This window comes from Microtus pennsylvanicus, chromosome 1, assembly GCF_037038515.1.
Source record: "Microtus pennsylvanicus isolate mMicPen1 chromosome 1, mMicPen1.hap1, whole genome shotgun sequence".
Taxonomy (NCBI): domain Eukaryota; kingdom Metazoa; phylum Chordata; class Mammalia; order Rodentia; family Cricetidae; genus Microtus; species Microtus pennsylvanicus.
Window position 1 is genome coordinate 23,682,688 of NC_134579.1, and position 72,089 is coordinate 23,754,776.

General features: G+C 39.7%; 1 long non-coding RNA gene across 1 annotated transcript; it reads left to right on the top strand.

The window, feature by feature from the left end:
- Positions 1-443: 443 nt before the first annotated feature.
- LOC142838356 (uncharacterized) lies at positions 444-47,778 on the top strand. The gene is made up of 3 exons (XR_012908538.1): positions 444-590; positions 7,347-7,548; positions 46,975-47,778. It is a non-coding gene; the product is annotated as an uncharacterized LOC142838356 (long non-coding RNA).
- The last annotated feature ends 24,311 nt before the right edge of the window (positions 47,779-72,089 follow it).

Genomic DNA, 72,089 nt, shown 5'->3' on the forward strand with positions numbered 1-72,089 from the left:
GGATGAAAATTAATTGTATAAAAATCTATTTTCAATGAAAAAAAGGAAAAGTCTAAATTAAAAACAAAACTCATAGTCACTCCTCTTAAAGATCATGTGTTCATATGAGAAAAATATGTGGGAAGAGAAATAAAAAGAGGCCATAAAAGTGGGTTAGTAATAATCATGCGGTGTAAAGTATCTGTGTCTCTGTGTGTGGTTAGTGAGAAGGAAACCAGAGCTCCAAGTCTGGGGCTTGGGAAGGGCAAAGTAGAAATGCCAGAAGGAGAGGTCAGCTGAATACATCAGGAGGGTTCAAGTAGCCAGGGATGCAGGGGAGGTGGCTGAAGGGAGGAGACCAGTGTTAGAAGGTGGGGAGAAGCTGGAGGAGTAAGGGGAGGGGAACTGTAATCAGGTTATATAGTACGATGAAAGAATCTATTTTCTAAAAAGGAAAACAAGAAGAGAAACTGATAAATAGAATCTCCAAAGAAGGTGAACATAGATTGACTACAGGCATTGTCTGATGATGTCCATCATAAGGAGGATTCCCAGGACTGACCTGACAGCTTTTCAGAAAACGCCAACAACATGGTACCACAGATCAGCAGGTATGTATCATTTTACTTAGAAGAGCCTGGTCGACACTTGAAAAGTTAATTAGGATTCTGGAAATGACCATAAATATTTTTGTGTACCAGAGCATTAAAGAGTCACAGAGTCAATAATATATATGTGTGTGTGTGTATATATATATGTGTGTATGTGTGCGTGTATGTATAAATATGTATATATATATATATATATCTTCTCCTGCACATATATATGAATTTTTTATTGTGCCCTTAAAATGATGCAGTACAAGAAATCCCACAGCCAGTCTTCTAGAATGGAGAATCTGCAGAGCTAGTGTACAATCCTGAATCTGCTGACTTGAGAACAGGCGTGGTCGCTGCTTAAGTCCTAGAGTCTGAAGGCTGAAGAAACGGAAGAAACTGGAGCTTCAGTCCCCAGGGACAGGAGACAGTGAGTGCTCCAGCTCAAGAAGAGCACAAGTGTGCCCTACCTGTAGTGTGTTCTTCCTGTAGTGTGCTCTTCCTGTAGTGTGCTCTTCCTGTAGTGTGCTCTTCTTTACTGTGCCCTACCTGTACTGTGCTCTACCTGTAGTGTGCTCTACCTGTAGTGTGCTCTACCTGCAGTGTGCTCTTCCTGTAGTGTGCTCTTCCTGTAGTGTGCTCTACCTGTAGTGTGCTCTACCTGTAGTGTGCTCTTCCTGCAGTGTGCTCTTCCTGTAGTGTGTTCTACCTGTAGTGTGCTCTTCCTGCAGTGTGCTCTTCCTGCAGTGTGCTCTTCCTGTAGTGTGCTCTTCCTGTAGTGTGCTCTTCCTGTAGTGTGCTCTACCTGTAGTGTGCTCTACCTGTAGTGTGCTCTACCTGTAGTGTGCTCTACCTGTAGTGTGCTCTACCTGTAGTGTGTTCTACCTGTAGTGTGCTCTTCCTGTAGTGTGCTCTTCCTGTAGTGTGCTCTTCCTGTAGTGTGCTCTACCTGTAGTGTGCTCTACCTGTAGTGTGCTCTTCCTGTAGTGTGCTCTACCTGTAGTGTGTTCTTCCTGGAGTGTGCTCTTCCTGTAGTATGCTCTTCCTGTAGTGTGCTCTTCCTGTAGTGTGCTCTACCTGTAGTGTGCTCTTCCTGTAGTGTGCTCTTCCTGTAGTGTGCTCTTCCTGTAGTGTGCTCTTCCTGTAGTGTGCTCTTCCTGTAGTGTGCACTACCTGTAGTGTGCTCTACCTGTAGTGTGCTCTACCTGTAGTGTGCTCTTCCTGTAGTATGCTCTAACTTCAGTGTGCTCTTCCTGTAGTTTGTTCTACCTGTAGTGTGTTCTACCTGTAGTGTGCTCTTCCTGTAGTGTGCTCTAACTTCAGTGTGCTCTACCTGTAGTGTGTTCTACCTGTAGTGTGCTCTACCTGTAGTGTGCTCTTCCTGTAGTGTGTTCTACCTGTAGTGTGCTCTTCCTGTATTGTGTTCTACCTGTTGTGTGCTCTACCTGTAGTGTGCTTTATCTGTAGTGTGCTCTACCTGTAGTGTGCTCTTCCTGCAGTGTGCTCTTCCTGTAGCGTGCTCTACCTGTAGTGTGCTCTTCCTGTATTGTGTTCTACCTGTAGTGTGCTCTTCCTGTAGCGTGCTCTTCCTGCAGTGTGCTCTATCTGTAGTGTGCTCTACCTGTAGTGTGCTCTACCTGTAGTGTGCTCTACCTGTAGTGTGTTCTACCTGTAGTGTGCTCTTCCTGCAGTGTGCTCTACCTGTAGTTTGCTCTACCTGTAGTGTGCTCTACCTGTAGTGTGCTTTACCTGTAGTGTGCTCTACCTGTAGTGTGCTCTTCCTGCAGTGTGCTCTTCCTGCAGTGTGCTCTTCCTGTAGTGTGCTCTTCCTGTAGTGTGCTCTACCTGTAGTGTGCTCTACCTGTAGTGTGCTCTTCCTGTAGTGTGCTCTTCCTGTAGTGTGCTCTACCTGTAGTGTGCTCTTCCTGTAGTGTGTTCTACCTGTAGTGTGCTCTACCTGTAGTGTGCTCTTCCTGTAGTGTGCTCTACCTGTAGTGTGCTCTTCCTGTAGTGTGTTCTACCTGTAGTGTGCTCTTCCTGCAGTGTGCTCTTCCTGTAGTGTGCTCTTCCTGTAGTGTGCTCTTCCTGTAGTGTGCTCTTCCTGTAGTGTGCTCTACCTGTAGTGTGCTCTACCTGTAGTGTGCTCTTCCTGTAGTGTGTTCTACCTGTAGTGTGCTCTACCTGTAGTGTGCTCTTCCTGTAGTGTGCTCTTCCTGTAGTGTGCTCTTCCTGTAGTGTGTTCTTCCTGTAGTGTGCTCTTCCTGTAGTGTGCTCTACCTGTAGTGTGCTCTTCCTCTAGTGTGCTCTTCCTGTAGTGTGCTCTACCTGTAGTGTGCTCTACCTGTAGTGTGCTCTTCCTGTAGTGTGTTCTACCTGTAGTGTGCTCTTCCTGTAGTGTGCTCTTCCTGTAGTGTGCTCTACCTGTAGTGTGCTCTACCTGTAGTGTGCTCTTCCTGTAGTGTGTTCTTCCTGTAGTGTGCTCTTCCTGTAGTGTGCTCTACCTGTAGTGTGCTCTTCCTGTAGTGTGCTCTACCTGTAGTGTGCTCTACCTGTAGTGTGTTCTACCTGTAGTGTGCTCTTCCTGTAGTGTGCTCTTCCTGTAGTGTGCTCTACCTGTAGTGCGCTCTACCTGTAGTGTACTCTTCCTGTAGTGTGCTCTTCCTGTAGTGTGCTCTACCTGTAGTGCGCTCTACCTGTAGTGTGCTCTTCCTGTAGTGTGTTCTACCTGTAGTGTGCTCTTCCTGTAGTGTGCTCTACCTGTAGTGTGTTCTACCTGTAGTGTGCTCTTCCTGTAGTGTGCTCTACCTGTAGTGTGCTCTTCCTGTAGTGTGCTCTTCCTGTGCCTTCGTCTATATCCACCTCAGTTATTTAATCTTGTCCACCCACATTGCTGAGGAAGGGCTTCTTTTACCTGACCTACTGATAAGTACCAATGTGAATTCCTTCCAGATGCTCCCGGAAATAATGTTTTACTCTGGGCATCTCCCTACGCAGTCAGGTAAATATGTTAAATTAACTATCATAACTTGTAAAAGTATGTAAAAGTAAACTCACTTACATTCCCACATCAAGCTTTTTTTTTCTAATTAGAGAAATTTTGTTAAATTTATGTTTTCCTATAAGTGTATGTTGTGTGTTGAACATATTCTTCCCAGATTCCTCAACCATTCCAGTTCTTCTGATGGAATGAGTCCTATTTGTCTCCTAGAAAATCTTTTACTAATACTTCCATATCATATATGCATACATGATGTAAATAACATTTTCCAACACAATTTCCAAACTGCGTACAATGGAACTCAAGAATGTTCATAGGTATTCAATGTATACCTGGAGGGTTCTGTAACCAAATACTTGAGAAATAATTAAATGAAATTAAACCTACATCTTGATTATAGGATGTCCACAGCCCTTTAAAGTGCTAAGTGACACTTTAAAGATGGTAGCTGTATTTCTTTCTTTATTTTATTTATTTATTTATTTTTATTTTTTCATTTTTTTGGTTTTTCGAGACAGGGTTTCTCTGTGGCTTTGGAGCCTGTCCTGGAACTAGCTCTGTAGACCAGGCTGACCTCGAACTCACAGAGATCCACCTGCCTCTGCCTCCCAAGTGCTGGGATTAAAGGCTTGCGCCACCATCGCCCGGCTGGTAGCTGTATTTCTAAACTCCTCTTGGCTCGTGGTTTTTGCTATTGTTTGCTATATCAGGAATTAGGAATCTGCAGTCTAGAGACATTCTCATTAGACTCTTGGTTTTATTTCTTGCAGAAATGGACATTTATAGGCATAGTTCTAAACAGATAGGTTCTCTCAGCTGAAAGGGATTTCAATGCATGAACCTGATGATGACTTAATGGAAGAGCAATCATAGAAATATTAGGCAAACAGACATTTTAAAGTAGGGCATACCATGCCATAAAAAGCATTTCAGAAGTTTCAAGTCAGAGTGGAAATGTGTGTTCTGTAGATGATATTGGTTTGGAATCTTTGAATATTTATTATATAAGTGTTCAAGTGTATGGCTGGATTCTTAATTTTGTGGGAGAAATGGGACAGAATCTAAACCTCATTTGTGACTGCTTCTCTTAAAATTTCCACCTGAGAAAAGGAGAAAGTATTGCTGAGTTTATAAAGAAAAGCCTCAGTATAAGATTTGAATTCACAGTGTTGCCTCTAATTACCCGAGGGTAGACTCTCCAGGAGTGGCCAGGACCCTCAGGAAGACACAGACGTCTGTGTCAAAAGAGGAAACCCATGTTGCCATAGTTTTTCCCTGTTAGTCGTTACTGAAATCTTCATTTACTGCTAATCATGTTGAAGAGCTCTGTCAGCTCTCACTGCTGTGGCAAAGTGGGAAGGGGGAGGGAAGCAGGGAGGGAGGGAGAGAGAAGTAGGCAATGATTTAGGGAGTCAAGCCTGAGAAATCAATACCATCATGTCTATTCTCCAGTTGTCCAGAAAAAAAAATGGTTTGTTATCTAAACTGGAAAGCCAAAAGTGCCGATGCCCACCTTGTTCCGTGGGGTCCATGGCAAAGATACTGGCAGCAACCCCATTTCTTCTCTCAGAGGAAGGGACAACTATGTTGAAGTAATAGGAAAAAAAGGATAACTCAAACCCTGGCTTTCAGATCTTAGTAGAGTTCTACCATGTATCTTCACTCAAATTTTGGGAAATATCAATATAATACTTATTTTTTCCTTTACAAGAAAACATAACACAGATTTGCTTTAATTCAATACACCACTTTGTTCTCCAGTACATGAGAGCAATGGAATTTTTATTTTATCTGATTTTACCAGCACTCTTCAGTGTTTTCCAGCCAAATCGTTAAATAACTTCCAAAGCTCTATACAAGACATGCCTAGAAAAGGGCCAAGTAATGTATATGGAACCATACTGTTGTAACTCACCTTTCATGTGGTTTCTCTGATCTTGGTGACTCAACACATAGGAAATAACACATAGCCTGGCAGTGGCTCAGGAGGCAGAGGCAGGTGGATCTCTGTGAGTTCAAGGCCAGCCTGGTCTGCAAGAGCTAGTTCCAGAAAAGCTAGGGCTGTTACACAGAGAAACCCTGTCTCAAAAGAAAAAAAAAACCAATAAAAGGAAATAACACATGATGTTAAAACAGCAAAAAGGCAAGCACAGAGAAGTGCCTTCAGCCATAGGCTTATTGCTGTTTGGACGCAGTCCTCAGAGACAGTCATTCAATGTAAAAGTTACTCTACCATGAACCAAAGCTCCGCACAGTGAAGCGCTTTCCAGCTCCTTTGGGATTGGGGAGCAGATGCTATCAGGCATCACAAAAATGGTCTCTGGATAAATAAGGTTCATCCTGAGTTTTCAAGCCCAGGGCTCTCTTATCTTTTACACATTTGAAGAGAAGAAGCTGGGCACCTTGCCCAAGTGACTTTTTCCTCCTTTCTGAACTCCTGTGAAAAGGATGTGCTTGATATAATATGATTCTCCTTCAACATGAAGTTTCAGAATACCTGCTCGTCCACCTCCTCCTTATTCTGCACCTAAATCTTTAAAACAGCTATGAAATGCTTATATGCACACGAGCGCGCGCGCGCACACACACACACACACACACACACACACCTTTTTGTTCCTGTGAGTTGAAAAGTACCTAGAATTAGAAAGTTTAAAACTGGAGAGACTGGACTGTCATAGTGGCTGACGCTTTAATGGAATGAGGACTTAGCCACTTAATGTAGACTCAGGAATGACTTATCTAAAACTGGCTATTGGCAAAAGTTGACGCTAGTTTTTCTGACTTTCAAATCTTATCTGTTCTTCCACAATGAAAATGTCACTACACTTAAGTCACGAAAACAGTAGTATTACAGAACTGGTCACACTTCGTGCAATGGGGACATTTTTTCCCTATGCAAAATCAAGTTACCATTCTGGGATTTGGGAGTTGGGGCTTGCCTCGCTCATCATCAGCAGGGGCTTCCCACAAGGTAGGTAAGTGTGTGCCTCTGCTGTGTGCTCCAAGCCGTTGTCCAGCTGCTAATTCCTTATTGTCTCCCATGGAGTCAGCTTCCACAGGTTACCTTCTCCTCATTTCTGTTCTTAGCTTCAATGCTGCCATTCCAAGTAACATCAGATGCAAACCAACTTTGTGTCCATTTTAGGACAATCCTTCGCCAGCGTTAAGACAGTTGTCCAGTATTCCTTAAGACTTGGCTTGGCTCCTCTCCCATCCCTTCCCATTCTCTTCCCTCCTTTATTTTATTTTTCTGCCTCATGCCTTATAGAATGTAGCTTCTAAATTCCTCCTGATAGTATACTTTGGATATACTAATTCATTTCTGAAAATGCCCTTCTCCCATGTATCCACTCATTTGAGATCTAATTCATGACAACTAAGATGAAAAACATTATAAAATTGTAAGCATGCAAAGAAGAAAATATAGCGTGGTGTAGAACAACACATAATGTAGACAGATGAGCAGAGTGATGGAAAGGAGAGAACGAATTTGGGGGATCGGAAGCTGACTCTCATCCTTAGGGTGAACATTTCAACAGACAACTATGAAAATGAGGGAGGAGGGAAAGTGTATTAGGGAATAGAGAATAGCTCCTGAGGGAAGAATTAGTATGACATCATCTGAGGCTCCAGGGGAAGGAAATGGGAAAGAGAGGTAAGAGGTGAGGTGAAAGAGGTTGCTGTGGGATGAATTGTCTTCCACTCAAAACTGCATAAGCCAACGACCTTCACTCCAGGTTATTAAAATGTGACTGTGTTTCAAAATGCAGGTTTTAAAATGTTGTTGAAGTTAAGATCGTTCAGTTTCTAATCTAACATGGCTGGCATCCTCATGAGAATTTGAAGTTATGGCATAAACAAACTTGCTTGAAAAGAAGACTATATGCAGGAGGATGCAACCACCTCAAGGATGGAAGTCACAGAAGAACCAATAACTGATACCTTTGTCCTGGACTTGCAGCCTTCAGTACGGTAGAAAATATTTCTGTTGTTTTAGTCATCCCACCTCCAGTATTTTGTTTTGACAGCCTTAAGAAATTAAAGGCTAGATAATATAAGTCCTTGGAAGTCATTTTAAGTACATTGAGCAGAATGACAGGAAATAGAATTGATTTTCAGACAATGGATATGATTTAGTTGACATTTTAAAGGAATGGATCTAGTTTCTGTATGACAGCAGCCCATAGGCAGCGGGAGAGAAGTTGGGAAGCCAGCAAGAGGCTGTTGCAGAAATTTACCTAACAGTAAGAGGCGGTAAGAAGAAAGAAGTGCTAAAATATACTTTCAGATTAGAGCCCAGAATATTGTATGATTACTTACTTAGAATTGTTATGTGAGACGGAAGAACCTAAAAGCCAAGGGCATCCCACAGCTTTAGTCATGGCAACTGGAGGAAATGAACTATCACTCACCAAGATGGGGAAAACCATAAGAATGTTGATGACAAAGAGTTTAATTTGGGCTTGCTAGCTTATGATGCTTTCTCATCTTTGAGTTTAAGATCCCTACTGTGTAAATGTTGGACATATAGGCATGATCAGGGCAAAGGTAGAGACAGTACTGAGAGAGATGGTTTAATAAGCAGTAGGGACGAAAGGGCAGATGGGATTGAACTCTAGAACTTGGACTTAGCTCTAGCACTTAAGTTGTTACAATACGTAGAAATGAACAAAAGAAGGCAAAGAATAATGAGTCACAATTGGGAAAAAGGAAATGATAGAATAATTTCCAAGACATGGTTTATGAGGGAGGAAAGATTGCCAGGCTAAATGTTGCAGGTACATCAAATAATACAGGACTCTGTTAGAATAAGTTATAGAGATGTCCCAATGACATTGGTCATAACAGGTTTAGGGAATGGCATGCACCAAAGTGGAGTTAGAGTGAGTTCAGAATGGAATGGGGAAAAAGAACTTGGACCATCCATTGTAGAAATACTGTTTTGAAGAATTTGCTTTAAATAAGGCTAAGAAGTTATATGCTGCCTAGAGGGAAATAAGAAAGGATTTTCTTTCTTTCTTCCTTTCTTCCTTCTTTCATTTTGTCCTTCATCTCTTTCTTTTTTTCTGAAAAAGGGTTTCTCTATGTAAGCCCTGGCTGTCCTGGAACTCTGTAGACCAGGCTGCCCTCTAAGTCACAGAGATTCACCTGCCTCTGCCTTTTGAATTCTGGGATTGAAAGTTTGCCACCTTCAACACCTGACCAAAAGGGTTATATTTTTAAATAACAAATATTGCTATATAAAAATATGCAGGGGGGATAAGAAGTTTACACTAAATGGCTCTTACAGACAATACTGATTTTACTTACACACATGTGTGTGTTCCTGAACACACATGAGCACACATATACATGTCTTCTTACACACATATGCACATGCACACATATGGAGTCAACAAATAAGTGGGAAGCAGGGAATTTTGCTTTTGATGGACCAGGAGTACCACAAGGTACAAAGAAGGGGATTCAGCAATTGTTGAAGAATGGAAGATGGGTTCAGTTGAGTCTTCAAGACTGATAAGTGATGAGTAGTAATGTGGAAATTAAGATTTTTTTTTTCTGACTGAGAAATGTAAGTTAGGAATTGCTTAGCTTCTCTAAATCCATCTTGGGCAACAGAAAAACAGAACAAAACACACAGATAATTTTCAACTTTGTAAACATTTTACTTTATGTGCATAAAAGTTTTTCTACGTGTGTGTCTATGTACCATGTACATTTTTGGTACCCAGAAAGGAAAGAAGAAGGCATTGGATTCCCTAGAACTAGAATTATATATTATTTAAGCTACCATGTGGGTGCTGGGAATTGAACCTGGGTCCTCTAGAGGAGAAGCTACTGCTCTTCACCTGGAAATCATCTCATCAGTACCCCAACTTTTTGATAACATGGACTAAAAAAGAAAAGAGGTAAGCAAATAAGTTAATAATAACAACATATTTTATGTTATATATACAGAACATTATTTCAGCATGTAGTCATTATAAAAAGATACTTACTGGGCATCTTTCTAAATATGCTTAGTCTTCCAAGTTTGAAGCTGGAAGTGATGACACACACCTTTAATCCCAGCACTCAGGAGGCAGAGGCAGTCAGATCTCTGTGAATCTAAAGCCAACCTGGCCTACAGAGTGAGTTCCAGAACAGCCAAGGCTACACTAAGAAACCTTGCCTAAACAAACAAACAAACAAACAAAACAACAACAACAACAAAAGGGCAGAAAAGAAGCTGTAAATTGTGTGATTTCTATGAAGGTTTCCGCTTGGGACCCAAACATCCTGTAGTATAGTCAATCTTTAATCTGCTAGGTATGATTATATATAATTATCTTCTTATCGTACCCTATCTAGCTTTTTCAAAGGAATATCACGAGAGTCTTAGTCACACACTCTGCTAAAGTCTAAAACTGCTGTGTCAGCCACATTTATCTAATAGAGGTCAATCTGGCATGTATTTCTTTGGTGAATCTGCCAGCTTCAGCTTCTAAAGGTTTTTATTTTTTAGTGTGTGTGTTTTATGCTGATGGTTTAATAATAAAGTCTATACGCCTGTGGTTATTTGTGAGGAAGTGATCTTTTTTATTGTTGCTGATATTTGAAATAGTTAATTTTGGAGGACAAGGAAAGCTGGGGAAGAGAAAATATTGCTTGCCATTAAAGAGTAGCAAAGCTGTGTGTGAACATTAGACCTAAAACTAGGACTTAGAAGATTGTAAGCAAGAAAGATCTTGCATTTCACGGAGGATACCATGACAAGAAATTAGGCAATCTACTATTAGAATGACTTCAAATTAAATTGCTGAAGGGGATTGTGTGGAGGACAAATGTCTTCATAAAAACACATTAAAGACTGTGCTGGGAGAGGTATGACAGAGGAAAGAAACAGAAGAGAGACCTCTGCTCTCTGCATAGGGAAAAAAAAAGCTCAGTTCTGAAATGATGGACGCTCTGTGCACTCCTCCAGTGTCTATGTGCCCATCCTCAAAAGTGGGCTCAAAACAATCTGATATTCTTAATAGCACAGGAAAGTAGATATGCCTTCAGAGGGCAGATAAGTATTGGAAGCATAGAGGTGATAATAGGAAACAAAAACCTGAAGTCTTTGTCTTTTACAAAAGAAGCTGACCTGTGCGCCACTGCTTGCTCGGTTGGAATAAGATTTAAAAGGTATTTCTTTTAACAGACAGCTTGAATAGCCCCAGAGCCCATGGGTCACCCTCCAGACTATTCAAGAAACTGGTTTTGCAGGCTTCTCACATCCCTGTTCTCTGTTGGAGAGTACCACACTAAATTGACAGGTTTGTCTCTATGACATACCACACTCTCTTTATCCTCTCTCTTACCGGTCTTTGTGCATCCCTTTCTAGTTCACTAGTCTTTGAGGGCATAAATTGTGAACAGAGTATAGACACTAAGAACCAGACCCATAAGCATTAATTACCTGGATCTATCATGTCCCCATGTGGTGACACTTTTCTGACTGGTAAAGCTCCATCCCTCTTCTATAACATGAGAATGACATAGTCTGCTTCAAGGAGCTATTCTTAGGCTTAGTGATGACATCTGCTAAGTGTATGGTACCTAATGACAGCCAATAAAGGCTACCTCAGCACTGGAAATATGGATGTGACTTGGAAAAGGATGTTTCATCTGGTTTAGATGTTTGTGACATACTACAATGATGAAGAAATCAGAGTGAGATAATTTAAAATGAGATGCATCTATATGAGCTTAGAAATGAGCAAATGAGAAACGAGAGCCCAAAGTGATAGCAGCATCAATACATCATCAGAATTAGGAGGATGCTGATGGGCAGCCTTTATTCTGGGGTGTTTTACAGCCTATCCCCTCCCATCTCTCTGTGTTTTCCCCCGACATTTCTCTCACGCAGTAACATCTTGATTGGGATATAATTCACAAGCCGAACAGTTGACTCATTTGAAGTATGCAGTTCAGTGTTGGTCAGTGTAATCACAGACATGTGACTCATCAACACTGTCATGTTCAAAGAAATTTCATCACTAACCGCTTTCTCTCTTCCCTCCCCTGAGTCCTAAGGAACTACTAATCTAATCTCTATCTCTGTGCATGTCACTTTCTGGACATTCTCTATACATGGAGTTATTCTACACACATGGAATTGGACAATGTGTGGTCTTTTGAGATGGTTTCTGGCACTCAGTGTGTTTTTAGGGTTTATCCATGTTGTAGCATGTCATTCACTTATTATGCCAAAATATAACTTCACTATATAGCATAACCCATTCTACTTGTGCATTCTTTAGCTTATGGGTATTTGGTTGCTTCTATCTTAGTTTATCTTCTTATAAACAATGCTGCTATAAGTATTCCCCCCAAGCTTTTGGGCAGACTTTGAAATCTCTCTATGTGTGTTTCTGTCTCTGTCTGTCTGATTGTCTCTTTGTTTTTCTCACATACACACACCTCTGGGAGTAGAATAGCAAGCTTTCAGCCCTTTCTTGATTTTACTATTACTGGGAAGAACAAGCATTAGTACCTCTAGTCTGTTTCCCTTATACAATCTCCAGTTTATTCACTGTTACAAGAAACTGAGAACTTGCAGCATCATGGATGCTATTCCAGGCACTGACCAGTGTTGGGGACATGGTAGGTCCCATCTCCTGGGTCTAACTGGAGCCTGATGGCACCATAACTGCTTTCCTTTTGCAGCAGATATAATTACAGGCCACCTGGTAGGCGAATATGGTATTGGTGAAATATTCTCAACCCATGCTGGGATCTCTACATATATTTCTAGCTTAGGAATAAGTCATGAGCAGAGTTAAAAAAAAGACAGGGATGGAGCCAGGGGATTTTCTTGTTAAGGAAAAAGTGCAAGTTGAGGCATGGCCATAGTGTAGTTCAAATAGTTTGGAGTTGCTGGGTCACGAAACTAGGAAAGGAAGGGGACATTTATCTGTCTAATATACAGCCCATCACTGAGGAATAATGATTAAGAGAAGAAAATTTATTCCCTGATATATAATTGTTCATCAGATAACTGTGTGGTGTCAGATCACCCATTAACCTCTCTGTGCCCCATTTATCATCAGCTGTTGAATGGGAATTAAACACAGACAGCTCCTTTCCAATGGTCTGTATAAAGTGCTTAAAATTGAATCCAGAGAACTTTCTAATGTTCCAGAATATAGCCAAGTCCTGAGCAAATCAAACTACATATGATGATAGAAATACAGAGTCCACATAAAGACTGAAGTGAAGAATTTATTTCTCTTAGGAAGAAAGAAAGAAAGAAAGAAAGAAAGAAAGAAAGAAAGAAAGAAAGAAAGAAAGAAAGAAAGAAACTTCAAACTAGCTCTAAACTTGGCTTGGCAATATCAACCCAGTCATGCCTCAGCCTGGAGAAGAATATTTCCAAACCCCAAGTTCAAGTCTGCACTTATCCTTCCTCAACTCCACCCTCCATGATTCACAGAAAAAGGGCGCACCTTTTGTCTGACCCCAGCTCCTCCCGGATGGCTGTTTGGAAATTTCCCCTGTGCTCTGGAGACGGTGATCATTCACAGCACTCTAAAACTATGTGGCTACAAAAAGTGTGCATTTCATCACCCATAGTATGATACTGGGTGCCCGTGAGTATCTGGCTATGCTCAGGTCTTTAGTATGACAGAAGACGCCCCATGATGGATATTGTCACCTTTTCTTTGTAGACGTGGCTACCATTTTATGATCCTAGTGTGGTCCTTATAGAAAGGCAACCCCTTCTCTTTGATTTTCATTTATTGCCTGTAGCCCATAGAAGCTGTAACTAAGCAAGTAGGGACATGATACTCTAAGCACCAAAATCCTTAATGAGCTGTTTTGTTTGGGTTTGTTTTCTTTCGTTGTGCTACTTGAGACGATACTCAGAGACTGATTCACGATTGGCAAGTTCTCCACTACAAGTTGGATCCCAAATGTATGGCAACCCTTTGAGTTGGGTGTATTCCATCCTTGGGGGCCTTCCACTTACTCTGCCTACAAGTGACACATAAATAAGGAGGGGAGGATGCCTATGCCCCTGTCCCTAAGTGACAAGTGTACATGCATGAGATGAAGAGGCAGTTTTTGTGATTCTTCCATCCGCTAGCAGAATTGTCTTGCATGTTTAACAGTCATCTTCATGAAAGAACAAATATTTTCTAAAAGAATCAGTGGTGGGCTCTGTAAGACACTAACCATAGAATAAAAATGGAGAACAGGTTTAATTTACTAACTGAAAATCTAGATCCTCAATTAACTCAAGAGGCATACATCCTCTATCTCAGTACTCCTAGAGGCCATTGCTGAAGCTGGCTCATGGTCATGAATGAAGAGACCTAGCCCAGTGCTGCTCAGTCTCTGCTGCTGATGTAGATACTATAGTGTTGACTAAGTTTTCTGTCCTGCCCAGTTCCTGCAGTGGTTAAGTCCCAAAGAAATCACAGAGAGGTCTACATTAATTATAAACTGATTGGCCCAGTATCTCAGGTTCTTCTTATTAACTAATTCTTATAACTTAGATTAGCCTTATTTCTTGTCTATGTTAGCCATGTGGCATGGCACCTTTTTCAGCGAGGCAGTCACATCTTGCTTCCTCTGTGGCTGGGTCACAACTGCAGACTGAGCTTCACTCTTTCCAGCATTCTCATTGCCCTACCTCTACTTCCTGCCTGGCTACTGGCCAATCAGCATTTTATTAAAAATAATACAAGTGACAGGATAAAAGACCATTGTCCCACAGCACTATAGAAATTGCTTGAGTGATCATATATATCTGTTGTGATAAAAAATTGAAAATTGCAAAATCCATTGAAACATGCAGAGTGGCTGTCTCCCAGGATACAGTATCCAGAACTAAACTTACAGGATGAGAGTACATTTGGAATTTAAGTTTTTATTACAAGGACTTTTTAGGCACTCTGTTTTCATCTTTATGATGCCTTGTTTGTCAGTTTTGGGTTATTAAATTAATATATTTATGTAGCTAAATATATATATTCATTCTAACACAGTATATTATTTATTTGTCTTATTGCTGCTATTAAATAACCTAACAAACACTCCTTAAGGAAGGAATTTCTTATTTCTGTTCATGTTCACAGAGAATATAGACCATTATGGGGAGCAAGGGATGGTGTCAGAAGCAGAAGGTAGCTGGCCATACTGCATCCAATCAGGAAGCTGAATGCTGAATGCTCAACTCACTTTTTCCTTCTTTATTTAGTTGGGAACCGCCCTACCTATGGTTAGTACCCCTTATGTTAGGGTGGATCTGCCTGCCTCATTAGTCTCATTGGATAATCCCTTGCAGACATTCCCAGAAATTTGTTTCTATGGTGATTCTAAATCCTGTCTATTGACGAAACTAAGAGAAATCATCACACACACTGAAACCAGATGATTAATCCATGTAAACTCATACTTTTCTTTTGGCAAACTAAACACAGTAGGCATGTCACTCACCTCCCAGGTGCTCGGTCAATAGTTTGACTTTCAGCAAATCCCTGGCTATGCCATTCTGTTCTCCATAGATAAGGTCACTTCACATATCTCCTTCCACCATGGCTAGCACATACCAAGTTGACTGCCTGCTGGAAACCCTTTCCTCAACTTTAGACAAGTTTTGTGGTATCATTTTCCCCAAAACTTTCCATGGGAGCAGAAGCCACATCTTTGTTCCACTTCTTTCCTAGTCCTCTGCTGTCTCTCTAGAAGGGAAATACTCTCTCAATAAATAAATGACTTAAGAAAAAAAATACTGGATGTAATGGTACACACCTATTGTGCCAGTATTCAGGAGATTCAGGCAGGAGAAGCCTGATCAATTTGAATCCAACCTTGGCAATGTATCGAGACCCATTGTGATGGGAAGAAAAGAAGAGGAAGAGAAGCAGGAGGAAGAAGAAGTTAGAAGAAGAAGTAGAAGAAGGAGCAGTAGAAGAATCCCTTTGTTATGCTCAGCATGCAGAATGTTCCAGCTAAGAATATATGCAGAAAATACCATGTGTTTCTGTCTTAGACCCTTCTTTGATGCTATAACAAAATGTCTAAGAATGAGTAATCTATAGAGAACAGAAATTTACTAACCTGATTCTGGAGGTCATGAAATCTGAGAGTATGGAGTTGGCATCATGCTTCATAATCCCATGGCAGAGGACAGAGGGGCAAGAGCAAAAGAGGTCACATGATCCCTTTGGGTATCAACCCATTCTTAGACAAATGCTAACACCCCCAGTCACTTCTTACCAAATTATACTCAATGGCAATTAAACTAAGAGGCTAATTTTGGATAAAACATTTAAAACACAGCAGTCTCAAAGATAAATACTGAAAAAAATAAATTCAACTTATATAAACCATTCTCAGAGAAGATATTCATTTATAAAATAGCAAATGTTGTGTAGTTTAAATGCATGAAGATATGCATAGATTTGAAAATGTTGACAGAAGTGATAAATCATGAAAAAATGGATACAATTATCACCATTCAAGTAAAGGAGCATGGGAAGGCAGAGGTGAGCCAGAGATGTCAGCTGCCACAGACAAATGTGTACGTCCATGAACTCACATTAAATCGGGATGACCTTGTCAGCTACATCCTGCTTGACATTTACTGAAAGCTGAGTGATAAAAGGATTGATGAATACATTAGCGTTAGGAAACATGCAAAAGCTGAATCTTTAGCACATTTTATTAAGTGAAAACTAAAATCTGTTGGCTTGGAGAGGACAAAGATTTCAAATGTTTAAAACTGAAAAGGGAAATTAAACCACCCATTTTTTTTTTCGCAAACAATCAAAGGGTGAAAGGCACATTTCCTGGGTCAGGTCGTGCTTATGGAGCAAGAGGGCCAGAAATTATGTAAGCCCAGAGAGGCACAGAGCTGAAGGCTGAACACAAAATGAAAATGCCTAGGGCTGAGCTACACAGTGGACAAGTTCTGTTCTGATTTTTCAAAAGGGAAAAACTAGACATTTGAGATGGAGCTTCATTCATTTATTGATTCAACCAGTACTTAGAGAGTACTTCTTATGTGCTGAGTCTGAGCTCTGTTGCTGTGGTGACAGACATGGAATGATAGAAGCAGATCACAAAACAATTCAATTGCATTGTATTGCTTCTGGCTGTATTTCTGGGCACTTCTATGATGTGAGATTCCCCTCTGTATGTTGTAATTACCATTAATGAATAAAGAAATTGCTTTGGACCTATAGCAGGGCAGAACTTAGGTAGGCAGGGAAAACTAAACTGAATTCTAGGAGGAAAAAGGTGGAGTCAGAAAGAAGCCATGTAGCTGACACTGCCCCCTCCCAGAGACAGACATGTCAGAACCTTGCCGGTAGGCCACAAGCCTCATGGTAAAATATAAATTAATGGAAATGGGTTAAATTAACATGAAAAAGCTAGCCAATAAGAAGTTAGAGCTAATAGGCCAAGCAGTGATTTAATTAATACAGTTTCTGTGTGGTTATTTTGGGAGACTTGGTGGCTGGGGATGTGAACAAGCTAACAAGTGGCCTTCAAATAACACTTCTAGGTTTATTTGGTCTTTTTACACTTATACATTTTCTTGTTTGTTTTTGAGTTTGCTTCTTGAAGACAGGGTCTTGTCACACAGCTGCGGATGTCAGGGAGCTTGCTATGTAGAGCAGACTAGCCTTGGATTTGCAATAATCTTCTTGCTCTGCCTCAGCTTCTGGGATGACATGTGTGTGCTTCCATGCTCAGCTTTGTGGTTTAGTAGGAATTCCAGGCATCTTAGAATGGCTGACTGTCTTTTCTCTTGTCTTCAACCTTCTCAGTTCATATTCCAGAGTTGTTACCAGGAAAAAAAAATGGACCACTCCTCTTTTCAGAAACAAACAAAACTGAACCTACCAATGTGTCACTAGCCTAAATTAAGTACACAGTATCTTAATTATTCTCTCTAAAAAAAAGAAAATGCTGCTTATAACGATGGTTGCTGAAGGTGTAAGATAAGCTATTATTCTCCACCACAAGCCTTCTGAGTGTGTGTGATTAGACCACCGTGTGTCTCACATTAGAGTTCACTGTCATGATGTATTTCTTCCTGTCATTCGCCAGCCCACTGGTATGTTGGTAACCATAGTGACTAATCATTGTGAGTATCTTTTTATTACATCTGTCTTGTCACAACTTTGAGAGTTTTATTTTAGTAAATTAAATATGTTATCAGTGCTTGTAGTTTTGTTGAGCACAACAGCTTTGAGTTTGGGGAGAGAAAAAGGAGAACCAGTTTTGTTGTTAGGAATAGGGCTAGGGCTTACTGCATTTGTGAACATTTTTTTCAACACAATGTTTTTACTGATTATTTGAGAATTTTATAATATGCATCTTGAGCACACTTATTTCCCATTCCTCCTAGGTCCACTCTATCAACATTTTATCCCCCTCCAAAATAATATACCAAGTGGAGTCTGCACTGCCCATATACTCATCAGAGCATGGCCAAACTCTGTCTTTGAGTCCTTTCCATGGCCCCATTCTGAGTCCTTTCCCATCCCCTATCCCCACCTCACCAGAAGTCATCAACTATGAAGAGCTAGAACTCATCACCTCCATCATAATCCTGAGGGACCCTCCCCAATGACATCCCTTTTCTGGTTGGATGAGGGGGGTCGGTTGTCACAGAATCCCTCAATTTTTTTTTCAATTCTACCCTAAGATGAATCTATAGGAGCAAATTTCCCAGAACTTTAAAGAAAATTATTTATTGTGGTTGATGGGTCTTTTATTTGTTCATGAAAGAACATTGTTTCTCTGTTAATGATTTTAAGGATTTTCTATCGTACTCATAAATGAGATATGCAAATGAACTTTGAACATTGAGGACTAACTACATGAAGTTTGCAGAAATGCCTTTATTCTTATAAGCCCACAGTCTAAAAAGATCTCTCATTTTACTGCATGTTAATTTAATGTGCAAACAAATTCCCTACATAAATTCTCTTTATTACTGAAATTTTACTAGTATGTTTATGCCTATTTCAACTTATGACTCATAAGGATTCATAGTGTTTATGGGTTGTTGTATTTAAAGAATAATCGTTTCAAGCAGGCTCTTTACACAAGAAGAAAAACACAATTAAAGAGAAAAGTTATGTTTTATCTAACATTACCCCACAGTTCTCCATTTTTAGAACTCTGTCCCTCAGAAAGTTAGCTTAAAAAGAATTAATTCCATTACTTAGTAACTTTCCCCTCATTTCACTACATTGTTAAAAGCTTATAATCTGCAAATCATTCACTTTACGAAGCAATGGGCTTAACATTAAAAAATATTAAAATCTCAAACAGTCATAATCTAGCTCACAGATCATTTGTTTGAAATCAGTACTTCTATCTTAAATGGTTAATTTCTAAGAAAAGCTTTAATAAGATACAGTTTAGGAGTATCTTGGAATAAATGCAAGATCTGTAGAAATTATATATTTTGTAGATTCCATTCACTTCAATAATGCATACATCACAAAGTTTTCTGGTCCATTAGTGTCTTACAAAGACTTAGAAATTTAAATGTGACTTTCCTTGCAGAGGTTGGTTTTCAGATGTACGTATCAGGAGATAAATGCAGAGATATTTGAAATTTTGTAGATGTCTGTCACTCACACCAAAAGTCCTTTTTAAGCAAGTGAAAAGTTGGAACTGTTCTACTGTAGAGAAAGCATGTACCTTTGTGGCTATTTTTAGACACTATTTGTGGAAAGTTTTCACAAATTTAAGACCAGATATTGACAGTATGCTAATAACTTTATGAGATCCTATAACAAGCAAAACAAAAAACTATGCTAAGTAGGATTTTAAAAGGGGAAAAGAAATCGAAGTTGGTCCTTTCCAATTTAATTAAGACAATAGCTTTACTGTGGCTAAAAAGAAAACAAAAATGAATTCAGTAGAGTGTAAAAATCATCTTGCTAAGATGAACCCATTGATGCAGCAATGGCATGACTGTATGGTTGCTACCAATTGTTCTACGATTGGATTGTAGGCCTGTGCTGTGGGAAATGATTCATGCCTAGCAGCACAAACCAGTCAAAAATCTATGAAGACGTCTTAGACCTAGGGGATACTTGGTACAGGTGTTTAGATAAATTGACATAGCATCAAACTGCCTTCTAAATGTTTATGCTTATACTAGTAGACAAAGGCTATATGTTCAGTCCTAGGGAAAATTCGTTTTGTAATGAATTGAATGCAGGGATAGATGGTTGCCCAAGATGCTGAGATTAACTTGTAGTTCAGTGCTCGATCCTAAACAGGACCATTATCCCACCCCTTATAAAGTTTAAGGGACACTTTAGCAGAAGGAAGGTAGGGGGAAGGGCTGCAAAATGCTATCTTCTGGGAATGACACAGTCATTGTAATCATGATCTCACAGTCACTGTGGTTGCCTGCATAGGGTTGACCCAAGACCTGCCATGGATTGAAGAGGAGTTCATAGGCCCATACCCAATCCTAATGAACAATTTGGCTATTGATGGATTCTGGGGCTGCCGTAACAATTGACTTCAGTTGTATACCCAGGGAGAGCCCTCCCCCCACCCATGCTTAAATGCTATTGTCATTCAGATGGCTTTAGTTAAATCTAGTAGATCACAATATAAAAGAAAACAAATATATGTAAAAAAAGAAGTTGTGAAGAGGAGATAGAAAGGAAAGGGAGGGAGATAGGAGAGAGCTGGTGTATATGTTTAGATAAAAAGGCATGGGAGGGAGACAGGAGAGAGCTGGTGTACATGTTTAGATAGAAAGGAATGGGAGGGAGATAGGAGAGAGCTGGTGTGCATGTTTAGATAGAAAGGAATGGGAGGGAGATAGGAGAGAGCTGGTGTGCATGTTTGACAGTAAGCAAATATATGCACGTTTGAAATTGTTAAACAACAAAAACTGTCATTGTGGTGGTTGGTTTGAATAAGAATGGCCCCCATAGGTTCATTTATTTGAATACTTAGTCATCAGGGAGTGGTTCTACTTGATAAGGGTTAGAAGGTGTGGCTTTGCTGGAGGAAGTGTATCATTAGGGGTAGGCTTTCAGGTTTCAAAAGCCCACGCCAGGTCCAGTGTCTCTTTCTTCCTGCTTCCTGTGTTTCAAGATGTAGAGCTTTTAGTTACTTCTCTAGCACCATGCCTGCTTGCATGCCATCTTGCTTCCCATCATGTTAATGGACTAAAACCCTGAAACTGTAAATAATCCCTCAATTAAATGCTTTGTTTGATGAGTTGCCTTGGTCATGATGTCTCTTTACAGCATAGAACACTGATTACGACAGCCATTTTCGTATTTTAACTTTATGTAAATGCAAACACATAAATGTTGAGGCTAAATATTTACATCCAAAGACACAGTGAGTTAGCACAGATCTGGGTCCTAATCCTTGTCCAATCTTCTTTTTGCTTTTCATTGTTGCCTTTTAAGAACAGAAAGATGTGTGCCAACTAATTGTAATTCCTCAAGAAAAAAAAAGAGTTGTATTCACATATGGAATGAAATAACATTAGTATAATCAGGGTGATTTAAGGAGGAAACAGCATTTTGGGACATCCTTTATAGCTTTGGCAAGCTGGAATGACAATCTGCAACACTGTTTTTCTACCAATCCTTAATCAGCTATATAATGAGACAAATGTTACTAGTGAAATTTAATTATTAAATTGAATGTATTTTTTTTATTGGTTAAGATTTTCATCAGATTCTGTTTGGGTGTGAGTTGGGGAGATGAATTATAGCTGTGTTAAATCTGATTCATTAATTTTCTTCCCATTCTGCTTGTTATTTATCTCATATGATAAGTTTGTGTTAATCTAAACTCTGCACAAGGCTTAGAATATGAACATCATTTAAAGTTTTAATTATATTTTCTAATTTTATGAAGGTTAAAGCTCATGTATTTTTGGCTGGAAATGGTTTTTGGTAGAATGCTTGCCTAGTACATGCAAAGTTCCTAGGTACAATCCCAGCATCATGCTATAATCAGAAGTCCATGTCAACTTTATTGGCATGCAACAAATATTTATAATAACACCTTAGGCATATGCATTTAAAAATCATAAGTTTATAGGAAGTTAGAAGAAAAGCTCAAGGACAGCTTGATTCTTTCCATTCTTTGAAAGAAAATTGGTACCATGATGTTCCCTAGCCCTCCCTAGGCTACTTCAAAAGACTATAATCAAAACAGCCTACTTGGGGCTAAGGAGTTGTTTTAAAGGATAAAGTCAATTAACACTAAAGCCGATGACCTGAGTTGGATTTCTGGGAATCAGGAGAAAAGTAGAAATCAGTAGAAAGAGAAAACTGACTCCTGCAAGTGGTCTTCTGCTTCTATACTTACATTCACCTGCTTCCTACGTGCACGTGCGCACACACACAGATACACACATACACACGCATACACTTGATGTGTGATTCCCCTCTGTATGCTATGAATACCATTGGTTAATAAAGAAGCTGTTTTGGGCCTGTGATAGGGTTGAACAGAGCTGGGGGGTGGATTAGACTGAATGCTGGGAGAAAGGAGGCGGAGTCAGGGAGAAGTCATGGAGCCGCCACTGGAGACAGAAATGCCAGAACCTTGCTGGTAGGCCACAAACCTCGTGGTAAAATATAAAATAAGGGAAATGAGTTAAATTAAGATGTATAAGCTAGCCAATAAGAAGTTAGAACTAATAGGCCAAGCAGTGATTTAATTAATACAATTTCTGTGTGTTTATTTCAAGAGTCTGGGAGGCCAAGAAACGAAAAAGTGGCCTCGTACAACACACACTCACACACAAATACAATGTTGTGGTTGCATTTCTTTTTAAGACAGTCTTGTATTAGGGGCCATTTCTGTAACTATGATAAAATACTCTGACAAAGGGCAACAGAGATGTCTCAATGGTTAGGAGCATTTATTGCTTTTGCAGAGGACCTAGGTTCAGTTCCCAGTATCAACACAATAGCTCACAAATATCACATCACTTGGGCACTGAGTAAATTCCACATGGGGTTTGTTTTCAATGTGGCAAGTCTAGCCATTTGGGCAAGAAACTGCTAAACTGTTTGCCTTGACTGCTGACAGTATGTTGTATACACTGGACACACAGGCCTGGCAGGAAAAAAGACTGTTGAATTTTGCCAAGCCCAAGTTAGGACAATCCTTCGAAATTACTGCTTCACAGAAGAGTCTTCCAGATATTCTGTAGGACACAGAGGAAAACAATGATGAACTTTGCCAACACAAAGCACAACAGTTCTTCAAATTTCTTTCTTCACTGAAAAGTCTGACAGATATTCTAGACCTATAGGCCAAGGCCAAAGATGAATGCCCCAATGTTGCAGAAGAATTTTGGGTGACTTTTCAGGTAGCCAGATGTCTCTGTTGCTTATATATATATATATATATATATATATATATATATATATATATATATATATATTCATTCTTCTGTGGTCTTTGATGGAGTTAAAGACTTAATAGAGCACACTGATGAATATCTTGAATATCACCATAGAACCTTCGTCCGACAATGGATGGAGATAGAGACAGAGACCCACATCAGAGCACTGGACTGAGCTCCCAAAGGACAAGTAGAAGAGCAGAAGGAGGGAGAAGATGAGCAAGGAAGTCTGGACCGTGAGGGGTTAGTTCATCCACTGAGACAGTGTGCCTGATCTAATGGGAGCTCACCAAATCCAGCTGGACTGGGACTGAATGAGCATGTGATCAAACCGGATTCTCTGAATGTGACTGACATTGGGAGTGACTGAGAAGCCATTGATAAAGGCACTGAGACCTGTTTCTACTGCATGTACTGGCTTTTTGGGACCCTAGTCTATTTGGATGCACACCTTCCGAAGCCTGGATGGAGGGGGAGGGCCTTGGCCTTCCCACAGGGCAGGGTACCCTGCCCTCTCTTAAGACAACAAACAAACAAACAAAAACCCATCACATCACTAACTTCAGTCAGTTCCTAGGGTATCTGGTGCCTTTTGCTGAACTTTGTGCACTAGGCATGCACGAGGTACATGTGCACACAGGCAGGCAAACACACTCACACACATGAAATAAATAAACACATCGTACTAAATGTTAAGAATACTCTGACAAAAGCAGTTGAAGGGCAAGTTCTACTTCAAGTTCCAGGTTACCCGTCCATCATGGTAATGAGGTCACAACAACAGGAGTCTGTTATTATTCTTTGACCAGTTGTGTTTCCCTCCTTCCACCCCCCCCCCCAGCACAACGAAACATTCTAAGTTGCCTTTGTACTTGTCCTCTTCCATCCTGAAATTGGCTTACATCTATCATGATGGGGAGCATGGCGGCAAGCAGGCAGGCATGGGACTGGAGAAGCAGCTGAGAGCTTGCATCTGATCTGCAAGCAGGAGGCAAAGAAGAAGGGTGATGTGCTTGGCTGGGCTTTTGAAATCTCAGAGCCCACTCTGAGTGACACACCTCCTCCTACAAAGCCACAGCTCCTTTTTCTTTCCAAACAATGGCACTGATGCAGGGGGCACAAAGATCCTTGCACCCGCAGAGCCATAGGGAAATGGGAATATTCAACATTCAGGGACCTCTCTTCAAAGAAGGGGATACCTGTTTTCTGCCCAGATGACTGGAAGTGGATATTGTTACCAACTTGGCAACGATTTTGCTATGTGTGGAGGCAGAACTCATTCACCTTTTGCTCTAGAGACAGATGTCACCCAAGTTCCCCAGAATGATTGCCTCAGACCCTTCCCTCCTTAGATCCTTAACTGTAGCTCCCAGTTCACGGAACCTCTCTTTAGGAGAGATGTCACATGCATTTTATGTACCGCTGTTTTCTATGCTATCAGTCCGAGACCTCATCAGATTCTAGGCCTTTTAGCTCTAGAACTATTATTGCCACATGTACTTTGTAAAAGAGTTTCTATGTAGTCACACCTTAAGTATTACTGTGCATCTGGAATGGGACTGATGACTGCCTGGGAACTTTTCTCAAACTGCACTGTGCTGTACTCATGCTCTTCCGATCCAGCCTGACAAAGTATTCATTCTCATCTCTCTGATGGCTCGCTTCCCTGCTTGGACACCCACAGGCCTCACCTCACGCTAAATGTGGCATATCATTCAAACCACCACATTGACTTAGATTAAAATGCTAGCGTTGGTGGTTTCTAGTGACAAAACTTCAGACCACACTCACTTAGAAAATAGGGCAATCGCAGTTCTTATAAAAAGATTTTTCTTTTTTACTTTTTTTCCCTGAACCTTAATTTGAGCCAAAGTCATCTTGATACCTGAAAGTATTATGCAAATGCAAGGCACCACTAGTATTTCGCAAAATCCCATTTCTTTAAAGGTTAAGCAATCCTTTGAGAAAAATTCACATGAAAGAAAAATAATGAATAAAATTACTTCAAAAATTGTTGAGAGACTTTGGTTGCACAAATATAAATCTGTTTTCAGATTTAATGAATACACATGAGTTGGTTTCTTTAATATGTAACTAGTTACTGGATGTTCGAAGGGGTTTTAAGTATTTTAATTTCAAAATCCTAAAAGGAAGTAAGGGATTGAGTGTATAGTTCAATGATAGAGTGCTTGCTTAGCATTCCTGAAACCCCAGGTTTGACTACCAGCATTGCAATACACACAGTAAATAAACAGATTCATTTAAAAATAAAACAAAACCAAGTTTAGTTTCAACATCAACATTATCCCAAAGCGATAGCATTCCTTTTGCACCTATTAATATCAATGAAAGTGTTAAATTTTGTTAAAAATGAATTGGACAGGTAATTTGAAATCAAATAGAGAATAATTGTAGGCTGTGAAAATGAGTGATGATGATTTAGAGACTTGAAAGACTCAATCAGATATTACCATAATCAGATAGTGTTCGTTTTATAATGTCTCCTGTGCTTCAGAAGAATCCCTGGATCCTGACGTCCCTGAAGTGACCCAGGGAGGCTACACACACAGGATCCCAGGCAATTACAAAATTTGTAGAAGGGTTAATTAAATATTTGTTTTAAGGGAAATGTCAACTTAAAGAACGACACTCATGAGACTGAAATGTTTAATACACACAAACACACGCACACACTCACACACATAGTATGTATGTATTTTTTGGTTTGTTCTTCTTTTGCTTTTGGTTTTTCAAGACAATGTTTCTCTGTGTAGTATTTGCTGTCCTGGAACTGACTTTGTGGACCAAACTGGCTCCAAACTCACAGGGATCTGCCCGACTCTGCCTTCTGAGTACTGGAATTAAAGGCATGTGCCACCACTGCCTAGCTGTATGTGTATGTATTTTTAAGTAAACATATAAAATAGCATCCTTCTTTATGGTGTTCCCATCTATTCTTACAATATTTATCTTGTCTTCCCTCCACTTATTGGTATTACTCTTCTTCTCCCCTCTCCAGTTGAAGTCCACCAACCCTGTTCTTTCTCATTTCCCTCTTTGTACGGAGTTTTACCCTCTTAACACCTCACAGTAGGGATTTCAACACATGAGACCTTGGGAGGACAGTCATATCACAGCAAAGGCCCAGAAGATGTGTAGAATTCCTCTCAGGGAGGCTGAGGCTCCCAATTTCTAATTCCTGTCTCTTCTTTGGGAAGTGTTTCTAGAGACAGTTTTACACCAATCACTTCTAAACTGTGTCTGTTTAGGGAAGCGCTGAGCCGATTTACTATGAGCAGCTTCAGAGAAAGCCCAAAGTATAAAATATGGTCCAGTAAAAGAATGAGTTGGTAGCTGGTTGCTGTGTGGAACTGTTTTTCGCAGCTGTCCTGAAGTCTGGTGGGTCAAGGTATGTGGGCAAGGAATCATAAGAGAAGAAGGAGGAGCGGGGAGAAGAAAAGGAGAAGGAGGAAGAGGAGGAGGAGGAGAAAGCAAAGCAAATAGTTAAAGGGTAGTGTGCTCTGGGCTTCATGAGACCAGACTTATTCAATAATAAGTAAGGAAGAAGCAGGGGTTGAAGTGAAGAGCGCACCCTGCTCTGGCAGAGGGTCTGAGTTTGACTCCCAACACCCATGGCTTGGACCTCACAACCGCCTGTGATTTCAGCTCCAGGGAATCCATTGTGTTCTTCTGGCTGCCATGGGCACTGCATTCCTATTTACACCCCTGAACTATACACACAACTGAGAGAAATAAAATAAACCTTTGAAAAAATAGAAGCAATACAGTACCCCTTGGACTGTGCATTTAAGAGATCAGAATACACCACCCTATAATTTGCCTATCAGTTGTAAAGATACTTTAAGAAACTGATGTAACTGAAGCTCTGAAAACAGAGATGTTACTGTTTGTTAAAGGAGATTTATGCTTGTAGAAGAAAGAGTCATTTGTAAGGGAATCCCCTCTTGTACCAGAGAAAGAAGCAAGACGATCACCACCAGAGACTGAGAGTGAAGGCTCTGTCAGAGATAAAGGGGACAGACTCTACTCTCTCTGCCTTTCTGCTTTTTTTCCTGGCCATTTCATTGGCCTCCCCAGCACCAAGAATTCTTTGATCCAGCAGATAGTACATTTAAAACCACCTCAGAGACTCACCGCTTTCTCATACACAGCGATGGATACACAGAGTTAAATGACTGGGATTTTTCTTCCCTATAGATTTTTTTTTGTTACAAGAATCCTTTCCAACTAAGAACTATATGAATACTAGGGGAAATAAAATGTCTCCCCCATCCCCCTCACAGTTGCAGGACTTTCTCTGCAGCCTTCCTCGTTTCAGGACTGATGCTGAGCATCTAGGAGATACTGTTGGAATGGCCATGCTTGGACAAGCTCTTTTGTTTTGAAGAAAGTGGCTTTTGGAAACACAATGCCATATGTTCCAATGTGAAGTTCATTAAGCAAGGTCTGATCTGTAATTTGATGTCCCAGATGGACTTACCCGCAGGAAGTGAAAGCCCTGTGCAAACAGCCATTTGTCAGCTCAAACTCTTAATATATGGAATAGCATAATGGAGTTAGGGTTTAAGACAGTATTCTGTATGAAAAAGTCTTACTCTAGAGAAAAACCTAAGAGTTATAAGTCAGTGAATTACTAGGATAATCGTGTGTGATTTTGAATAACTACCAACCATTATGTAATCTGCATCCCTCATTTTGCAGAACCTCACAGAAGCGAATAATGTAGCTAATATCAAAGAGCTTGTGAGCAGACAGGCTTAAACAACATAGATCTCAGCTCAATAGTCTGCAAGGTCGTTGCAGCCCATATGCATTTGTCAATTTACATAATCAAGATTTCACGTTTGCATCACACAGGGTCACCATCTAAGCACACAGTGGTACACTTCCTGACCTTTCCAATTTTAAGTCATTGGGTTTAGTGAAATTCCCCAGACTCCTTTGAATACTTAGGGAAAGGCAGAGGAATACAGGCACTGGGCTGTTTTGAATACTAAGAACCAAAGCCAGCAGAGGTAAATGGCAAACATCGTTAGAAAGAATACTTAGCAGCTGGCCAAATAAATCAACTTTCACTTGTTTATAGAATTTTTTTTTGGAAGCAGTAAGTGCATTTCCTTCCTGTTACTTCTAGAAACAAATATAGAATATGAATTTATTGGGTATGGTGGTTTGAGTAGGAATGGCCCTCATAGGCTCATGTATTTGGGTGTGGCACTACCTGCGAGGGATTAGGATGTGTGTCCTTGTTGGAGTAGGTGTTGGGGGGACTTGTGACACTGGGTGTGGGATTATGGCTTTCAAAAGCTCAAGCCAAGTCTGCTGTCTCCCTCTTCCAACTGCCTGTGGATTCAGATATAGAACTCTCAACTACCTTTCCAGTACTATGTCTGCCTGCATCCTGCCATGCAGGCCGCCAAATTTATAATGAACTAAACCTCTGAAACTGTAATCTAATGGTTTGTTTTTTATAAGAGTTGCTATGGTCATGGCATCCCTTCACAGCAATAGAAAACTACCTAAGATACTGTGCTATACAGAAGTCATAACTCAATTTTTGAACCCAAGATGGCACAAAGAATGAAATCCAAACAGTCATGTCATTTCTGTCAAAGCATCTTCAACAAGCTAGGGCTATTGGTTCAGGCCTGCAATCCCAGCTTCTGTGGGGCTGTGGCAGCTAGATTGCAAATTCAAAGCTTTCCTGAGTTAGAGAGTGAGTTGAAGGCCAGCCTGGTAACTTATTGAGCCTTCCATTCAAAATAAAAATTAAAATAGAGCTGGGGAAATAGTTCAGAGGTGGAGTGCTTGCCTATTATCCAAGAAAATGCCAAGTTCAACCATTAACGAGAGAGAGAGAGAGAGAGAGAGAGAGAGAGAATTCCAAAATTGGATTTCATAACACTGTATTTGCACTCTGGAAAAGACATAGATCATTATTTTCCTTATTTGATATGATTTTAAATGCTGCACCACTAAAGATAGAACCCGGGGTCTTGGCACACACTTGGCAAACATTCTGCCTTTGTTCTACATCCCTGATCCTTATTTTCATTTCTACATCCCTATTCATCTGCCAGAGTCCTTGGAATCACCTTTCCCAGTTATCATAAATAAAGAACCAACTCACTCTATGTGGATAACAGAAACTCTCTCGAAATGATCTGGGTTATCAAGTCCCTGGGTAGAGTAATTGGTGGTGGGTGATTACTGGGGCTTAGGTAACCTACTTGTGGCTCAAAATAGGCAGAAAACAGGCTTGAGAATTCACCTTGACTTTCACTCAGAGACAAAATACCAATAGATAACAGTATCATTTTGATTCCCCTTGTCTGTTTCAGGAACTCTTTTCTGGCTACAGGGACTCAAGGGAAATGACTGATCAGAGCTTCTGCACAAAGGATCAGAGAAGCAGTTAAGAATTTCTAGCTACTCCCTGGAAAGGTTACCAGAGACTACAGGATATAATTCATTGAAACAATAAGTAGAAATCCTTGGGTATGGTGTGCTTGTATTTTTAACTTGAATGATCGTTAATATTAGAATTAATATTCACATTTCAAATTACTGTATAAAACCAATATGAATTATTAATAATGGTTTGTAGCAAGCTTATTGACATCTTTTAAGCATCCAAAACATTTGAAAGTATAATGACCTCTACATGTCTTCAAATTCTGTTCCAGCCATTATATCGTTTTCAGATCTCAGCCACTTTAGTTTGTCCTGTACCTACTCTGTCCTCTTTAAAATGCTTTGAAAGGCCGGGCGGTGGTGGCGCACGCCTTTAATCCCAGCACTCGGGAGGCAGAGGCAGGCGGATCTCTGTGAGTTCGAGACCAGCCTGGTCTACAGAGCTAGTTCCAGGACAGGCTCCAAAGCCACAGAGAAACCCTGTCTCAAAAAACAAAAAACAAACAAACAAAAATGCTTTGAAAAATTCTGGACATAATATTTACTTTTAATAATTTTGATAGGCTGCAAAATTTGTTTAAACCATATTTATTTATATATAATTATACTTACCTCATTTAAAGTGTTACTTAGTTATTTTGAGACAGGGTCTCACTAAGTAAATTAGTCTGGCCTTGAATTTACTATCTGCCTGGTTCCTAGTTTTATCGCATCACATGTAGTTGATAGGGTTTTTTTTTTAATGTCTAACTTAAGATTTAATTCTGTTTTGCCTGTGTGTGTGTGTGTGTGTGTGTATATATATATACAAACACTATACGCATGCTTGCCTATTTCCTGGAGAGGTGAGAAGAGGAGAGAGTGTCAGATTTCCTAGAACTGGAGTTATGGACTGTTGTGAGCCTCTGTCTAGGTGTTTGTAACTGAACTTGGGTTATCTGCAAGAGAGACAAGTGCTCTTAAACACTAAACCATCTCTTGGTGTAGGAGGTTCTTCTGTTCATGTGCTTTCATTGATTAATGAATAAAGAAACTGCCTTGGCCTTTTGATAGGGCAGAACTTAGGTAGGCGGGGAAAAGAAAACTGAATGCTGGGAGGAAGAAAGCAGAGTCAGAGAGAAGCCATGGATTCCCCACCTGGGACAGATGCTGGTTAGAATCTCTGGTAAGCCACTGCGATGTGGTGATAAACAGATTAATGGAGATGGGTTAAATCAATATGGAAGAGTTAGCCAATAAGAAGTTAGAGCAAATGGCTAAGCAGTGTTTTAATTAATAAAGTTTCTGTGTGGTTATTTTGGGTTTAAGCTAGCTGGGTGGCCAGGACAAACAAGCAGGCCTCTTTTTACAACAATCTCTCCAGCCCCAAGGTCTAATTTTAATAAAATTAAAATTGTCATACCAAAAAAAATACAAATTCATCATTGTCATCTAACAGACAATGGATATGCAGATTTCTGTGTATTTGTTCTTAACTCTACCAGGTTGATTTCTTCAAATCAAGAACCACAAGAGACTTCTGGGCATGGTTGCACATATCTGTAATTCCAGTACTTGGGAAGTTGAGGTAATAAAATTGCAAATTGGAGGCCATCCTGGACTCTAAGGTGAAACTTGTTTAAAAAAAAGAATAGTCCATGTGTGGCTTACCCATTGCTCCAAATCATTCTGATATGACCCAGATGTAACCTGTAGTAATATTCTGGATATCTTCCCTCTGTAGTCGTGGGTGTGAATGAATAGTTTTGTTTTATCATAAAGTGTTGCCATTTATACTTACACACCAATTTTTCCACTGTTGTTTTCTTTGAACTTAATTCTGTGCTGAGGCAGTTATGCTATTCCCAGACGGGGAAGGGTATTCATCTGCTTTACCTCATGTGTGGCTCTGTATCCTCATCTTTAGATCAACTGCAAGGATTTTTCCACCTGACCCATCCTTAGGTTTGATAGTCCTCCCTTATTTCATTACCTGTGGTGTTACTCGCCTTTCCATCACTAAAACAAAAAGCCTGAGATAAAAAACTTATACGTGGAATAGGTTTATTGTGTTGTACAGCCAATTCATGATCATTAAGTTCATTGTTTGGGCCCTGTAGTGGGCAGTACTTCATTATAGGAGAATTTGGTGGAGCAAAACACATCACGGCTAGGGTGGAAAAGAGGAAGTGGAAGACGTGCCTGAGAAGAACCTCAGAACAATTTTTGAGGTCTTGCCTCCAATCATCCAAGGACCTATCACTGGGCCCCACCCCTTAGAGGTTTCACCGTCTCCTGATGGCACCACTCTGTGTGCCACACTTTTAACACATAGGCCTTTTGAGGGACATTTATGATCCACACACTATGGTCTGAGGATAGTAAATATAAATTTTTAGAAATAAATAACTCACAAGTTTTAAGTTGTATGCCACTCTGACTAGTGTGGTAGAATATTGTACCATCTGAACTGTTAAGTCCTTCCCTAGCATCTCCATTCTGATTCCCCACTTACCCCTAGCCGCTCCGCAGCAGGTCAGCTGTGGAAGCACCACAGTGTTTGTGTGCTCACAGCCTTGTTTTGTTCAAGAATAGCTCTGAAGCACAGCAGCACCTGTGGAGGTGATCCGGTCAAGCCACAGAGAGCACTCCAAGTGCTGCCTTTAAGTGAGAAGGTTAACGTTCTCAGCAAGGAAAGAGACAACAATGGATGTTGAAGTTTCAAAGAGACACAGTAAGCACATATCTTCCCATGAGACTGCAAAGAAGAAAAAGGACACTCACACTAGTTTTCTATTCTTATTGGAAACTGCAAAAGTTATAATCTCAGTATGGGGCAAGAGTGTTACCATCTGCCTCACTTGATCTCGTTAGGTCAGTATCATGCTGGTGCTATGTCATCTTAACTCATCACAGAAGGAAATGTGTGTGAACACACCAGACACACACACACACAAAGGGGGTGGGGAAGGAGATGGAGACAGACCAAGAGAACATCTATATAATTTGTTACAATATATAGCCATAAATTTTCTATTTAGTACTTACTGATGCTAGTCCACTTTATAAATTAAGCCTTACCATGGGTGTGTAATTATAGGAACAAACATTATTATTTGATTTGTTGTCACCTGGGTTTTAGCTATAATCCCTGGAAATTAGCTTATTGTTATTGATCAAACCTAAGTCGAAAACTTGCATAAAAGCCTGAGGGGTGTCTGGACCTTGCTTTGAAACCCAGTGACAGTCACTGCCTGTGTTCTTTGAGCAACCTACAGGTGAAGGTAACTGTGCCAGTCAGTTTGAACTGTCAGTTGGACACAACCTAAAATCAGTTGTAAGAAGAGTCAATGGGAGAATTTTCTAGACCAGGCTGACAAGTAACATTATACACACACACACACACACACACACACACACACACACACACACACACACACACACACACACTCATGCTTGCATACCATAGCTATTAGTGAATAAAGAGGCCTTAACTTTTAAGAAGAGCTAGGAGGAGTATATGGGAGAGTTTGATGGGAAGAATGGCAAGTGAGAAGTATTATATTATAATTTCAAAAGCACTATTTTTAAAAGCACAAAAAGCACGCTTTTAGATTCACAAAAAAATAGAAAGCCCATCTACTCCCACCCCTCCACTTCTCTCCACTATTCCTCCTGCTACAAACAACTTGTCCTGCTGTAGCGCATTAGTTATAGTTAATGAGCCTGTAGCAATTCATCATTATCATTGGTCTGCCTGATGTGGGATTCCCCTCTGTATGCTGTGAATTCCACTGGTGAATAAAGGACTGCTTTGGACCTATAGCAGAATAGAACAGAGCTAGGTGGAGAAAACTAAAGTGAATGCTGGAAAAAAGGAGGTAGAGTGGGGATAAGCCATGTAGCCCCGCCTGAGACAGATGGCAGAACTTTAGCCACAGAGATGAATAGAAATGGGTTAAATTAATATTATAAGAGTTAGCCAGTAAGAAGCCAGAGATAATGGGCCAAACAGGGATTTAATTAATACAGTTTCTGTGTTATTATTTCTGGGCTAAGTGGTCAGGAACTAACTAGTGGTCCTATTACAACAGTCTGCCATTTCCATTAGGCTTCATTCTTTGTGTTGTGTTGTGCTGGGAGTTTTGACAAAGGCATAATCACCAGTGCCCTCGGAAGGGTTCAGGATATGCAACCCTACAATGTGTTACTGCAGCATAGAGATTATCCTGAGCTGAAGCAGGCTTGAAAAAAACCTTCTCACTGTCCCATTTTTTGCCTACACACAGTAATCTCACTTGTTGAGGTTTTCCCCTCCCCTAAATGAAAAGGAGAATAATTCTTGATTTTTACAATGGAGACGACTTGAATTTTTAAACAAATTTCACTAGAGGACCTGATATATAATTTTTAACCTCTTTACCATAACTTGCCTCCTTTTGGGGTCCAAGTCCTGATGTGGGATTCCCCTCTGTAAGCAGTGAATACCATTGGTGAATAAAGAGACTGCCGTGGCCTGTTGATAGTGCTGATCTTAGGTAGGCATGGAAAACTAAACTGAATGTTGGAAGAAAAAAAGGGCAGAGGTGGAGAAAAGCCGTGTTGCTCTGCTGGAGACAGATGTCGAAACTTTAGCCAGTAAGACACAACCACATGGTGATACACAAATTAATAGTAATGGGTTAAATTAATATGTAAGAGTTAGCCATTAAGAAGCTAGAGCTAATGGGCCAAGCAGTGATTTAATTAATACAATTTCTGTGTGATTATTTCGGGGCTAAACGGCCCGGAACCAACAAGCAGTTCTCTACAACAAAGTCCCTCTATTCTTTTGTTGTTGTCTATAGACGGAAAATTCCTTTTCTCCCTCTCCCTCAACTGTTCAGTCCCAAAGAAACACACAGAGGCTTATAGTAATTATAAACTGGTTGGCCTATTGGTTCAGGCTTATTGATAACTAGCTCTTACAACTTGAATTAACCCATAATTACTGTCTGTGTTTTACCATATGGCTTGGTATTTTTTCTCAGTGCAGCATTCTTATCTTGCTTCCTCTGTATCTAGCTGATGACTCACTCACTCTCTGCCTTTCCTCTTCCCAGAATTCTGTTAGTCTGATTACCCTGCCTATACTTCCTGTCTGTCTACTGGCCAATCATAAATCAGTATTAATGACAAATCTTTACAGCATACAAGATCATTATCCCACAGCATTGGCCACTTCGCTCTTTATCTCAATATTACACACATTGGTGTGCCTCACCAACAATCTTAGATTTGTGTGTGTTCTGTGGAGCCCCTGCTCACATGAGAAGGTAAACTATCCCCTTTTTATGTCTCTGCTCCTAATAATCTGTCTGTCTATTTTTGGCTTAATTTTCAGGCTCCATACATAACATTAGAGAATAAAAGAAAATTCTCTTCTCCTTTACCATGCTGTAGTTTCATTCAGAAAAAATGTGTCACTCTATGTGCCTGTTATGTGCTTTCTCTCCCTCTTTTTACCTAGAAACCACTGGCAATTTTGCTATATGTATTTTCATATTTTCTAAATTTTAAATATCAGATGGTTACAATTGTATAGTATGCAATCTTTTCAGACCCACTTTTTTCTTGTTTCTTTTTTGGTTAAATCATGTTTACTACTCTGCTCTTTGCTTTCCATATATTTTTGCATCTATCTTAGTTAGGGTTTCTGTTGCTGTGAAGAGACACCATGATGATGGCAACTCTTCTATAGGAAGATATTTAATTGTGATTGTTCATTTAAAGTCCAGAAGTTTATCCTATTATCATCATGCAGGAAATGTGGTGGCATGCAGGTAGGCATGGTGTTGGAGAAGGAGCAGAGAGTCCTACATCTTGACTTGCAGACAACGGGAAGTAATCTGAGATACTGGGAGAAGCTTGAGCATACATGAGACATCCAAGCCTGACTTCACAGTGACTCACTTCCTCCAACAAGGCCAAACCTACTCCAACAAAGCCACATCTCTTAATAGTGCCTCTCTCTTTGAGGTCTATTTTCCTTCAAACCACCACAACAATCACGTGTGAATGACCAAAAAAATTTCACTTCAAAATGCTGTAGTGGTAAGGTGAACACCCTCTTTGGCAAATCACATAATGCTGATGAAATCACAATTGCAGACCAGCTTTTTAAAATTAACAATATACCTTACAGTTGCACTTTCTTTTAAAGATTCTATCTATCTATCTTTCTATCTATCTATCTATCTATCTATCTATCTATCTATCTATCTATCTATCTATCATCTATCTTATTATCTATCTATTATCTATTTATCTATCTATTTTTCTATGTATCTTCCATCCATTTTAATCTGTCTATCTTTCAGTGCTGAAGACTGACCCTAGGCATTGTGTAGGCATGAAAAAATATTCCACCCTTGATCAACCTATATACTGTCAAATTCTGTTTTGAAATTTCATGTGATTTATCTTTCCTGGAAAGGCTTCCATAGGGAATGTGCTAAGAGAAGACACAAAAGTTACTTTTGATCTCTGCTTCCTTAGTACAATATGTGATGGGGCAGAGGGCAAGCAATCAAAACACCAATATTCTGGGTTATCTGTAGAAGTGCAGTGTTTGGAATTATAACTGTGGGAGCTTGTGTGTGTGTATGTGTGTGTGTGTGTATGTGTATGTGGGTGTGTGTGTATACACTATAGTTGTTCCTATAACTGATCTTCGAGCCAGTTGCAACTTTAAAATATAGTTATTCAATTTAGAAAAGTTAGATTTTCTGATTTGATGATTGAAGGTATTGTGTGCATGTATGTGTCTGTGTGTGCATACATGCACATGCATGTGGATCTGCCTGTGCATGTGCCTGCAGAGGACAAAGGAGAACGTTGTGTTTCCTGCTCTCACTAAATCAGAAGCTATCATTCTGGCTGGGCTGGATGCCTTTCAAGGTCAGGGATCTGCTTGTCTCCTCATTCCAGTGCTGGGATTATAAACACAAAGGGTGATGCCAGCCTTTCCCTGAGTCCTGGGGATTGGGACCCAGGTCCTCATGCTTGCAGAGTCAGCACTCTTGCCTTCTTCCCTGCCCAGAGCTCATGTATTTTCACAGAATCCTCAGGCAATATTTAAACAAAGACATCTCTTTGATAGTAAGATAGACACTAGATTTGGTGTCAGAAAATGTGGCTTGGCTTCTACTTATCACTCTTAATTAACACACCAGATATTTATTTAGCTTTTGATGCATCAGACCCTCTACTGAATTGACACAGTAGTGAGATTAACAATTATGTTCTCTAACTTAATGATTCCACATGCAAGAAGTGGATATTAATCAAGAAGCATGCCAATAAATCTTATTCGTTAATCCTCTTTGGGACTGAAAAAGCAAAAATGCCATGACAAAACATTAATGGAGAGGTCTGATTTAGTCTGGAATGGGCTTGGTCGTTCTCTTTACCCTGAGATAATGACCTTGACAAGAAATGCTATTTAAATAAAGCTAGGACAGAATGCCTGCCACCCATGCACAGAAAGTCCATATGGCTTGAGGCACAGGACAGAAGGATGAAGCTGTGGAATTAATTCTCTAATATATATCCTTTTGGGGGTAAACCACCAGGGACTCTGGGTTTCCAATATTCTCTACTCTGCTCCACCATACTTTTCCTCAAGTCTCCCAAACATGTTTAACAATTCTTACACTCAGAGTTATCAGAAGCCCAACCAAGCTGTCAATAAATCTAGCATGATTTTAGAATTTTAGTTATTTATGCAATGGTCCTTCGGGCTTCTAAGTTGATTAGATGTCAATTACTCATTTATTGAAAAAATGCATTCAATACACAAGAACTGTTCCTCTGCTACAGATGGCTGAGACTTGCACAGGGCTTGTATATAGGTCATGGCTCTTGCTTGCACCCTCACCCCACTTTCTGCATAGTCTTGCTGATATGCTTTGCTATGGTTCAAAATTATCTGCCCCCACCGCCACCAGTTCATGTTTTGAGATCATAGCTCCAGTGCAACAGCGCTAAGAAGTGAAACTATTAATGCTGCTACCGTAGAAGTGGGCTCTTTATCAAAGTGTGAATTTCTGTTTTTTGTTTACTGAGGTTTCTGTTCACAGAGATTTCTGTCCTGCCTGATACCACAGCTGTTAAGTCTCAAAGAATCACACAGAGGTCTACATTAATTATAAACTGATTGGCCCATTAGCTCAGGCTTCTTATTAACTAATTCTTATAACTTACATTAGCCCATAATTCTTGTCTGTGTTACCATGTGGCTTGGTGTCTTTTTCAGTGAGGCAGTCACTTCTTGCTCACTCTGTGACTGGCTTCCTCTGTGTCTGGGTGATGACTGTAGATGGAAACTTCCCTCTTCCCAGAATTCTCATTGCCCTTCCTCTATTTCCTGCCTGGTTGCCCTGCCTATACTTCCTGTCTGGCTACTGGCAAATCAGCATTTATTTGAAATACAAGTGACAGGGCACAGACCATTGTCCCACAGCATCCCACGATCTTTATTTTGTCTCTAGCTTTCTTTCCTCCTATTTCTCTTTCCTCTGTCTCTCCCAGTACTTGCTCTCTCTCTACCATGCTTCCTTGACCTTGTGCCTTCCACCACAGATGATAGGTAAATAACATCTTTATCACATATGGACTCTTATATTCCCACCTTCTAGAACTGTAATTAAGTTTTGTTCTTTATAAATTTACCACTATCAAATTTTCTATTATAATATCACAAAATGGATTGCAACAACATTATGTCCAATGGACCAGCAGAGAAGAAAGGGCTGAGGCAAAGGTAGAACCACCACGTATTAATGCACCGAAGAACTGAGGAGTGTAGTGGTTGGTTGCAGTGGCACAGTGCTTGGCTGGCAGGACCATTGTTACTACCTCTGTGTTAATTTTGAGATCAAGATGTTTCTTTACATGGGAGACATATAATGCATACATCCCCATATTTTAGGGACTCATGTAATGCTGGCAGTGAAGAACTGTAGGAAATTCCATGATGTTTCTTGTTGTTGTTTAACTCTTTAAAAGCATATATGATCTCGTCAGAAATCTGAAACTCAACCCAAATAAGAAACTTGGGAAAATACAAATGAATTTTCCTATAAGGCCAGTATTCAGACTTTGCAATTTAATTGAGTTACATTTTAACTTTTTGTTAGCTAATTTTGGTTGTCAGCTTGATAGAATTTAGAATCCCCATGAAGGCCCACTTCTGGGTATAACTACAAAAGTTAAGAAGCTTTAACTAATTAAGGAAGGACTGATCGAAATGTGGGCAGTGCTGGCCCATGAACTGGGGTCCCTGACTAAAGAAAAAAGCAAAAAGCAAAAGGCAGATGAACACCAGCATTCCGCTCTCTGCTTCCTGACTGTGGTTGCACTGTGACCGCCTGCTTTACATTCCTGCCACACTTCAACATCCTCTGCCATGACAGACCCTATCATCAGACTGTGAGTCCCAAATATGCTCTTCCTTCTCTGAGTGGCTTCTGTCAGGCATTTTGTCACACTAGCTGAGGAAGGTAACCAACACGTGACTTCTCTTCTGAATGACCTCTTTCCACCAGGAATCCTGCTTCTGGTCTTTGCCCTAGGTGATAATTAAGGCCATTGCTGCTGCACCCAGATCATGTGCTGAGCCTCCTGTCAAAATAATTGTAAGGTTTATTGGACATGTTGGGAACAGCAGATGACAAGGTAAGATTTTTCTTCTAGAGTTTATAAGCTTGCCCTCACTCACCAATATCTTTCTGCATCTTTTGGTATAGCACCTATAGTTTCTATTGTTAGAAATAGTCCTTGCATTTTAGAATGTCTTGTAATCATAGTCCTTGTTAAAATACTATGGTACTGAAGAAAATAAACAATTCTAGTGAGACTACTCAAACAATTATAGCAACACCAATCAGTTAAACCAGGTTTGTATCACATGCCTGTAATCACGTGGGCAGAGGATGGGGAATATAAACCTAGCCCTGGCTGCAAACTGAGACTCTAAATCATAAGACAAAGTAAAGAGAAGTAATTAATGACAGGTCCAGATCTTCTCACATTCCCCTTTATCTTTATCCCAAATTTCTGCTATTTCATTGTATATCCAGGTCCTCCACAGCAGACACTGTGAGGCCATCAAGGATGCTCTAGGATGGATTTCTGTGCTTCTGACTGAAAGTCTCATGAGAAGATTTGTTTTCTGCATCCCCCTGAGAGTACTGTGCTGCTGCTGTGTCTGTTCTGATGATATAGGAACCGACTTTAGACTGGAGCTGTGTACTGTAACCTCCATGGAAGCTCATATTTATTCTGAATGTCTTTTGTTGCAATGTTTATTTTATTTATGTTTGTGCTTCTGGAGATTGGACCCAGATTTTCTTGCATGTTAGACTCTACCAGTGAGCTATACCTTCAACTCATGATGCTTATCTTTAATTTTGATTATATTTTGTATTTTTAACCTTATTCTGAATTTTACTTTACACATATAAATGTATTTGCAATCTCAGATGTGTAATGTTGATTCTGAAGTTATATTAGCTAGCTGAATCTTTCTTTTGTTTATTATATATAGTGATGATTTAATATACTGTTTAAAGTTGCTTATTCTTTGGCATTTTTGAATAAGTATTTAATGAATTTTTACTACCCATTTTCCTGCCACATCCATTTCATTTCTTCACTAAAACCCTTCCCCGCAGAAACTCCCTCTTCTATTTCCATGTTTTGTGTGTGTATGTGTGTGTGTGTGTGTGTGTGTGTCTGTCTGTCTGTCTAAGTTTAGTAAGATTGCCTCCAGAAGCATGGGTGAGCTGGACAACCCATCAGTGGCTGAAGCACTATCCCTTCTCTAGGCAACAGTAATTTATCAGTAGTCCCCCATGGAGGGCATGGGTCTTGTGAGCTTCCCCCTTCCATGAGAGAATGATGACGATTCTAACTTTGTGCAGGCAACCACAGCCACCATGAGTTCACGAGTGCATTGTCCATGGCATATTTGAAAGACGCCATTTTGCAATACTGGCTCTTGCTTTCTTCTGCCTCTTCCAAATGTTCTCTGAGCCTTGGAGGTGTGTGTTTGAGTGTGTGTGTGAGTGTGTGTGTGTGTGTGTGTGTGTGTGTGTGAGTGTGTGTGTGTTAGATATATGGCTTAGGGCTGAGAGCTTCACAGTAGTTGACTACATTTCTCTGTGACATTCCATTGACAACAAAGGCAGGAGATTGCTGATTAATTAAGTCTACATCCTCTCTAACAGAAAGGAATGTCCTTGAGTTTCTCTATCACTTGACATTGTCATTTTAACTTTATTCATTAGCTTTATTTTGCTATGTGTAAGACTCTAGACAAAATAAGCTTGTCAGCTATAGTTTTGTTCCTAGATAAAATATTAATTCTCTTGTTCATTTGAATAGATAGCATTAAAATTGTGTCACTGGGACTGGAGTGATGGCTCTGTGGTTAAAAGCATGTATTGTTCTTGTAGAGGACTCAAGTCTCATTCCAAGCACCCATATTTAACATCTCATAACTGCCTGTAGTTCCAAACCCAAAGGATCTAATACCCCTGGCCTCTTTTGGCTCTTGCACCCATGCTCATAAACCACAGACATATAATACACATAATCAAAATTAATATAAAAGACTTTTAAAAAATAATGCCACTGTGTAGATGCTAGGATTCTGGCTCAATGTCTAACGGTAGGATGATGGGAAAAGAGAATAATCTAGATCATAGGAAGTTACTTTGGTCCCATTCCACAGTTGTGCTTCTGAACAGTGAAGAAGCTTTCTTGACACCCAACATGCTGAAGGTGTAGAAAATAGGACATAAATACAGAATTCTTCTATTTGTGGCTATCCTTTGAGAGAAGTCTGATTAGACACAAGGCTGCAAACACTTTTGTCAGTAGAATGTTCACAGTCATGCTTGTAAATGCCAGTGTTCAGCAAAGAACTCCCTGGGACTGACCATGGAAAGACTTAATCCAGTTTAGTGGTCACTAAGGCAGATTCTGATCTGTAGGGCTTTGTCAGAACAGACATTTGGAGATGAAGGTAAAGCTTTGAGTCTGTGACACAAGTGAACTGAGATATTTTTGATAGAGTTTTTTTTTAAATTAAAGATAAAACAAGAGTCGCGTCAGCAGTGACAGACTCTCAAGAACGGTTCTGACCTCATATGTGGCATGATTCCCTATTATTTTCAAGTTCTGTTATGTTCTAAAGAAATTCAGTATTTTTTTTTTTGAGTTGGTACAAAGTTTACTAGTCGTACAACAAGGCTCACTAAAGCAATGGGAGATTCCAGTGATGGCGTCGTCGTCGTCATGTGGGTTGGTTCCTTCCATCAAGATGGAGACAAGATGTTTTCCCACAGGACTGCCCACCTACCCCACCACCACCAACCACCACAACCACAAGACAAACAAAATGCAAGACTGTCATAACGTGGCTAGGACTGGTTCCACGGACACAACAATTCAGTGGCATCGATACATCCGGACGGGATGGCAGACTGCAGCGGGTGCTGGGAGGGGAAGGAGACAGCAGCAGTCAGCGTCACTGTCACTTATTACGCTGGCCCTTCAGGCCATGCCCCTGTGGGCAGGACTCCGGCAGTGTTTGCTGGTGATAATACACTTCACACAGGGTGGGGAGGAGACTCCAAGGACCGGCTTGAAAGGCCCAGAAGGTGGGTCCAAGAGGGGGACTCTTTCCTGGCTGGACGTCTGCCGTAGACTTGGTGCCACTACATTCACGCATGGGCAAAGCATGGCCAGGTCGAACTTGATTCATGCAGAGTGGCAGGGTGGGGGTCAAGGGGTCCAGGTGCGAGATCAACAGCACGCACTCTGTGTGGTATTCTATAGTGAGCTCTGTTACCGTGGTCCCCTTCCTCCCTTGGCAGCATTGTGGGCTCTGGCGCTGGGTCTCCCAGCAGGGCTTGCTGGGTGGAACAGGGGTCATCGGTTCTAGACAGGAGCGCTGGAAGGGTGGTGGGCTGGGGGCTGGGAGGATCCTGGCGCTTAGGCGGCCGCCACCTCCTAATCAAATTCTTAAAGACAAATAAAGGTGCTAAGAGAATACCTTAGTTTGCACACTGGAATTCAATCCAGTAAAAGAAAATTCTATGCAAATGTCTGCTGACAGCTAAGTTTCTGTGGATTGTTTATGTGAAATATTATTAAATGAGTGTGCCAGGGACTGCCCTGTTTCTTTAATTACAACTCAATCCCACAGCCATCATATTATTCTTTAATTTTGACAGATGAATAGAATTTAAAGTAGGAATATAATGCATAGTCCTTTGAGTGGCATGAGAACATTACTGGTCTTCTGGGGGTGTAGTTGGCATTTAGAAAATGGCTTTGGATCTAGATGTTGATTCCAGGTTTCCTACTTGTGGGTTATATAATCTCGATCATATTTAGTATCTATAGATCTTGCACTTACCCACTTATAGAATGAGGACAATATTTTCATCATTCCCATGATACAGAAGATCGGTTTCATATGTGGCTAGGACACAAAACAATCTCAAAAATGTATATTGCTCTCCATTCAGTGGAGGAAAGAATTAGAGGACTTTGTTGCTTGGCGGGTCAAGATATAGTCAATTTTGAGATAAGAATATTCCATACTTCAATATATTGTTATTGTAATTTTCCTTTGTTCATTTGTCCATCCTCTCCATGTGGAAAGGTTAACATGTGGTCCCAGCCACTATGCTGAGAATTCTGCACAAAGCCTACGCTCAGTAACCTCCTAGTGGCAGTGTTCATTGCCTTAAACCTTTTGTGTGAGCATGTCTACATCCTCCCGCAGTTCACTGTGGCATAGCCTTCATTCACAGAGTATTTTCAGTCTGGCCCAGGCATATTTTTCTGCTTCACTCAAACGGTACCTTTTCAATTAGCTGGGCTGCAGATGACTGAGCTTGCACAAATGAGGGCCAGTGAGAAAATGAATCTGGCCTGATTTTGTCTAGTCAGTCATCCAGAGTCAGGCAAGAATCCCCCTCCAAGTTCATAAATCGTTCCTCTTCTTCCAAAACAGAAGTAAGAGAGCAGCTGTGTGGTCACCATGCTAATGCAGGATCAGCATGCATGAGTAGGTAACATTTCTTGATAGTATCTTTTACTACTAATATCATAAGTGACCACAATTATCATCCCACAATTTGGAGTGAAATTAGACACTTGGGCTAGCCAAGGTCATCAGGGATGTATTTGTATATGCAAACCTTATACTGAACTGAAATGAACTGAAAAGTTACATTTCTCAAACCACAAACTCCCAGTGAGCAGAAGACTCAGGCTGGGCCAAGGATCCACTGTGAAACATATTGAAAGCCTAAAGTGTTATAAATAGTTTAGATCATGGTGGCCTTTGTCTTATTCTATATATCATTAAGCATTTCACTGTGTCTAAAAGCACAGAGAGCCTGAACATCTCTGAGAGTTAGACCAGTTGTTAACAGAGAAAAGACAATTTTTGGAAGTTTTACTAGCCGGGAGATAAAAACAGTACCCTTGGCATTACGACCACTGAGACCATGGATGGGAGAAAGAAAGCATGGCAATGTTTGGGTAGGATCCTCAGGCAAAGAGTGAGAAAGATTTTCTCCTCTGGGAGTGATGGTTTCTGGACTCTTCAGGGAGACAAGGTTGTTGTGGATATGAAATGTACTAGCTTATGGTAGAGAGGTAGCTCTCAGGAGGCCGTAACTGGTAAAAAGACTGAAAACTCAGATCCTAAAATTTTGTCATTGGGCCAACATGGGATAGGTTTCATTTGAGAGATGAGGCAGTAGACCTATAAATTGCTTCATATGTCTTATATGAACAGTTGCAAGCCAGTTTCCAGAGTCTATGAAAGCAATTTGACATTGATAAATGCATATACGTAATAATCTTTTAACTTGTGTATATGTCTTAGACACATTGAGATTTTGTTTTACTTTATCTTTTTGTATGAAGTTGAGAGAAGATAGTTCCTTAATTCTAAACTGTTTGCACATCTATTCTTGAGCTGTATATGTGTAAATGTATTTTGTGTGTGTATATTAGTCCTCTACCTGATGAGCCATCTTTATGTCCCATCATTGCTTTCTCCTCATCCCTAAGACTGCTTGTGGTGGTGTGAATGAGAATGGCCCCCATATGTTCATATATTTCAATTCTTGGTCCTTTGTAGGTGGAACTATTTGGGGTTACAGGATTAGGAGGTATGGTCTTCTTAGAAGAAGTATGTCACTTGGAGTAACTTTGATATTTCAAAAGACATGAAATTCCCAGTCTCTCTGCCTTGAAGATATGGCTCCTTCCCTTCAAAATCATGGATCTCACCCTCTGAAACCACAAGATTTTATAAGTGGGCTTGTTCTCTTTTTTCATCACAGCAAAAAATAAATAAATAATAGCTGAGACACATCTTTTCATCTCAATGTTATTCCATTTCTCCATCCTCACCTCCCTGTTTGGAAAAACTCACAGTAGCTAGGTCTTAGACTCTTCTCTTCCTAAGGTACTTAACCTTCATAAACACCATGTGTTGGCTTCACAGAAGTAAGGTTAGCTTCCCAGCAATCAAACTCTTCATAAAGCAACATCAGGGAAAATGAAGACATTCTCATAATAGGAAGAATATGGTAGACTCAGTAACTTTGCCTGAAGTCTCAGCTGCAGTACTCAGGAAGACTCGTTTGGGGTGTAGAGGTTAGCAATCTGACAGACAAATGATTCCTTTTCTGAATCATTCATGGTTTTTAGGTCTGTGAGATTGACACAATCAAGATTTATATTCAGTACATACCTGTACTTTACACAAGTTTTAGAAACCTCGAGTACATATTTTAAAGGCAACTGTAGTCATTCTATCTTTGTATTTTATGGAGAATGATCCAGGGAACCATCTTCAGTCAGTATTAAGTGTAAACCGTGGTCTATGCAGAAGCCTGTAGCTACAAGGGGCTTGTTTCTGTATAATGATTTGTTTCTTAGCTCAGTTTCAGTTTAGATAGTCCTCAGGGGAAATCTTCTTCCCTTCTCTAGGTCTTCCATAAAGTGTTATTGAGAGGAGTGAGTCTTGACACCTGTCTGAAGACAGACGGCCACGTTTGCTGTGCTAAAAATGAACGGAGTCAGGAAGGAAAACGTCTTTCCTTCAGGTGTAGTCTCCCATCACTTCTTGAACATTCTGTCCATCTGTGTGTATGAAAGAATGCTGCTATAGTCTACCCAGGGGTAGGGGAGGACAATTGGATTGCTGCAAAAAGGACAGCTTTTCACACCAGGCCTCCCTGGAGAGAATGTCCAAGTAATTGGTCTGCAGCAAGGAAAAATAAATCTCCACTTCCATGGCAGGTGTGAATACTTTTTCTTCACGTGCTGTGGAGTTGTCAGGGAGTGTGATGGAGGTGTTTGTTCTGAAGAGAGGCTGATTCCCACTGCCTGAAGCTGGCCACAGTATGACGCTCGACCAACAGAGATATGGAGTGTTATTGTGAAAGGGGCTGGCAGATTTAATTTGGTTCTGGGAACAGAGCCTCCCGACACCATGCTGGAAACTAACTCATTAGCTGTGATCTTGTAAAAATCTTGGCATTCTGAGAAGAAATGATTGGATCACAATTTGTCGCATAAAGAGGAGTTTTTGGAGTAGCTTTAAAATACAATGTAGGGGGCTGGGGAGATGACTGAGGCCGTGAAGTGGTGCTATGTAAGACTGAGGATCCGAGTTCAGCTCTCCAGAACCCACACAAAAGCCAACCTGTTCATGCGAGTGCGACACCAGTGAGAGAGTAGAAGGGACCCCAGGAGCTCACTGCTCAGTCTACGCAAGTCGGTAAGTTCTGGATTCCCAAATGGAGTAGTGATTGAGGAACATACTCAATGTCCTCCACATGCAGTCCCATACATGTGTGCATACACAACTCATATCACACACATCTGCGCATACATGCATGTATGCTTATACACATACAAGATAGATCCATGTGGAAACAAGTGTATCTAATGTAATAAATTACTGAGAATACAGTCAAACCTTACATGCATATGTGTATGTATTTGTGTGTGTATCTGCATATGTATGTATGTGTGTGGTGTCCAGAGGGAGAAAAACCCACTTACTGAGGAAAGCTTGCACACAATCTACTAAAAATTGGACATTCAAAGTGTGGTTGTTAAAAACTATGGAAAGTGAGCAACAATATGAGGGAAAAATGAGAGCAAGAAAATATCAAGTAGAGTTATAATATCAACAGCCAATGAGTCGCTGGTGAGGCAGAGCTTTATGGGTCTTGGCAGGCGATCAGACAGTGCTTCTGCTAGCACTTTGAAGTGGTTATTAACCATGCGTAGTGGAACGCGATCAGCTGAAAACAAAAGCCAGTTAAGAAATAATTTGTTATTTATTCTCCTTGGTTTAAATAACAAGACTTCTAAGAACCCAAAGTAAGATATTTTTTATATAAAAAAAAAGACAGTTTAACTGAAAATATGAAAACCTCTGTTTTTGGTGGATCCTGACGGCCTTTATTGCTGTTTGCACGCCCTGTCTCCAGCTGACTGAAGACTGGCTGTGGATCAGTGTTGGGAGGCCCTGCTGGTCAGAGGTTGAACTCTACATAGTCTCCTGTCACCTTCTCTAAGCTCCACAGCGCGGAGGACTCCCCCTTGACTGCAGAGAGGACCTCCTGCTCTCTACCTGCCCTTATGTGGGGACTCTCTAAGCCAAAGGACTGACCTTACCTGAAAGTGGTCTCCAATCCTGGATGCCTGATTTATCTTTAGCGTGACCCTTGGCACAGTTTCTAGGAACCTCCTGCCACATATGAAGCCTTATGAGAGGAGAGTGCCACTTAATCCAAATTAGGGTTTGTCCCCAGGGTCCCCAATCCTGTATATTCCCCATACTTCGGAACAAAGCTGATCTGATTCATTGAAGTTGTCTCCTGGAGGGTTGTCTCCATTGTATCCACGGTTGTCTGAACCCTGTTCCCCCACTTCTGTTCCATCCACCCACGTGGACCTGTCCCCATGATCCCGAGGAAGAAGCAGAGCCCCAGGTCACATCATACCAGGTCAACAAACAATGGCAGAGACTTAACGAGTAAAATAACAACAACTTGGAAAAATCCAACATAAAATGCCCACCCAGAAGGGATCTCCCAGGGAACCAGGGGCAATAGAGATAAAGGAAAATGAAATGACAATATAACAGGTTGTTGTCTAGTTAAACCACAGCATAGACTTGTGTCGATCCATAGCTGTAAGAGCAAACACCCATTTCTTTAATTCAATGGAAAACAGGTGTCAGGTTTTGCTTAATTTAATATACATATATAGATACATGGTTACTTGTTTGATTTGTGTAAATAGAGAAACACATATATTTCTCAAATAAAGATTAGTGTGGTGATTTGAAAGAAAATGACCCCCAAAGGAGTGCTACTATTAGGAGGTGTGGCTTAGTTGGAGAGGGTGTGGCCTTGTTGGAGGAAGTGCGCTTCCGTGGAGGCGGGCTTTGGGGTATTGGCTTAAGCTTTACTCATTGTCACAGTCTCTTTCTTGTTGCCTACAAGATGTAGGATGTTTAGCTGCTATTTCAGCTCTACATCTGTCTGCATGCCTCTATGCTCCCCATCATGATGATAACGGACTGAACCTCTGAAACTGTAAGACAGCCATGTCAATTAAATGTTTTCTTTACAAGAGTTGCCATGGTCATAGCGTTTCTTCACAGCAGTAGAAACCTTAACTAGGACAGATACTTGCATCAAATTTTGCATTACTAAGTTTATATTTAGTACATATAAAATTCATTATGTATATTCAGAATGCACATTGAACCTACCTTTTCATTTAATTTTCTTTCCCTTTTTCCTTTTCAGACAAGGTTTCTTTGTGTATCACTGGATGGTCGGGAACTCACTTAGGTATATCAGACTGGTGATGAACTCATTTAGAGTCATCAGTATCAGCTTCTAAAGTGCTGGGATTGAAGGTGCACCCCACTATTTCCAGATTTTCATTTAATTTTAGTTGCTTGAATTTTGGAGTGTTCTCAGATAACCGTGTCTGACCACTGTGCACATTAGAGAGTGAAACGGAATTTTGCATGTCTGTATAAATGTAGTATACACTGATGTTTTCAGTATACTCCTTATTTCTTAGGCGTGCTTAAGTTTTTGCTATTGTGGCGCAAGACTGGCAAAGACTGAAACACTGAAAGTATATTTCTGCAAGTCTCATGAATCTTTCCACGTTTTGACCTATTGCTGCAATATTTTAGGTTTTATATTGAGTAAATTTGCAGTTCTAAAACTAAGGTTTCCCTCTGGAAAGTTAATTCAAGTATGATTTCTAAACATACCTATTTCTAGAATAATTTAAAGACTAAATGTATTAAATAATTACAGCTAAATGTGGGAAAGCATCGATGAAATAGACAACAAAACTTTGCTGAATTCCATGTGTAGCTTTCTTTGCCTTTTGTTGCCAGGTCACAATGATGTCCCTGTGTTTACAAGTAATTTAGAAAGTTTAATTTGAAAATATTAAGAGTCTAAAGGGAAATACTATCACATAAAGATACACGTATCACATATCACAAGGGCAAGTTGAATTTCCATCCATGCTTGGTATCACCAAATTTCATCACTAGCCATTTCCCACTCTCAGCACTAGGCTTTGCCAACACAACTACATTTACTCCCCTGCTTTCTGTATCATCAGAAACAACGCCCTGGTATTTCATATCCTGCTTCACAGGCCAGACATTTTTAGCACGTTGAGGACGTGTGACTTGAAAACATGAGCAGCACTGAGAATTGTATTCTCTTCCAATCTTCATAGCTAAGGGGAGTTAGAGTTGAACAATTCCCAGTGCTGCATAGAAACTGAAAAATATTAAGTTCATAGACTCAGTCCTTGGCATTGAAACTGACCGTGAAGGCTTTTCAGAGTGGGAAGGAAAGACCACACAAGTTAGGTTTTAGAATCCTCCTGGAAATGACCAAAATGACTTGCTATTGAAAGTGTCAAGACTTTAGTTTCCTTATCCTTAAAGTCAAAGGCTTGAGTAGGTAAGCTCTAGGGTCCTTTTCAAATAAACTAATTGTTGTATTATGCCACTAGCCACAATTATGTGGGATGTATTGTTCAACTCAACCAAATGGCTAATTTTCCAGGTATGTTAATCATTGAACCTTCTGATGACCATGTCCTTTGTTTTGTGACTTTGATCTCTCCTGGTCTGGGTGGCATCGCTCCCAGGATATATGTATTCTAAATCAGGGCTGTGGCTACAGGGGCTTTTCAAATGCATTCCTTATGACCCAGGTGAGCTTAATTCACCCCACAGAAGCGTTTGATGGACCTCGGAAATATTTGTGTTTGTGTTGGTAAATTTTCTGCATCATCTCCCAGAAGCCATGAATGAAATGTGAATTTTGACAGCTCCAGCTTCCCAGAGGCATTGGTGGCTCGTATCAGCGATATTGCAGTGACAAGCTTTCGGACCCTAGGAAGTGCAGAGGCACTGCCACAACTCCCTCTTATGTATGGGTCATAACTGTGTGACCAGTCCTCTTCAGAGGGGACTTAGGATGGATTAGCATTCTGTACCTAGAACCACCGATTCCCAGTGAGACAGCTGATTATGTGGCCTTGAAAAAACATAGCTCTAACGTTGGAAAATGGGTGTGATAGATTACCTGAGACCAGGTTTGTAATGCACATCAGAAGTTTTGCAAATTCAAGGAATTTCTTTGCACTGCCCTTTCCTGTCATGTTTATCCTGGGATAAATAAAATTAATTCAACCTGTTAGACTGCCAGTATGTTCAGAATTGGACTTCTCTTTTGGTGTGAAGAATGCCATCTGTGGAATTTTGCACCAACTTCAAGAATATAAGTACTTACAAAATACTTGTCAACGTGGATTCTTAATGAATCTTTACATTGTTAAAATAAAAACAGTCAAATAGATATTCAGCACACTGAATACCACATCATTCATTTTTAGAGAGATCCATGAAAAAGAAAGTAAAGAAGGAAGGAAGGAAGGAAGGAAGGAAGGAAGGAAGGAAGGAAGGAAGGAAAGAAGGAAGGAAGGAAGAAAGAGAAAGAAAGAAAGAAAGACAAGAAGAAAGATTGGAGCTGGAGAGGATAGCTTAGTGATTGCTTTTCCAGAGGATCTGTGTTTAATTCCCAACATTCACATGGTGGCTCATAACGGAACTTCAGTCCTAGGGGTATGGTCTCTCTCCTGGTTTTCATAGTCATCATTTCATGCTCATGGTGATGATATACCCATATAGATAAAATAAAATAATTTAAAAACAAGCAAATAAAACTCAGACTTATTGAGATAGCATTTAGCATTCACACACTATACGATTACTTACTTGGAATATCTAGTGCAATTTTCTTGATTGTTTTTGTTGTTCTTTAACTTTTTTGTAAAGAAAATGCATATTATCAAATTTGTTACTCTGTTTTGAACTGTTTACTTCTGTGATGTTAATTGAAGTCACAGTGTTATACAGCCATCACCATGCTATCTCTCCTTCTCTCCCTTCCCTCTCTGTTGCTCTCTCCCTATCTATCTATCTATCTATCTATCTATCTATCTATCTATCATCTATCTATCTATCTATCTATCTATCTATCTATCTATCTATCTATCTATCTATCATCTATCTATCTCTATCTATCTATCTATCTATCTATCTATCTATCTATCTATCTATCTATCTATCTATCATCTATCTATCTATCTATCTATCTATCTATCTATCTATCTATCTACACATTTTTAAGTCTTCCTTACTATGAACTGGATATATTAAGCAACATTTCCTTTCTACTCTTTGCCTAATCCCCATAACTGTAATCTCTTTCAGGTCTCTACACATTTGTTCTCTTGATTTGAAACTGCTCATTCTGGATATTTAATACAAGTGGAGTCATATAATGTACATTCCTTAGAGCCCAGCTTTTTTGACTTAGCACTAAGTTTATTAAGAGTCAGTGATAAACACCCCATTTAGTATATCCTCCCCATTTTGTTTATACATTCATCTGTTGGCAGACATCCGGCATCTTTTATCTATAGATTTCTGTGAGCAACACTGCAATGCTTCTTGGCTTACAAATGTCAGTTGAGGTTCTTGGCTTCAATTCTTTCAGCCATGGTGGAGGTAGGAGTTGAGTTTCTTAACCTTAAATTTTCTTCATGCTAATGAGAAAGTAACAATGGCAGCAGAGAGACATTGAATAATAGAAAAAATTTCTGAATTAAATCAGCTGGTGTATTTCAAGGATGTGTTGACCTCAAAATGAAAACCAGGAGATATGCTACGTTGGGAAAGGGGTTCCGCTCTTGTTTCCACAAAAAACCCTATGAATACCATCAAAATTAATAAAGATTCAATTAAAAAATAACTTCTTAAAAAAGAGAAATGATAGCTCATCCACAGAGGCGACAATCATACAGGTGGAAAAAAATACCTCATAAGGGTTGCGACAGGGTTCTGTTCTTATCTTTACAAAAAAATTTTACAAAAAGTCAGGAGACCCTAGAAATTTAGATGGAAAGATAAAAGTCTTATAAAGATAGGATAAAACCTCTAAACATATATATATATATATATACATATATATGTATATATATATATATTTATCTCTACTAACCAATAAAATAGTAAACTCACTTAAAAATCTAAGCTGTCTTTGGAGTTAGAGAATGACTATCCTTCTATAAATCCAAACATGTTGTTAAAAAATATCAGAGTTTTTGTCTCATGTCAGGAGCCATTTAATATGGAACAAGAAAAATTTACTTTTCTCCATATCAACTTTTGCCTATATTGTACCTTTCATTAAATATGTCTATATAAATAATGTTTGTTTTCCACAATAAACAATAAAATTTCCAGCAGTAATCTTTAAAGTTTCCAAAAAGAAGACTGAGTCCCGCAATAACTACTCCACCTTGTTGCTATGATGTCATGATACTAATAGTGCGACTATAAGACTGGTTTTGGGGTGCAGCTGCTCAAGATGGTTCCATCTTGCTTAGCTAAAATTGTGCACTTTCTTACAGCATTCTGGCAAAAGCTCCAAATAAAATCTTCAAAAAAACCCTACCAACTACTCAGAGCCTATTTACAATTATACTTGTCAGTAATCTTAAAACTTAACCATCATATTAGCTTTAAGGATCCCATAAAAAAAAAACCATCACCCCCATGACAGCTAAAAGTTATTTTAAAAGACAACAGCCCTTCTCCCAACAATGTTTGTCTTCAGGGTTAGGGAGATCAATTAAGGTTGATGGGTTAACATCAATATTGTATAGGGTTGGAGGTTGGGGTGGAAGTTTTGTAGGCTCAAAGATTTCACTTAAAAAATTCGATGGGATAATATGTAGGTTAATATGAGCTTATTCACACTAATAATAATAATAAATTATAAAATAAGTATTTGTGAGCTATTATTTATAGAGAATTTACATTCCTATAGATTCTTGTATATTGATGCAAATTAAATTATATACTATATTAAAAATATTCTCCTATTTCTTTTTATAATATTTGTACACCTACACAAAGTTATTTTGTCATTTTATTTGCATGCATATTTCTACCTCTGTTTAAGACATTTGTATAGTGATACAATTTTAGAATATATTTATCATATTGCATTATACATTTCTACCTCTGATCAAAATACTTACACATTGTTTACATTTTAAGGCCATTGTTCTTATTTACTGCACAGTTGTTTAAAGATTGTCTAATATAAAGTTTTAGTCTTTGAGCTATATAAATTATTATTAAGAATTATAGGTCAATAGTCATCCATGCTTGTCGCGCTTATAGTTAGACTAATCAGGTTTATTAAGATACATAGAAATTATATTCTGCATACGTAGGTAATCTTCAACCCCTTTAAAAAGCTGTAAAATATGACATTGAAATTACTTAAGGTTCTGTTGACATGGGACACATTTTCTCCTGATGGCATTGATCTATTGCCCCTCAAAATGTTGAGCACTAAAGACACTTAGAGCTTGCTTTCTTCTTGGTAAAACTGGCCTTTGGGTAAGAAACTGCCCATGCTTTGACCACTGACAAAATACATAGTGTCTGGACTGGACAAGCAAAATAAAAAGACAAAGACTACCAAACCTTGCCAAGACAGGGAAAGATGGTTTTAAAATGTGTAGTAGGAGCTACTGGCTGCATTCTGCCACCCAGCTCCTGCCACCGGCTAACTTTACCCGAAATAACAACACACAAATTGTATTCTTTTAAACACTGCTTGGCCCATTACTCTAGCCCTTACAGGCTAATTCTCATATCGATCAACCCATCTCTAATAATCTGTGTAGCATCACTCTTACCAGGAAAGATTCAGCATGTCTGACCTGATGGCTTGCTTCATCGTGTGCCTCTGCCTCCGAGAGCAGAGCTATCGCATCTGCCCGGGAGAGGGGAGCATGGCGTCTCTGAGCTCACTTCCTCTTCCTCCCAGCATTCTGTTCTGTTTACTCCTCCCACCTATGTTTTAACCTATGAGGGCCAGCCAAGCAGTTTCTTTATTTTTTAACCAATGACCTTCCTCCATCAAAAATGTTTCCTACTTCTAAAATTGGTCTGTCAGTTACTCTAGGCCTTAGCTAAAATTGGTTGCTCTAACACTGCAAATGAGACTTTGGATAGTTCCCCAGGTAGTCTGTTATCTCTGTCATTTACTACACATTTTAGAAGAACTTGATTGCACTTCTTGCCTACTCAAGTAATATCTCCCTTCCCAGGTCTCCAATGGGGTTAAAGACTAGATAGTAGTAGTTACTTTCCTTTTATGACTTACCCAAGCCATTTCTAATATAAGACTTAGAGTCCTTAAAATAAAATAAAATAATTATTAAAACATTTAACATATGTTTCTTTCTTAATATTTTTATGCTAGTTTTAATTCTAATTTTTATACTTGATATCTGTTCTTTTTGAATATAGTTTTATATTGGGTTTGGAACTCTCTTATTTAGACAAAAGGGGGAAGTGATAGAGAACCCCCTTCAGCCAATGGCCTTTGTGAGGCTAGACCAGGTTGGGCATGGCCTTGGGTACCAAAAAGGTGCTGGGCCATCTGCTCACTGTCTTTCTCACTCCTCTCTCTCACCTGGATTCTGGGTTTGGTTCCTGTGACTGGTTTGTACAGAGGCCTGTGATCTGTAAGTCCTCCCTAAATAAAGTACTCCTTTATTATACTTAATTCTGAGCTAGTGTGCAATTATTTTATTTGCTTTCGCCTTCAAATTCTGTTTGAGAAAATGTCAGGTCACTTTCTAAAATATACTAATTTACAGTTTCATCAGCAACATATGAGAACTCCACTTTTCCCAGACCCTCAGCAGCACTCTTTTTTTAAAGATCAAGTTTTAAACAATGTGTACATGTGTTTTTCCGTGTGCATATGCTGTGTGTGTGTGTGTGTGTGTGTGTGTGTGTGTGTGCGCGCACCTACAGAGGTTAGCAGAAGGCATCAGATCCCTAGAACTGAAAACACAGGCAACTGTGAGCTATTTGACATGGGTGCTGGGAACTTAACTCAGGTCCTCTGAAGAGCAGGAAGTAATCAACTTCTGAGCTATCTCTCTACACTCAAAGGTGTAGTACAGAATAGCCTCTAACCTGTGATCCCACTGTAATCATGATTGTCACCAAAATTGGCTCAATCTTTTGATTGTAGCCATCTTAGAAAATGTACACCAAGCATGATATTTCATTGATGGCTAATAAACTTGCCTTTAAAAATGCTTTCAAAATCTCTCTCTCTCTGTCTGCATACTTGAAGTGTGTACTTGTAAACCATGCTTTACATGTGAAAGTCAGAAAACAATTTGCTGGAGTTGAATTTCTCATTGTAAATGCAGGTCCCTGAAAGTTTGGTAGTAAGTGCTTTTACCACCAAGTTCTCTTGCTGGCCTCTCTTCTATTAAAATATTAGAAAGAAAACCAGCATGTATCATGAGAAACATCAATAAATCTGCATTCAGGGAGAAAGAATTCTCCCTGTCCTGAACCATTCATGTTGCCTACTTCCCTTACTGCTGAGGATCCTAGCACTAGGACCCTGCATTCTTGCCTTCAAGCTATAGAAGAATCTGAATAAATGACATCAATATGGGAAGCTTGTGATACAAGAAATATATGGGACTGTTTGTATTGATTTCCCTGCAATAATTACACAGGTTTAATTACAGCAAATAAATTAGATCAATGCACTTAAATCAATAGGCACCAAATGAAACATGCTGGTTTTACAAGTCTTAATGGGACCCCAGACAGGAACTGGTTGCCAGTGGACATTTTAGCACATCTATCTTTGAAAGGAAGTTTGGGGGGTGATGAAGTGTTGAAAGAGGCCACTTGTTTGGTTTTTATCCACCCAGACTTCTGAAATAATCACACAGAAACTATATTATTTAAAACACTGCTTGGCCTATTAGCTCTAGCTTCTTATCAGCTAGCTCTTACATATTAATTTAACCCATTTCTATTAATCTGTGTATTTCCATGAGGCTGTGGTTTACCAGGTAAACTTCCTGCATCTGTCTCCGGTGGGGCTTCTTGACTTCTCCCCTGACTGCCCTCTTTCTCCCAGCATTCAGTTTAGTTTTCCCTGCCTAGCTAAGTTCTGCCTTGCTATAAACCTAAGACAGTTTCTTTAGTCACCAATGGTATTTACAGCATACAGAGGGGAATCCCACATCAATGAAGGAGAACCTGAGGCCATTTTCCAATTCTGCACCCTTCATCGGTTAAGGTCTAGAGTGGTTGGTCTACTTCATAACTAGGTGATGATCACGTCCATATTCATAGGTTTGCATGTGGGACAGAAGATCTCATTCGACATCAGATCCCACCACTTTGCTAAGGTTGGTTAAGCTGTGCATCCTTGAATCCCATAATCATGTGATGGCCTGGATATCTGTTTCCTTCTTATCTTTCCACATAACAGCATTGGTCATATCCTTAATGCTCAATGCTTGTTGGTTGACAGAATGAATGAATATACCGCATGTAGGCTTAGTGGTTTAATCATAAAAGGCCAACAGAGAAAGAGCTAAGCCAATCACAGGAGAAAGGTTCTCTTTTATCTCAGTGTAGTGTGATTGCCTCTTGATGCCCTTCTGACTTGTACCTCCCACTTCTGTAGCTTACACTGTGCTGAACTCTGTGCTGAATGTGCTCCCTGCCCCACCCCCACACCACAGGGAAGGAAATATCTGATGCAAATTTAATTCTTTATTTCAATGATGAACAATTTAGTTTATCAAGAAGAGCACAAAAAAGAAAATTTTGGTATCTTAAAACTTACAGAAAATTCTTAAATGTTTTGTTGCTTGTCTTTTCAGACATTTCTATGCATGTCTATATGAGTCCATGTCTTTGAGAAGCTGACAAAACAAAAGTTAAAATACAACTTAAAGAAGCTGTCTTATTTTTAGAAGGGCCAGTTGAACAGTGGGTAACATGCCAGCCAAACAAATATAAGAAGCTGAGTTTGGATCTCTAACACCAATGTAGAAGAAAAAAATTAGCATTTTGGTGTTTTTCAGTAACCCAAACAGTGGGTGGCACAGACATATGGACATCATTCTGGTTAGCAATGCCGAAACAGCAAGCTTCAGGTTCAGTGAGAAATAAATACTGTTTCAAGAAAACAAGATAGAGCTTAGAATCAGCCCCATCTTCGACAGGGTCCCTGAACCCTGGGGAGAAGGTGCAGTATAGAAGTGCTGCTTCTGGGTAAGTTCCCTTGAGACATTGATTCTCTGCACTTTGCTCAGTTGTGAGTGTCTGAGTTAACTACCACCCACCGCACAAAGAAACTCAGAATTCAGGAGAAACAGAGCAAAGCAGTGTCTTTGATACATGACAGGGCGGCTGCGCTCAGGAACCCATAGCTGCTCATGCCTGCACAAGGTCAAGCCAGTCAACGCTCTAGCAGGGAATGGGAAGGGGTTCATGAGCCCCCATCCCTAGCTGAAGAGCTATGGACAGCTGATGTATTCTAGAAGAGGGAGAGTTCTTTAATGCTGTAGCTACTGGTGGAGTGACCACACTCCAATAGGTAGTTCCATGTCTAGAAGCATATGAACAACATAAATTGGAATTGATGGGTTATTAAATATATATGAAAAAGCAAACATAGAGTTAGGGAGGAAATAAAGCTAAACATTATCAAAATAGATTATATGAAAATTTCTTAAAGAACTAATATATATATGTATTTATATATGCATATTAAATATATATGTGTGTGTATGTATTGTAAAAAACAAGGTGAATAGCAGTAGAAGATGCCCAATGTTGATCTCTGGCAGCTATTTTCATGCATAAGTGAGCACACTGAGACACACATGTGCATACACTTATGTACACCATGTACACACAAAACCAAACCAAAAATTGCCACACTTGCCAGTTATCCAATTGCTTGGACAGTTGCTGTAACTATGTATGACATAATTCTTCCATATGTTTCCTCAACAAATATACCATGAAGACATTGTAACTAGCTGGATAACCACCATGCTGTTCTTTCCTTTGAAGCCACCAGAGCAGCTCCATAAACTTGCAGCATGATTCTTGTTCTGAGATTTCTTTTTGTTCGGTGATTTCCTCTAAATTGAAACATTCCTTCTAGGAGGATAGCTATTAAGACTCAGGAAGTAAATGAAATTTTAAGGTCCAAGAACTAAACTCCTAAGCTTCAGGAAGTTCCTGAATCTCACAAGATCCAAAAGTCACTTTCCCAGGCCCAGATTTTGCAAGCAGTAATAACTGCTAAGGAGAGGAGACTCTCATACAGTGGAGTTACTTGTAAGCTTGTGCAGTGATCTCTAAGGATGCAGCTTTCCTGAGTCTTCACCCAGGCTGGGGTGGGCTTTTTGATGAAGCAACTCCTTTGGGTTATCCATGCTCCTGTAAATAGCCCTTTATTCATACTCCTGTGTAAACCCCCAAATTGCAGGTTCGCAAAGTTGGAATGTTAGTGGAATTGTTAGTTTGGTTGATTTTCTCTCTAGGGTGAGTAGACTTTTGCTTATGATTTTCCAGAAAAGGTCAATGCACCAGATTTCTCTTCAGCTTCTTTAAGACCCTGGACCTGGGTGGTTTCATGGGTTTGTGGTCTGTGCCCCTGTACATAGAAGGACTACGCATTTGGCTCAGTGTATTTATGTTGCCATCATAAAAACATGTTTGAATTTCTTATTAGCGTTTATTCATTGTAGAAAATAATAGCCTTCATAATGACATTTTTTCGCCATGTAATTGAGTTTATATGTCAAGATATTTTTAATGAAATTGAATAAGAGATGCCATGTGCTTCTTTTACTCCGAGTACTGTCAATGGTCCTCGGACCCTCGAGTTCTTTCTGTCTTTTGCTTCCTCAGTGAACTTTCTTTTGCAAGAACACCTATTCTGGTAGCTTCCTGAGAAATGCTGTGTAGGAGGTAAGAGTTTTGGAAACTTTACATGTCTGAAAAAAACCTTTTTCATAGCCTCATATTCTAAGAGTATGGCTCAAATATAGAATTCTTGGTTGGAAGTAGTTTTCCCCTGGCTCTTGGCAAAACTGCTTTATTATCTTTTAGCATCCACAATTTTGTCAGAAGACAGCTGCCCATCTGATTCCTGACCCAGAGATAGGACCCGACTTCCTCTCTCTGGACTGCAGCTGTTTTCTGACCTTCATGCTTGATTCCATGTCTCACTCATCCACCTGAAGGTGATTTATCTTTTAAAAAGATGAATCTTTGTTTTAGCAGTAGTTTGAGCAAGAACAGAAGATGTAAACACATGTTTTCGATCTGAGTCATTTAAAAAGGTCTGCGTCACTCTTGAAGTTTGACCTTTCTCTCGGTATGCAGAATCAGGTGGTGGTGATGGGGGAATAATTTGCATATGAAGCTAGAACACCTTCTGAAAGAGACTCTGATCTTGCTTTTCAAAAGTCAATGTTAAGGAAACCTTTGCTGTAGATGAGAAAGAACACAAAGATCTCCAGAGACAAATTCACCTTGAGGAGGGAGACAGTACCATAGCACTGGATCTGTGCTTCTGAACTAATGGTTTGCTACATCACACACACAGTAGTCTCTAGAGAGCCCAAAAAGATACATTGAGTCAACTTTATGTTATTTTTCTACCTGCAATAATTTTATCTCTAATAACCTGGCAATGATTCAAATATAAAATAAGATTTACATTCATTCCTTCTAAAGGGTGTACTACCTTAAATTCTCACGCAAGTGTGATCAAAGGCTGTGATGAATCTTGATTTCAAATGAAAGAACGGTGAAAGGGCTTTAAGATTCTTAGACTGAATAGATTCTTTCGGGGGGAAAAAGGGGAAAAACAACAACAACAACAAAAAACAAAACAGTCTCAAACATGAAGGAATAACAAGCAGTGGAATAGATAGGAAGTTTAAGAGATGCTTCAAGGATGGGGTTGGCTTCTGGGTTGTGAGCACTAATTAATCGTTTACTATTTCCCTCCTGCAGGTCCCTTCCTATTCGTTCTTATGTTTTGGAAAAGGGATTAAATCAGAGCCTAGTATATGGCAAGTATGAACTTGCCCACCACTTGTTTGACTGAAAGTCGTTCCCGTAGTCTCATATGTCTGGACACTTGGTACTCCATTGACGGAACTGTTCAGAAGGATTAGGAGGTGTGGCCTTGTTGGAATAAGCATGTTACTGGAGTAGGCTTTGTGGTTTCAAAAGCTCACCTCATCCCCAGAGTGTACTCTTTCTGTCTCCTACTTGAGGATAAGGATGTAAGCTCTCAGCTACTTCTCCAGCACCATGCCTGCCTCATTGCTGCCATGTTCCTCACCATGATCATGGATTACTCCCAAATTAAATTTTAGTTTATAAATTGCCTTGGCCATGGAATTTTGTCATGGTGATAGAAAAATAACAGAAATCCACTGAGCTACACTCCCCAATTCTATTGAAGCATTTCTTGATGGTTTTCATTGTCTGGAGTGTTGGTGGTCTGGGGACAGCTGAGCAGAATAGCATAAGCAGGCCATTCATTCCACAGAATCAAGGTTACTATGCTTACTACAGTAACACTACAAAAACATGGTCACCATGTAATCAACTGAAGGAAGGAAAGATTTATCTGGTTCATAGTTCCAGAGATCCATGGTCATGTGGCTCAGTTCTTTCTAGGGTATCAGGAAGCAGAAGGTCAGGGTAGGGTTGCTGAGGATATACTATTCAAGGGTAAGCTTCCAGTGACCTTTCTTCTAATATATGTTGATCTCCAGCTCCATTTGCCTGACAGGCCCATGTGCTTGTCAATCCCCCCTCCCCCTGATTCTATGCTGTGGAAATTTAGAATATATAGTTTTTATTAATTGTGAATTATGCCATCAATATTCACAACACACTGGAACTGGTGAGATGGCTCGGCGGTTCATAACACTGGCTACTTTTGCACAGGACCTGGGTTCAGTTCTCATCACCCACATGATGGTTCACAGTGATCTGTAATTCCAGTTTCAGGGGATTTGACACCCTCTTCTGCATTCTGTGTGTACCAGACTTGCATACAATACACAAAGATACAAGTGTTAATAGAAACATTATATTAAAAAACCTAAACACATTTTTGTATATTCTTCATTTTTCATCAGTTGCACATTTTACATATTGAGTTTTTCTTGAGGGCTTCCAGAAAATTCATGCTGCCTTAGATTATGATTTTGTAGTCTCTTTTATTACACTTTTACTTAAAGAATGGGACTGGTTGTCTTACAAAGACCTAATAGATCAATAAATGGAGAAAACTTAAAAGTCATTTGAACTTTTATATTTATCAAAATGTATGTGTCTATCACCTCCCTTTCTCCCCAAATTGCATACTCCTTAAAAACATTTCTTGCGTGTGTGTGTGTGTGGTTTTTTTTTTGCCCATGTATACGTGTGTGGAAGACAGAGACTGATATTAGGCATTGTCCTTTATTGCTCTTCATATTGCTGTTCTAGAATAGTCTTTCAGTGAATGTGGATCTCACTGATTGGAGTAGACTAGGTGGCCAGCAAGACCCAGAGATCCTGAAGCATTTATATCCCAGTAAGTACAGGGCTATAACACTTCATTGGATTTCTTATCTGTATGCTGGAGAGCCAGCTCAGTTCTTTAGGTTCCGAAGCAAGGGCTTTACAACTGACTTATCTCCACAACTCCTTAAAATCTTAATGGAGATGTTACTTTTAAAAGGGAAAGGATGGTCAAATTGTCTGGGGCAAATATGGAAGGAGACTACCATCCCTAAGTCTAAAGTAACAAGTGACCAATGCGCAGAGTGACTTGTGATTTTATTTTTTAGGAAAGGAGTGCTGGCTTTTGGTAAAGGGATAGAGGTACTCCTGAACTGTCACTAAGCAGAGAAGAATTTGAGGAAATAAACATGCTGCTCTAGGTGTGCATGCTCTCTGATCTCTTGCTGGGGCCACTCACTGTTAAATCTAACAAAAGAAAAAAAATGCAAGCAAGAAATCACAGGTGCTACTGTGCCCAGATATAGCTACTTCAGGTACAGGCAAACTATCATGGAAGGAGATGGATGAAGATAATTTGGTACCATCGCCTTTTTTTTAAAGCTCCTCAAAGCAGAGCATATTCTCCCTCATTGACATTCTGAGAACATTCTATTTATACCTCAGCCAAGGCACCTGAGATAGTTATAATGCATTTCCATGTTTAGACCTTAGTTTTTTCATCAGGGACTCTATCTTAATTATCACTCTATTCTTAGCGCTTAGCATTATATTGCATACAGTGGTCCTGATGCACACACTTGCCAAACAAAAGAACAGAAGATGGCATACCCCAGGGCTCTGTAATGAAAATAATGGCCGAAATGAAATCCCGTCCCCCTTCTTCCTTTCATATATGGTGCCTTTGGACAACCTCAGGCTGGCTGAGGTCAAGAATTAGAAAAATAAAGAATGCAAGATGAGGTTTGCTGATTTAGAAGAGACCATGAATCTAAAACACTTTGTGAGATATAGTGTTAGCCAAACATCACTAGGGTCAATTCCATTTTTTTTGGGGGGGGGATGGAAATGAGAAGGAATAAAAAGAAAATTAACCAAAAGCTGGTCAATAAAGAGAAGATTACACTCCTTTCTAGTTCCTATTACATGAAAAAGTTGGGCTGGAGAGATGGCTCAGCGGTTAAGAGCATTGCCTGCTCTTCCAAAGGTCCTGAGTTCAATTCCCAGCAAAACAAAAGCACTTTATTCATCTTGGGCTGCTGGCCTGATCAAAGTCATCATGAACAACTTTCTACACTAATCCTGGTTCATTCTGCAATATTTGGTTATCACTTAGTTTTTTGGTGTCGTAGTTTATCCATAACCATTAATGTCTATTATATTTACTACATCTAAACTCTCTGTGCAATGCAAGGATGCTTGGGTAATTCATTTACTAATGGATATAAAGAGCTCTGAGTTCCAAAGGGAGAGCAGGAAACTGGAATTGCTAATCTGTCTTTCTATATTGCATAAGTCTCTGATTCTGCTGTTGGTTTGGTTTCGGTTTTCCAAGTTCCAGGAAGTTTTATAAATGCACCTGCAAGATGCAATGGCACTCTGTGATGCATTATAAATGAAGGGCTAGATCAACTGGTAAAGATAGGAATAAATACTGGGGAGACAGCTCCTTCAGTAAAGTGTTTTCAGAGCCAGTGAAGATCCCCCAGAACCCGGAGACCAGCTTACAAACCCAGCACTGTGGAGGAAAGCGTTAGCTTTCTAGTCAGCTAGTCTGGCCAACCAGGGAGCTCCAGGGCCAGTGAGAGACCTTGCAGTAAAAAAATAGGTGGAAACCAATTGAGGATGACCTCTGACCTCTACATGTGTGATAATGTATGCATCCCCATGCACGCGCACGCACACACACACACACACACACACACACACACACACAAGGTACAGAAAATTAGAAAAGTGAGAACATTTTCAGATCTTCTTAAACTGACTGAAGAAAACACAAATGTGGTTTGGGTGGAGAAATGTGAACAAAATAAGTTAGGGGTGTGATCAAATGTTTAGATGTCTTTTGGCACAGGATCAGTGTCACATGGTTCTTCTGTCATGCTAAGGAAAAAGGACAACCAGGATGTAAAACACTTCTTAGTTCACACTGTTGGCTAGATAAAATTTGGGTCATATTTTGACATGAATGATTCAGTTCAACTGAAATTTTCTCCCGAATAACAGCGCCTTCACACAGTAGAGCAATAGCTGCTCTTTGTGGAGCTCCTGAGAGATGGCAATGGGGCCTCTCCCGTGTGCCTTTTCAAGAGTGAAAAAAATTGTCATTGTTAGGAGTTCTAAGTTTGATTTTGCTCTTTCAGGTCAAGGAATAGTTTGAGATGTTGCTCCATTAGAGAGTTTTGGATTTTTTTTTTTTTACTTAAGAAAACCAGAGCATATAAATATTTATCTCATGGCTTAAGGTTTTATGACTTTAAAGAAAAATTTAAGATTAGATTGCACATCTCACCCTCTGTCCCCTGAGAGCTGGCCTTTTACTTTATTGCAGAAGGTTTGCATATCAAAATGCCAGCTTGACCCAGCTGCCTGAACGTCCTGAATGTCAAGCACTCAGCAAAACCCACTCATTTTCTTTTACGAGTTGGCATTTTCCTAATTTCTCTTAAGTAAAGGTAATTTCAGGTATATCTTTGTCATGAGTGCAATTCTAGGTTCCCCTTCCTTCCATCAGCTCTGTTAAGAGATTTCCGAGTGCTCATTTTCGAGTACTCCTCTGTATGCACTCTGCAGAGCTGCCAGCCTTATGTGTCTATTTTGTCAGCATCATGGGCTGTCCGGACAAAACACAATAGACCAGATAGTATAAATAAAATCGAAATTTACCTCCACAATTCTAGCGAGTGGAAGATGTGAGATTTAGGCACTGGTTAATTCTAGGGAGGACCTGCTTCCTGATTTAGAGATGTCCAGCTCCTGGCATATCCTTGGGGAGTAGAAAGGACAAAGGGGATCACAGGGGTGACTCTTGTCCTGGCACTTTTTCATTCCTGAAGGCTGCTCTTTGTGACCCCTCAGTTTCCAAAGGTCCTGCTTCCTCCACCTATTACTTTCGGGAACAAATTTCTCATTTGAAACAGGGAGCATGTGACATTCAGACCAGCGAGATCATGTTAAGGGCATCATATGTTGAATCTTATATACAGGTGTGCCTTTTGAATCTTGATAAAATTAATTAATATGTGTGTACTGCTCTGAAATCTACTTTTTATGCCTTGTGCATTATATGCATTTCTCTTTCAGTGTGATAAATCTATTGCTTCCATTCTAATGGCTGTTAAATATTCCCCCGAGATAGAACCTGATTCACTTAAAGAACTCCCAACTGGCTGGCTCTTAAATTGTTTCCAGTGTTCATCTATTATTGTATTGACACAATAAACTTCTCTGTGGACATAATATTTGCAAATTTGGAGATAGTATGCATATCAGGAGAAATATCTAGAAATGGAATTTGTAAGACAAGAATGTATACATACGGAATTCAAGAACAGCTGTCAAACTGAATAGGGCTTCCCTCCCCAGGAGCACTTGAAGAAGCCATTTTATTATTCACATCTTCCCAATTTTGGTGAATGGTTGTGCATTCTGTGCCCTGACACAAGGCCTGGGGTAGGGTCATTTGTAAGAGCGGAAGCTGTCTGACTGAGCAAAGGTTGTGGCAGAAATATTTGCAGCATCATAGCCGGGGAAAGTATCACGTGGTGAGAGACCCTGACAGAGGGCAAGGGGAGCAAATGCACATTGTGATTACCTGAAATATTTTGTTTTTTAGTTTCATACTCAATAATGGGTTTCATTATGTCATCTTATTTATGTACATCATTGCTCTTTGGCCATACTCATCTTTATAATCCTCTGTTACTTTTCTCTTAATTCATGCTGACTCCTTGTATCATCCACAGTTCCCCTTGTACTTTAATGTCATATATATGTATACCTAATACATAATATCTGTATTAATCTGGATTATGTATAGGAGAAAAACCCTGAGATACCTTTTCTTTCTTCCTCCTCCTTATGCTTTCTTGTTCCCCACTCTAATCCTCTTCCTCTCCCCAAACGGTCTACCTTATACCTTCATGTCACACACACAGACACACACACACACACCACAGATATACCATACACAAGCACACACACACATACACACATCCTACATTCATACACACACAGACACACACACACCACAATACACTTTGCACATATGACAGAAAACACATGGTATTTGTCTTTCCATTATGATCTTTAGCTCCTTTTATTTCCCAGAATGGAATATATTTTCATTTTCCTTTATGGTTGGATAATACTACATTGTGTGTGTGTGTGTGTGTGTGTGAAAGAGAGAGAAAGAGAGACAGAGACAGAGAGACAAAGAGAGGGAGAGGGAGAGACAGAGATACCTAGAATGGTCCCCTACTCTGGCTACAGTTAGTAGTGCCAGAATGTTTGTAAACACTAAGGAATCTCTGGCGTGCTTACTTAGATTTCTCCAGGTACAGCTGGAAAACTCACTTTTTATAACAAACTCACTCTAAAACAGCACGAATCTATCCTGAGGGCTTTGCCTCCCTTTCTAGCATTGCTATGTTGAGGATTAACTTTTCCACACAGGAAGACTGGAGGACACATTTAAGCTGTAGCTGTATGTTCTGACAGATGACAGAAGCTGTCTTGGCTTTGAAGATTTGAGGCTTGACTTTGAAGAAGGGGTCTCTGATCAATGTTTATCATTAAAGCCACAAGCAGCAAGTGTAAAGTGTGCCTGGAGTCCTTTGGCTCCTGGACCAGGAGCATCAGTATTATGGAAGGTCTTGTTAAAAATGCATTTTCTCAGATCTCATCCTAGATTTCCTGGATTCATTACATTAGAGGCAAAGACCAGCAATCTGGCTTTAGTGATTTCTCTAGGTGATTTTGGCAGTTGTTAAGTTTTGTTAAATGAAGGTGACATTCTTTGTTTTAGATTTGGTTTAGTATCCAGGACTATGCATCATGTGTCATTAAGGGGTAGGATCACATTAACATTTGGTGGAGTGCTTAACTCCATATAGGACAACCCTAACTCCCTGTGGTTATATAGTTTTAATTATTTCTTCTTGAAACAGATAATGTACCATGAACAGATCACATATTAACTAAACTTTGCTTCTTGTCTGCCTAAGAAAAGGTTCCCTTCCTACACACAGCATTAATTGATGTGGGAGTGTCATATATCAATCTGTTGATTTCATTGGTTAAGCAATAAAGAAACTGCTTGGCCCTGATAGGTTAAAACATAGGTGGGAAGAGTAAATAGAACAGAATGCTGGGAGAAAGAAGCTGAATCAGAGAATCGCCATGATTCTCCCACTCCAGGCAGACGCAGGTTAAGATCATTCCTGGTAAGCCAGCTCGTGGGCTACAGCAGATTATTAGAAATGGGCTAGTCCAGGTGCGAGAGCTAGCCTAGAAGAGGCTAGATAGAAATGGGCCAAGCGGTGTTTAAAAGAATACAGTTTCCGTGTAATTATTTCAGGTAAAGCTAGCCGTGGGGGTGGCCGGGTGCCGGGGACGCAGCCCGCTGCTCTTATTTCAACAATTAATTCCTTACAGGTCAGGTTAATTATCTATTGTATGGTATGCTTTTACATTTTTTCTTTACTTGTTACTTTTGTTTGAGAGAGTTTATAGAAGTTTGTTGTCTTTTTTAACTCATAAGTTTTACCAACTTTAGGAATATTAGCCCTTAGTCATTTATGTTGCAAATTTGCTTACATTTGCAAATCTCAATTGAATTTACTGAAGTAGATTTTTATATCACCATGAATCATTTGAATTTACTTAAGAATATTTTTGAATCAGACAGTTAAAATTTTTATGTAGTCAAATTTATGTTCTTATTTTCTTGAATTTTGAATTTTATGCATGTTTCACTAGAGCTTCCCAAACCTTGATAATAAAAAAACCCATATTTTCTCCTAACTTTATGGCTTTATTTTAGCATATAAATATTTGATGTAAATGGAATTTATTTTGATTTGGGGAATTAAATATACATGCAAACTTATATTTTTCAAAACTGTAAAAGTTATACTGGTACCATATATTAAATGATCTGTATCTCATACAGTGACATGAAATATCTTATGCATCATATTAAAGATTAGAACACCAGTAAAAGGAAGATGGTTCAGTTGGTAAAGTTCTGATTTTGCAAGCATGAGGTTGAACACCCACGTATAAAAGCCCAGCCATTCACCTATAATCCCAAACTGGGTGGCAGAGACAGGAGGGTCTCAGCGGTTGGGTAGCCAGGTAAACTAGCTGAATTAGTAAGATTCAGTAAAAAAAAAAGTAAGGTGGAGAGTGATTGGGGAGTTATCTAATGTTTTTTTTTTCCAGCTTACACATGTGCACAGCCAGCTTGCAAAAACACATGGATGAACATGTATACACACATACAAAATTAAGTGTATATACTTGGGATTATTTCTAAAGACTACTCTGTTGGTTAAAATCGTATTCTAGTGGGCTTTCTGTGCAGTCTTAATATTTTAATTTGCATTTCCCTAATAATCAGTATTGCTGGGCATTTATGCATGTGCTTATTTACCATTTATATGTGTTACTCAATCACCCTGCCTCTAGAACTGTAAGTATAGAATACAGTTCAAAGTGACCATGTGGGTGCTGAGAATCGAAACATGGGTCCTTTGGAAGAGCAGCAAATACTCTTAACCACTGAGACATGTCTCCAGCTACTCTTAGATGTTCTTAAACTTTTATTTTTTATATGTATATTTCTAATCATTTGCTTCTCCTCTATCATCTCCTCATCAAGTCCACCAAAGACCATTATTACACAGGGGAATCTATAAATATATTGTGCTTACTTAAAGAGCATAGATGAGGTGTTACTGGCAAGAGCATGAGTAACCTGAAGGTGGCCACATGAGTAAGTCTTCAATCCAGTGTGTAGGATGTATTCCACACAGCTATATGGAAGGAACCCCCTTCAATTTATCTCTCCTAACATATATACTCCAGCCACCGGGAGACCCCAGGGCCGTGTGCAGTTAGGACAGAATGCAAACGAATGGCTGGGATTGGTAGTCATTCACTCATTGTATGAAATTAAAACAAAGTTCTCTCTTAATGCTTGATGAACATTAGTATTGTATTTTCCTGTACTAGATGGCAAAAGAGTAACCTTTCCACATTGAAATACATTGGCATCATTGTTGGTAATCAATGAACTATGTATGTGGAAAACTATTTCTGGACTCACTATTATGTTCTATTGATCCATATGTCAATATCAATCTATCTTGGTTACTTTAGCTTTATGCTAAGTCTATTTTATAAGTTTTATGTTAAGCTGAATATATGACTTCTAACTTTGAGTCTTTTGTTTTTCAGAGACTCTTAATTCTTTTTCTCCAACTATTCTAGCTCCAAACTTTAGAATATTCTTATGTTTTCTCCAAAAAAGAATACTGAGATTTTAGGCCAAAGATAAATTTGGTGAGAACAGATAATTAATTAATTTTTATTTTTTGATTCATGAATGATATACCTTTTCATTTGTCTGTTTTTGGTTTTTTCTGTGATGTTTAATGGTTTTCTGTTTGTATTATATATATATATATATATATTTACTTCTTCGTGTTTAATAAATTTATTATATTTTATAGTGATTGTAGAGGGATTTTTCTTTTTCTATTTTTTTCATTTATTTTGCATACCAAACACAGTTTTCCTTCCCTCCTCTTCTCCTATTCCCTCCCCTCACCTATGTTCTGTCCCCCATCTACTACTCCTTTATCTTCATATGAAAAGAGGCAGACTTCCCATTGCACATCAAGTTGAGGGAGGACCAAGGTTCCCCCTCCCCCCTGCATCAAGGTTGGGGAAGACAACCATGCTTAGGGATTGGGTTCCCCAAAGCTAGCTCAAGTTACTGGGACAGGTCCTGATCCCATTGCTAGGAACTGAACAAATAGACCAAGCTACACAACTGTCAAACACATGCTGAGGAACTAAGTCAGTTCCATGCAGGCTCCCTAGCTGTCAGTCCAGAGTCGGTGAGCTTCCACTAACATAGGTCAGCTGTTTATGTGGGTTCCCCCACCATGAATTTGGCCCCTGTGATTTGAACAATCCTTCCTCTTTCTCTTCAACAGGACTTCCGGAGTTCAGTCGAGCGCTTGCCTATGGATCTTTGCATCTGCTTCCACCATTTACTGGGTAAAGGCTCTCTGATGACAATCAGGATAGTCACCAATCTGAATACCTAGAAGGCCAGTTCAGTCACCCTCTTTACTGTTGGTAGGAGTCTTAGCTTGGGTCATGCTTATGATGGATTCCTGGGAGTTTGCCTGGTACCAGGTGTCTCCCTAACCCCACAATGGCTTCCTATCAAGATATCTCTTTCATTCTCCATGTCTATCCTGCCCCCCAACACATCCAACCAAACTCCTGTGCTCCCTTACTCCCAGCTTACCTCCTTGCCTCTACCACCCCAGGTTATTCAGAAGATCTCTTCTATTTCCCTTTCCCAAGGAAATCCATGTCAAGATAGATTTTTCTTGTGGCCTTTCAGAAAAAAAAGCAAAAAAAAAAAAAAAAAAAAAAAAAAAAAAAAACAAAAACCGACATGGAGACTTAAATCAATCATGAAAGCTTGGCCTTAGTTTAGGGCTTGTTTCTAACTAACTATTATAACTTAAATTAACCCATTTTTTAATGAATTTCCTTTCTGCCTCATGGCTTTATGACCTCATCTCTGTATTGTTTATCCTGGTTTCTCAGAGTCTGGTTGGTGACTCTTCTTCTCAGCCCTCTCTCTGTCTAGACGTCCAGCCTATACCTCCTGTCTAGCTATTGGCTGTTTAGCTTTTTATTAAACCAGTTATGGTGACACATCCTCACACAGTGTAATGGAATATTCCACAACAGTGTTTAGGTTTAGTTTCTAAGTGTTCACTGTTTAAATGTAAAAATTCTATCAATTTTGTGACATTGACCTTGAATCTCATGAACTTCCCTGTTGTGGGAGGCTGCTTGTTGGTTCCTGGTTGCTCAGCCCCAAAATAATTACACAGGAACTATATTATTTAAAACACTGCTTGGCCAGTTACCTCTAACTTCTTATTAGCTAACACTTATAGCTTAATTTAACTCATTTCTAGTAATTTGTGTATCGCCACATGGTTATGGCTTACCAGGTAAAGTTCCGGTGTCTGTGTCTGGTGTGGTTACATGGCTTCTCTATGACTCCACCTTCTTCCTCCCAGCAATCAGTTTAGTTTTCCCCACCTACCTGAGTACTGTCTTATCAATAGGCTAAAGTAGTTTCTTTATTCACCAATGGTATTCACTGCATACAAAGGTGAATCCCACATCACCTCCCCCTTTCTGTTTAAATAAAAAGGAAGGTTTTAACTTTAACATAGCAAAATTACTGATAACAATACAGGTATTAAGCAAGAATTATAGTTACAATATTTATATCTACTTTATCTTTTATCATAACTAAGGAAAACTATAACTAAAACTACAAATTCTTCAACTCTATCAAAGACTCCAGAAGAATATATTACCTAAGTAAACAGGAAATGCATTGTAAGCAACTTCCAAAACTATAGAATTTTCAGAGACATCTCACTGCCTGGACAGTCACCCAAAGTTCTTCTGAATTGCTGGAACACCCATCTTGAGCCTACAGGCCCATAGTGTTTGGCAGACTTTTCCATGAAGTAAGAAATTTCAAAAACAGTTCTGCCTATATTGGCAGTTTGTCAGTCATTTTCTTTTGTGTCCTGAATAATATCTGGCAGTCTCTTTCATGAAGCAGAAACCCTGAAGGACTGTTTCACCTTTAGGCAAATTGAGCAGTCATTTCTCTGTGGGTCCTGCATGTCCAGTTAAGCAGTCCTGGCAAGATCAGTTTTGTGCCCCTAACAAACTCCATGAGGAACCTCTTCAATGCCCATTTTCCTCTTGAAGTAGTTGGTGCTGCCAGGAGCAGATGTGTCTCAGTGTCATGAAAAGTCCTAAATTCTTAAACATTTTAAATGCCATATTCTGAAAGTCTCTGAAAGATTTGAAGAATACCTATCTAACTGAAATATATCTCTATATATCTACAAAACCTAACATGACTATACACTTGACTATTATAGTTGATTATCAACTACACTACATTTTTAAATGAGTTGCACATATGATACCTTAATCAAGAGCAGAAATATACATATAACAAAATTGACCTTAAATTTGTATCAATAGAACAAGATTTATGCCAATGTATGTAAATCTCTATAGCATATCCCCATTTAAATGTAAAGAAACACTTACAAGTAATATTTGGGAATTTGGGCATAGTTCTCTCCATAGTTTTTCCTGCTGTTTATTGGGAAAAGCAATTTTTTGAGGGGTGTTCAAGGTAATCTTTTGGGGGTCTTCGTCCAGCAAATCATGTTATTCTAAAAGAAATCCACAGGTCCGCATCTTCTGTGGAAACAAAAGAGG